The 70,359-nt window shown below is 43.6% G+C and overlaps 1 protein-coding gene across 1 annotated transcript; it reads left to right on the plus strand.

The window, feature by feature from the left end:
* The first annotated feature begins 4,854 nt into the window (after window positions 1–4,854).
* On the plus strand, window positions 4,855–58,351 carry LOC114656839 (out at first protein homolog). Its single transcript, XM_051932146.1, has 4 exons — window positions 4,855–5,631; window positions 48,016–48,150; window positions 48,288–48,468; window positions 55,018–58,351. The coding sequence occupies exons 1-4, from the start codon at window positions 5,401–5,403 to the stop codon at window positions 55,290–55,292; spliced, it is 822 nt and encodes a 273-aa protein (XP_051788106.1). The 5' UTR covers window positions 4,855–5,400; the 3' UTR covers window positions 55,293–58,351.
* Window positions 58,352–70,359: the final 12,008 nt, after the last annotated feature.

A 70,359-nucleotide genomic window follows, 5' to 3' on the forward strand; every position in this document is an offset into this window, starting at 1 on the left:
CAGTTCTGAGTAAACTATAGAACACTTGGGGCGGAGCGGTGGCTCTGAGGGTAAGGATCTGTGCTGGTATCCAGAAGGTTGCCGGTTCGAATCCCCTGCCAAAAGAGATCCTACTCTGCTGGGCCCTTGAGCAAGGCCCTTAACCTGTAATTGCTCCAGGGGCGCTGTACAATTGCTGACCCTGTGCTCTGACCCCAAGGGGTATGCGAATACTAACAAATTACTAATACAAGAAATCGTATAAGGTGAAATAAAGAACAAAAAAAAATATATAGTAGCTCGTCTGGCACCAACAATCGTGATATATTTGAAATCACTTTCTGGTGTTTGATGTGAACGTTAACTGAAACTCCTGACCTGCATCTGCACTGCACTGCTGCCACATGATTGGCTGATTAGATAAATGCATGGATGAGCAGGTGGACAGGTGGTCTTAATCATGAGAACATCACTGTGAGTCCAGTTTTAAATGAAGCCTATCCTCCTTGACCAGTCTGACCTGGAAGTGGAGCTGGTGGAGGAGTGGAGGATTTTGTGAAAAGTGCATTGTGAAAAGGTATTAGGAAAAATAAGAAATCTTTTTGAGCCCAGGACTTTTGATAGTGTGGTTGTGGTCAGTTTGGGGTTTGCCCCCTATAATCCAAAATAGATATTACAGATTACAGCAACTACTCCAGTCCAAGCTCGCTGGTCACTTTATCTGCTTGCCTCCATTTTTGCAGATATGTGAAGTATAATATTGTTCAAGATGTTAGATGGTACCCATAATGAAAGGTGCTATATAGGACATATGTGCAACAGTAGGCCTGGTTAATGCAACATCTTCATCGGCTGAGTGTTAATGAGTGTGCATTCATCATGATATTCCATCCAGGGTGGGCTCCTACCTTACCTCTAATGCCGCTGGGCTAGGCTGTGGGAACCCCCATCTCCTTATGGAAGTAGCAAGTTCAGAAAGTGGATGGGCATGTGCATGGATGACTAATCAGATCATTTGCTTCACTCGGTTTGCCTTCTTTCCGAGTTCAAAGACACCTGTAGGCGTGAAGTGGGCTCGTCTGACAAACGCCCATCAGACGCAAATTCCAGCGCTTTCTCGCATGCAGTGTGTGTTGTTCAGTTCCTTCACTTTCAGGCTGATGACTTGTTTTGAACTTTCTTAGACAGAAGTGGCCAACTTTTAGTGACTGGCCTCTAAGCGACAACGACAATGCGCTGTCTGTTCTCAAGAAGTGTGCATTGTGTTTGGTTTCTGTGTCTTTTCAGCATCGGAGATTAACTGTGAGTGGTCATACAATTCTGAGATCCAAAATAAAAGAAAGGAAAGCAAAGCCAATCTGCGCTAACATGTTCAGAAAAAAGGAACTCACTCCGCTGGGGCCTTCTGAATGAAGAAACTGGAAAAAAGGAAGGCTAATTACTCAAACGGGTCATTGAAAGACATTAATTAACCGCTGAGAAAGACGGCGGTCCTACCAAAAGATGCAATCAGTGAGGCTCAACGCGACTGGCTTTACCAGACACCTGTAAGACCTCAAATCACAGTCCTGCCTTGTAAACGTGCCAATTTATAGGCATTAGGAGGTACAAAACTCTTCAGCCAGCAAGGCGCTATATAAGATCTTTTAAAGGATCTGAAAACTGTGTTCAAGTGTGACTCTTAACTTGGATAATTGGGTTAGATAAAGGATGAATGGTTGTCCTATTCCCATGTTCCTCAGTCTATGCTCTGAAAGTTGAAGCTTTGGTTTCAGCTTTTGTGAACTTATGAATTTATTTTAACTGCTTCAGCTTCAATATTAGTTTTATTGCCAATTTCTGATATAGTATGATAAAAAATGTTAATTTGCTGAAATTAATTTCCAAAAGAAATCCTTCCATCAATTTTCTAAACCTGCTGATCCAGGGCAGGGTTTAAAGGCAGCTGGAGCCTGTCCAGCCAGCATTGGGTGCAAGGCAGGAACAACCCCAGGAGAAGGAGCCCACCCATCACAGCGTAAACACACACACGGGCAAATAATTCATAAAAATGGCAGATGTTTTCCAATCAATGTCATTAGTGAATCAGAAACCCAGAAGTCTGGAGTGCTACTCCCATTGGGGGGCTTGTTAATAAATGAAGTGTTCCCCAAGGTCTTCTCCATCCATTATTGATCCAGATTAATCCAGTTCACAGTCACATGGGAGTGCCCATCCAGAGCAGGGCACGCTCAGACATTTGCAGCCAGTGCTGTGTCACCGATGAACCTGAAAGGCACAGCTTTGAAATGTGCGAGAAAAACTGAACTGCAAGGAGGAGAAATGAATTTCCTTCAGAGAGTTGAAGCTTTCATTCAGGCTTCAGTGGGAGAAAGGCAAGAGCCAATCTGGGGTGGGACGCCATTCCATCACAGGACACAGGCAAACGCGCATCCACACTGTCTTACAGCGGGCCAAGGCAATCTGACATTGTGCCTGTGGGCTAAGGTTGAGAAAATGAGCTGCACCAGAGGAGCCCCCCAAGATGGTGACAATATTCAGACTCCATTTAACGCCAGCTCACATTATGCGACTTTTCCAGAGATTTTCATGCAGTCGTACCCTTCATTTATGTAATCTTACAGAGTTGTGGGCAGTCGGTGGTGTGCTCACATGAAGCCGGTCACTTAATGTGACCCACCCAGTTATCCGCTCCAACTAGTCCACGACTCGCCCCTCTAACAGGTTTGATTCTGTCTTTAGTCGTAGAGATGGGCTCTGTGTGCCTGACAGCTGACAACCAATAAATGCTTCTTTGGAAGCATAGAATGCAAGAAGAATTAGAAATGCAGGTGATGTGGACCTCACAAACAAAAGAGAAGCTTGTCTGTCTGATTTATCATGTTTTACGTACCACAACAGAATGGAGAAAAGGGCCGAGATTACAACTGAACTCACCGTACCTGTTAACCCTTCGTACAGCACCGGCTCCGTCAGGCAGAACGCTGTTGGCTGTCACAAAAAGGAACGAGCACGACTGTTCTGGAAGGTCAGTTACTACATGTGACATGACCTGTGAATTTCAGTTCCTTAAATTAACAGGGTCTGCCGATGAGATCAGCAAATCCAACATTCCAAACACAAAGGGTCCCACATCTCCCTACCTTCCTTGACCAAGGCCCTTCTTGCCTAGAAAGAGTCCAGTTGGTTCCAAACCTCTTCCTTTTCCCAATTATTGAGACCCCTCAATAATCCCCTGCTCCAGGGAACAGTCCAAGCTTAGGTTTTATCTCCTTGCCCTGATCAATGTCTCACCACAGTTTGATCACGGAGAGCTAGAGAGACTTCCTTGGACTTCATGACTTGGTTTTTGTCCTGACATGTGATTTGTGGACCTTCTTTACATACACTAAGTCAGTGGTTCTCAATCTGTGGGGCGGGCCCCCCTAGGGGGGCATGAAGTAACAAAAAGGGGGGCGCAAAGATGTGAAAAAAAGAAAACAAGAATCAAAAATACGAAAAATACATCTATTGAAACCAAAACAAATTAACTTAAACTACATTCTGATACTAGAACAATAAATATAGAGTTAGATAAATGTAGATAAAAGTTAAGTAGGTATAAAAAAATATGCATCTATGATATATCATTAATTAAAAAAGAACAAATTGGTATTAGTGGGCTACTTTCAAAAAAACGTTAGGGGGGTGCGATTAAAACTTTTATGAAAACTCGGGTCGCAAATACTTAAAGGTTGAGAAACGCTGCAGTCAGTGCAGGATTTACGTATAAACTACACAAGCTATAGCTTAGGGCCCCCGCCTTCTTGGGGGCCCCCAAAACAAATAGTCTGAGTGAGCAATTGTCATATATACTTAAATATACTACAGCATTATTTGTCCCAATCAGGCCCGGCCTTAGGCATAGGTGAAGTAGGCGACCGCCTAGGGCCCCGCATCGACTCCTTGGTCTAATTTTCACGCATTTCACAGAGCTTCCGGGGGGCTCCTGGACCCCCCCTTTCACCTAGGGCCCCATAATACCTAAGACCGGGCCTGCAGTAAGTGTGTGTTGGTTTCTAAACCATGACCAATTCAGTTTGGTCAGTGGACTCCATTCATGTTCTGGACACATCTCAAGGAGAATTAAGAGCAAAGTCTGCACACCTAAGGGTTCTTCAATGGCACTGTATGGTTCTTTACTGGGCTGGGTGGTTCCTCATAGAACCATTTCTTGACAGAGCACCATTCCATTCTGGAACAGGTTCTTTGTGCTTTGAAAAACTTCGTAATATGTTTAATTAAAAAAATTAAAATTAAAAAATAAAAAATCAGCATCCATTGGTACTTCATAAATCTGCTACCTTCTAGTCACTTTTTTTTTTTTTTACTGTATGGAGCCGGTCTAAATAAATAAATGGTTCTTTCTGGAACCTTCATGCAGATGGGTCATTTGGGAATCATTTTTTGAGGAACAACTCTGACACAAGAATGTGAATTGCCACTGCAAAGGGTGTGAATATTTACACGAATGAGAGATTTCAGCTTTAATTTTTTATTTGCAAACTTTTCTGAAAGCCTGTTTGCATGGATTACTGAGTGTAGATGGCAAAAATGGCAAATGTATCAATTTGAAATGAAATCTCCAGCACAATAAAGTGTGCAGAAAGTGAAGGGGTCTCAGTACTTTCTGCATAAACTGTATATAATAATAGTTTCTCGTCTTAAAACTTTTTACCACATTCCCCACCGAAAAATGTATTTCTGAACAGGCAGTGTTAGCAACACGTTAACGCTGCCCACTAAGCACGTGCCCTCGAGGGTCTCGCCGTTCCCAGTGTTGCCGCGGGCACCGCGTCTTCTTCACATGCACGGTCCCTTTAAGAAAAGCACAGCGCTGCCTATCCGACTGTCGCCTGTAACTTGGGAAGTCGGAGCTGTGGGCTGTGATGTGTTTCTGAAGGAAGTGACGGGATTGAATTAAAAAGGAGAGAAACAAGAAAGATCGAAACTGAACGTGAGAGCGGCGGACCTGCGATACCACCGCGAGTTGCGCATCAGCTCCCGATCTGTCCGTGCCTCCGAGGAAGAAAAGTCCAACGTGGTGGTAGCCTCAATGCTTCGCCGGGACGAGCCTCCGGAGAGGCACAAAGAGTAAAAACTTTGGGGGGGTGCCGTGCGCGATACGACCTGTCTGAAAGCAGCGCCGTGCGCTCACACAGAGGTGGGATGGACGCGTGGGAGCCTCTTGTTCATGCCGTGAAGCGGAGCGGCCCGGCTGGTGGGAGACGGCCACGAAGTTAGGAGTCGCGCAGCCCCCTTTTGTGTCTCTACGGCTCGCTCTTTTTCACGCTCTCGCTCGCCCGCCCTCCCCCATAGGGTTTTTCCCCCCCACCAGCACTTTTTTCTTTTCTTTTTCTTTTCTTCTAATTTATTCCCGGAATGTCTACTGCCCGGACTCGACCCCCTTCAGTTCAGCTCGTTTACTTTTTGGCTGCGTTTTGCCTCCTGAATTGGGCTGCGAATTGTTCTGAACTGAGAGTGCGGGTCCGGTTGACCGATGGACAGGTCACCGAGGAGATACTGGAGGCGGACAGTGAGAAGGACTTTATCAGTCTGGAGTTCAAAGAAGGGGACGGCACCTTAATCACTTTCATCGCAGATTTTAAACAGGTAAGCGTTTAGAAGGGCCGGCGAGTCCAGGGGGGGTTTTTGGAGTCAACAAACTTTAGCAGCAGTTAATCAAACCGCCTCGTCAACAGGGGGGGGGGTCAGTCAGACTCTTTATTCGTCTGCCTTCTCGGAAGATGTGTGTCTACGGGGCATAAAGTCTTTAAAGTGCTCTGAGCTGTAGTGCTGTGTCGGACTTGAACTGCGCGTTTGTGGCTTTTTAAAACGTGCTTGTTACTCTAAAAGGTTTTTTTTTAAAGTGTCCATTAGTTGTTCAGTGTGTATGTTATATTCGAGTTAAATAAAAGACAACCGTTTATTAGGGAGAGAATTTCAAAGAATGAGAAGTTAAGTTAAATATGCATATATCTATGTGAATAGCTAACGAAGAAGAAGGTGTTAATGTATCGTAATGCTCACCCTCGTTTTTAAACCTTTTTTTTTGGCTATGCTTAATGTACTGTACCTGTCCTTGTCTCATTTCTTCTTTTTCATCCACATTTCTGTCCATTTTGTATCATCCAATGTTTGGGTGAGAGGAGAAGACACCTGCTCGACAGTAGCGACCGCAAGGAAGCGACTTTTCTTGGACATTCACGAGTATCGCCATTCCTAAAGACCTGTAAAACCTCTCTGGGTTAGTCTAAAAAATTATCAAAGTACAGTGACAACGGAGGTAATTACTCGTTTGTGAATACATCATCACATTCATCCCTGCGTTTTCTGACGGTCTTGATTCATACTTAAAAGTCCTCTCTTAAAAATGAATGTGCCAGAGTGGGACTTCAGAACGATGCCGAACGGGAACCACCTTTGGTTCCCAAAAGACCAAATCCTCATGAAGGTTGCGGACGGCACCTTTATTCATTTAGATCTCTGTGGTAACAGATTTGTGAAATACCAATGGGTCGTGTTGTAAAAGGATTTTCGCTGAACACAGACTAAGTTCGGGTCCTTCTAGGAATCCAACCATACATTAAAATTTTAATTTTTTTTTGTTTCTGCATATTAAGTTTTTTCAAAGCACAAAGAACCAACTTCATATAATGAACCCGTCCCAGAATGAAATGGCGCTACGAAGAACCACACAATCCAGGAAAGAACCATAAACTGCCATTAAAGAATCCGTATTTTAAGACTGCATCTCGGAGTACATTGTGGCGCACCATTAAAGAAATGTTGCCCTTTCATCCATCCACCTTCTTAACCCGCTTGTACCCGAGCAGGGTGACAGAGCAGCTGGAGCCCTCCCTGGCAGTGGCCGCATGGCAGTAACAACATAAGGCCATAAGTCTATCGCGTGGTGACGGGACAATTTGGCAGTTCCACTTTAGTGTAGGAGCAAACCATAAAAGGTAGATTTTTAGTAGTGTTTGTGCACACTTGAAGTTGTGTGTGTGAAGGGTTTGGGGGCGAAGGTGCCAAAGAGTAATGCCATATAGGGAAACCATTTCAAAGCTTAAAGAACTCTTCCCTGAATGAAAGTGCTCTTTATTAAGCAATGGATATACAAACCCAGTAAAGTGCCATTAAAGATCCAGGATTTGTAAGAGTGTGAACAGGGAGTAAAGGTGCAACCTCAAATGCATCCATCCATCCATCCATTTTCCAACCCGCTGAATCCGAACACAGGGTCACGGGGGTCTGCTGGAGCCAATCCCAGCCAACACAGGGCACAAGGCAGGAACCAATCCCGGTCAGGGTGCCAACCCACCGCAGGACACACACAAACAAACCCACACACCAAGCTCACACTAGGGACAATTTAGAATCGCCAATCCACCAAATCTGCATGTCTTTGGACTGTGGGAGGAAACCGGAGTGCCCGGAGGAAACCCACACAGACACGGGGAGAACATGCAAACTCCACGCAGGGAGGACCCGGGAAGCGAACCCGGGTCCCCAGGTCTCCCAACTGCGAGGCAGCAGCGCTACCCACTGCGCCACCGTGCCGCCCCCTCAAATGCATGCGTACGGATATTTCAGTCGAGCTCCGGCTCCAGTTTTTGAGAGGCGACAGTGCCAACTCCTGCGCCACCATGCCTCTCCACATATTCCAACAGAATTGGCACAAATAAAGGAAAGCGTGCTATTCACAATCCAAAAAAAAAAAAAAAACACATACTCGGAACACGGCACCCTGCTTCTTCTTCTTCTCTGCCAGTTAGAGTTTTGCAGAAATGGATTATTTTGCTTCGCAATATGCGCTTCCTAAACTAGTAAAGCAACCTGCTAGCGTCTCGCCGACGAGCCGAAGCGAAGCTTTGTTCCTGCTGTCTTTTCAAATTCCTTTCGCTTTTTTCAAGTGGTTGAGTTTTTAATGATTTTCATATAAAAGAAATGTAAGGAGTTCTAATGAATGAATTTTGAATACTCGCTTAACTCCTGACGCTATCTGTATTTGTCTAAAAGTCCCGACGCGGCGCCCGAGTCAGAGGTCGCTCTGCATGTCGTTAGACTTTGGCCGATGCGCACTGATTTTTTTTTTTTTCTTTTTCCAAACGATTGATTACTTTTTTTATGGTCAGCCTGCCATAAGAAGGAATTCATTAAGCAGATTGACTCTCCCGACAACCACTAAATTCCGAGTGGACTACACCTGGTCTGTGGTTTATTTATTTTTTTTAAATCGAAGTTGAATTTTCCTTGGAATAAGCACATATAGGAAGTCAATGATTAGCACTGATTGCAAATTGGCCCACACTCTTAAATGCTCGTTCCTTAATGTGGCTCCTAGTAGAGCAATTTCATTCTGTGAAGGGTTCTTTGCATATGAAGTTGGCCGTCTGAGCGTGTGGGCACAATGGGCACTGGGCTTGGGGCTCGTGATGTTTCTGACGCCCATGTATGTTTCTGTTTTGCTATCACAACAGGGGCCCCAGCGCACTACTTTTACTGGGACCTATGATGCTGTTAAGATGGCCCTTGTAAATGTTCGTAATATGTGGACAAAAAAGACATCTTTTAATATACAGTAGGTGACCTAGCTGGATTCTAATTTAGGGTGGTGGACTAGGAGTGGTGTGGAGTCCACCCTGACAGCACTGGGCACAAGGCATGAAACGGCACTTGGACAGATTGCCAACCACGCCCTCTTAAAAATAAAAGGTAGGGCGGGGATGTCAAACTCTCTGATACTGGAGGGCCGCAGCTCACTGTTAAAAATCCTGATTCTGTGATGGCTCTTTATTGAGTTGTGGGGTTCTTGATAAAAATACCAATTCATTCTGGGAAGGGTTTTGCGCATATGAAGTTGAGCTTTGGATTGGTTCCTCATGTGGTGTAAGAGCTAGCCTGGCCACAGACAGACATGACACCGCAATGTCCAAACACACGCACACGTTTATTTACACTATGTACAAACTGTTTACAATATTCACTCAGTCCTTGGTCCTTCGGGCCGCCTCCACTCCTGCCTTGCAAGCTTCGTCCTCTTCCACCCGACTCCGGCTCTCCAATTGGAGTGAGGCGGCCCCTTTTATAATGCCCCGGATGTGCTCCGGGTGCCTGATGATGAACTTCCGGCAGCACTCCCCAGTGTGGAGGAAGTGCTGCCCTTATACCTGGAAGCACTCCAGGCGTACACCATCCCTGGTCTGTCAGCACTTCCTGGTGTCCCGGACGTGCTGTCCCCCAGGGATCAAGGACCTTCCAGGTGCCCAGGGAAGAGAAGTGCCTCTCTCCCGGTCCCTCCTTCCTCAAGGTGTCCTGGCAGGGCAGGGTTCTTGGCCGTCTATCACAGTGGATAAAGTACAAATCTTTAATGTCCAGTAGACTACCTAGCAGGATACAACAGATCAAGAGGACCTGAACTGATCCTGTGTGATTGTATGCATTAAAGTGTCCTTTCAAAATCGGGAACCCAGCGGTGCTTCACAAATCAGTTATCGTCTATTCCTGGTTATTCAGATGAACGGGTTCTCACTGGAACCTTTGTGTGGATGGTGAGAGCCCAAAATGGTTCCTCCTATGGCATCACTGTAGAGGACCACTTTGTCATTTTTACTTTCAAGACACCAGTTTTGGGTTTTAATTCCAGGCACTGTCTTCAGTAGTGACCACATGTACTGATGTTCTCTCTCTTCATTTTCAATGATTGGCTTTTTAAGATTCAGAATGTTTCATTGCTTCGTTTCTTTCAATTGGAAGCAAAGAAAGCCAACAGGTGACGAGTTAACTCGGGAGGGCCACCATTTCCACTCTAATCAATTACTTTATTAGAAAACCAATAATTCTGTTAATGAAACAAAGTATTTAATTCAGCAGCTTCTAAGTGGCATCATTCCACCACGCCTGACTGTTCATGTTCTTTACTTTCAGAGCACCACTCAGATTATTTTGTTGACCATCCATCCATTGTCCAACCCGCTGAATCTGAACACAGGGTCACGGGGGTCTGCTGGAGCCAATCCCAGCCAACACAGGGCACAAGGCAGGAACCAATCCCGGGCAGGGTGCCAACCCACCGCAGGACACACACAAACACACCCACACACCAAGCACACACTAGGGCCAATTTAGAATCACCAGTCCACCTAACCTGCATGTCTTTGGACTGTGGGAGGAAACCGGAGCGCGCAGACACGGGGAGAACATGCAAACTCCACGCAGGGAGGACCCTGGAAGCGACCCCGGGTCTCCTAACTGCGAGGCAGCAGCGCTACCACTGCGCCACCATGCCGCCCTTTTGTTGACCAGGACAAGTCAATATACCAACTGCACTTCAGAAGCATGTTCAAGAGTGGCCAGATCTTGGATGGGAGACCATCTAGGAAAAGCTTGGGTTGGAGTTGATGTGGTGTGACCACTTAGCCTGTGGTCTGAGTGCAGTGACAGGGACATTGTGTGCTGTTAACAATGGTGCCATCCCTCAGATGAGATGGAAAACCGAGGTCCCTGAGGGTCATAAAAGATCCCTGGCCATCTTTCAAAAACAGTAAGGTGTCCCCTCAATGTCCTGGCTAAATGGCCTTCTCTGTTCTGGTCCCCTAATCATCCCATGTCCTAGATTGGCTAACTGTCTCCCTCTGCCCTTCACCACCTAATAGTTAACATGCAGTGTGTGGACTGGCACAAGAATGGCTGCCATCATGTCATCCAGGTGGGTGCCACACATAAGGTGCTTTGGGTAGGCTATTAATTAAATGTAATTAATGATTTAGTTACTATTTCTCAGCACTTTGCTTGTTTTATTTTTGATTATATTATTGTAACGTACTGTTTGAGCACAACAATGCAAATGAAGTTCATTTAGCTGATCACCTGATGTCTCACTTTACATCTCATTTCTGTTTGGTCGCTGGTTAAGAAATCAACAATCAATTAGAATTCTGAAAATTAAAGCACAGTTCAAATTACATGAAAGCAAAAAAACAAAACCAAACCTGCAGCCTGTGCGTCCCTCCAGGGTTAGAGTTTGATACCCCTGCCATCTTTGATTTTCCCAAAGGGTCCTCCACATTAAGGTTCCAGAAGGAACTTTTATTTAAATCTTTAACAGGCTCCATAAATAATAGATTATGACAGATTTGTAAAGTAACGATGGCTTCATGATTTTAAAATGACTCGCCGCATGCAATCACAGAGGCTAAGTTTTGCTCTTTATCTGTCGTGTCCTGTTCAGGAGTCTACTAGACATTGTCATAGAAGACAAGGGTTGACTGACACCCAACCTGGCCAGGAAGCCATGATAACTAAGGATATGGATGGATGGGCATCCCAACCAGGCTGGTTAGTGGTACCTTTCTTGGTTAGGAGGCCATCATGACAGAAGGACAGATGTTTTGTTTTGTGGCAGATGAAATTTAATGTTAGTAAATATAAAGAATTGCACATTGAAAGTAAAAATGTGAGGTCTGAATACACAATGGGCGGTTGGAAAATCGAGAGTCCACCTTATGAGAAGGATTTAGGAGTCATAGTGGACTTATCACTATCGACTTCCAGACAGTGTTCAGATGCCATTAAGAAGGGAAACAGAATGTCAGGTTATATAGCGCCTTGATGTGTGGAGTACAAGTCACAGGAGGTTCTGCTGAACTTTATAACACACTGGTGAGGCCTCATCTGGAGTACTGGGTGCAGTTTTGGTCTCCAGGCTACAAAAAGGACATAGCAGCACTAGAAAAGGTCCAGAGAAGAGCGACTGGGCTGATTGAGGGGGTACAGGGGATGAGTTATGAGGAAAGATAAAAAGAGCTGAGCCTTTACAGTTTAAGCAAAAGAAGATTAAGAAGTGTCACGATTGAAGTGTTTAAAATTATGAAGTGACTTAGTGGAGTGGATCGAGACAGTTATTTTAAAATGAGCTCATCAAGAACATGGGGACACAGTTGGAAACTTGTTAAGGGTAAATTTCGCACAAACATTAGGAAGTTTTTCTTTACACAAAGAATGATAGACACTTGGAATAAGCTACCAAGTAGTGTGGGAAACAATAAGACTTTAGGGACTTTCAAAACTCGACTTGATATTTTTTGGAAGAAATAAGTGGACAGGACTGGCGAGCTTTGTTGGGCTGAATAGCCTGTTCTCGTTTACATTGTTCTAATGTTCTAAAGGACAGAGGGTGACTTCCTCCCAAGGCTTTGTGTTCCCCCAGTACACCGGGTGTCAGTCGCCTCCTGGTCCATTTGGACACCTGCAGGGCTGCATGGCAGTTGTAGTTTTGCTGAGCAGCCCTGTTGGGGTTCCCAGGAGCCACTAGGGGGTGCTGCTAGGAGCAGACTCCCCTGATACCAGACCTGGAAGTACTTTTGGGGGTTGGTAAATCCTGTTGCACAGAAGTACTCTGGGGTTCGTATTGAAATGCAGCTGCATTGCCCCATCCAGTAGTCAGAACTGGAAGGAGGTGGATAAGGAAAGGAGCAAAATAGATAGATAGATACTTTATTAATCCCAAGGGGAAATTCACATACTCCAGCAGCAGCATATTGATAAAAAACAATATTAAAGAGTGATAAAAATGCAGGTATAACAGACAATAACTTTGTATTATGTTAATGTTTACACACACACCCCCGACTCCCCAGGATGACTCAACTTAAAGGCAGGTTTCACTTAACATCATACAATTAGATAGATACTTTATTAATCCCAAGGGAAAATTCACATAATTCAGCAGCAGCATACTGATAAAGAACAATATTAAAGAGTGATAACAATGCAGGTATACAGACAGACAATAACTTTATATAATGTTAACATTTACCCCCCCCCCCCCCCCCCCCCAGTGGAATTGAAGAGTCGCATAGTGTGGTGCAGGAACGATCTCCTCAGTCTGTCAGTGGAGCAGGACGGTGACAGCAGTCTGTCGCTGAAGCTGCTCCTCTGTCTGGAGATGATCCTGTTCAGTGGATGCAGTGGATTCTCCATGACTGACAGGAGTCTGCTCAGCGCCCGTCGCTCTGCCACAGATGTCAAGCTGTCCAGCTCTGTACCACCAATAGAGCCTGCCTTCCTCTCCAGTTTGTCCAGGCGTGAGGCGTCCCTCTTCTTTATGCTACCTCCCCAGCACACCACCGCATAGAAGAGGGCGCTCGCCACAACCGTCTGATAGAACATCTGCAGCATCTTATTGCAGATGTTGAAGGACGCCAGCCTTCTTAGGAAGTATAGCCGGCTCTGTCCTCTCTTGCACAGAGCATCAGTATTGGCAGTCCAATTTATCATCCAAAATGGAGTTGTGACTAATTTATTAGGTGATCAAAAAAAAAAAAAACACCCTGCAAAAGGCTTTCTGTTTGAATAAAAAGTTCTTTCCTTGAACCCGTGACTGTGTGGTTTGGTTGCTTCTGGGTGTTTGCGTTGTGGATGCGCCCCCTACAGGTCACAACATTAAAATATTACTCTTTTATCCAGATATTAGGGACTTTTTCAAAGCCCAAAGCAATAACTTCATATGCAAAGATTCCTTCCCAGAATTAAACGGTGTCTTTGACCAGGAAGATTTCTAAGGGGAAAGCTCACAATGAAGTGCCATCTTAGAGATCAAGAGAGCCAGGGTGCTGAGCCAGTCCTGGCAGCAGTCACACAGGCCACGTTCAGATCTTCTTCATGTTTAATTATGAAGTGCATTTGAGAACATTATGAAGCACCAATGCCGACCAGGACGCCCACTCCATTGCTTCACCGCCGAGGCGCCCTTCCGAGTAAATGAGGGTTTGGCAGAGCTTGACTAACACGTAAAATTCCCGGTAGCGATATGATGAATGAATGAAAATAAAGCTGACAAACGGCATAGAAGCGCATTTCTGCCCTTTCCCAATCGTTTGAATTGTTCCAGCATGAGAACAAAACGCGCAAGCTAAACCGAGAAGAGAAGTGTTATTACAATGGATTGCAGTCTGTCAGCCACACACATGCGTCATTTTCCCGCAGCGGTTTGGCCTTTATTCAGAATTCCAAACTTTCCGACAGAGAAAAGAAAATGAACACCCTAAAAATACGAGTTCTTTAGTGGGAAACGTGGTTCCTAAGAACAATGGCTTGAGAAAGAACCATTTCATAGTGGGACGGGGTCTTCACATTGTATGAAGAATGATTCATAGTGCTTTGAGAACTTTCTAATACATAGAAACAAATCCTAAAATCTTTAATGTATGGTAGGCTACAGCAGAACACCAGATTAAGAAAACACGGACTCTTAAAATCACCAGACACTGGTATTTCACAAACCTGTTATTCTTGATCATTCATGAAATCTATTACGGATCTGCTGTAAATGATTCTTATTCCTGGATCCAAAAATGGTTCCCCTATGGCATCGCTCTGTAAGAAACACTCTGGCACCTTTTTTTTTTAGCGTGAAAAAGCGACAGTGATCATAAAGTAATTGTCAGGACGGTTCATTTGTTTGTCTGAATGGTTTGGAAGGTAACTCGAGTGGCGAGTCATTATTAAAGAGAGACCCAAACGTCTCCGATGCGCCCCTTCCCTTGTAATCTTCCGATATATTTCTTTTTTAAGTGTCCTTCTATACACGGATTTGTGCGTCCTGCCCGGGATTGGTTTTGCTTTGTGTGAGACAATCGGCGTGTTGCGAAAACTAATACATTGACAAAATGACGAAAGTTTGTTGGGTACAAAGGTATTTGGTAGAAGTCCAAAATGGAAAGAACTTATCAAAGTTCAGCTTGCACTGGCACTGCGAGCGCCTGAACGAGGAATGAGAGCGCAGCAGTTTTCTGAATTCCAGCAGGAGCGGGGGATTAGCAGCGGCATTGTCTTCAAATTCCCAGTGCACGCGCGTAAAACCCCGTTAAAAAGCCATTGTGGTCAGGGCTGTCGAAACAAGGCCAGAGCGTGAAATGATTTTGCAATCAGTCGCCTTGAAGCAAATGATGCTGTCTGGTCTGATGCTGTTGCTGCTTTATGGGGTTTATTTAATGGTGGGGAGATTGTACCACCAAAACAAACTGGTTTACAGTCTTGTATGTGGCATGGTGTGTGCTTGAGTTGAAAGATATTCTCTTCGAGCACCTCAGACTAGCAGAACCTGTTACTTCGCAATTGACAACAGACTGTGACAGCTAATGGATGCAGAATGTTATCGGTGTGAGCTCGAATAGAAGGGATCTGGAATTGTTTAAAGTATTGCCGGCGTCCATGGTGATTAATATTTTATGGAAATGGGGAGCGCACCGGCCATTTCATATTTAACATCCTTTTTGCTGCTGCCAGAAATGTGTCAAAATACCTTTTTTTTGTTTCACCCCTATGTTAATTCTTTCCCTTTTTATACAGAGAATTCCTTCACGAATGAATTCCTGCCGAACAAAACGCTGCGGCGCAGTGCTTCACGTAATCTTTTGAAATTGAAAATAGAATTCCTACAAATTCAGCGAGGCGGCGGCTGCTGCTGTTTGCCCGCTCCGCTTCATCGCTTTATCAGATTGGGGAGAGCGGCCGATTATGTTAAATCGCTGAATTTGGGCGCGGGCGTTGAGAAGCGAGTTGTTTTTTTCTTCCATATGCAAATAATTGGAATGCAGGAATGGTGACAATACAGGGAAAACTTTGTATTTCGTTGTTTCCCGACACCCGTCGATAGTGCGGGGAATATCCAATTTCTTGTGCCAGCGAAACGATTCGAAACCAAAATACAGTAATCCTGCCTGTGTGTGACCAGATGGATCGTTTCCAAAGGGGAAGGTCTTTAAACTTCATGTGGGCGTGGCTTTGGTAAAGTCCGTTAAATCTCACCTTATGAGACCTTGAGCCTGAAACGAAACAATCACTACTGGGCGTGACGCCCCGCCTTCTACGCGTTTGGAAAAGGCCACGCCCCGTTTATCCAGCGTCTGCACTGTAGCACAAGCGTAGAAAAATTTGGGAGGTAAATATAATAACTAATAATACGCTTTAACTGCCGTCATTCCATTTTTTGTACCCTTAATGTTTTGTGTGTACATTCTTTAAAGTACTGGTTCCAAAACGGCACTTTACTGATTAGTGGAGTTCCTTGTAGATGTAGAGGAACTGACTGCATCACTGATCTTAAGCTATGGATGGAGAATAACATTCTCAAACTTAATGCCAATAAAACTGAAGTGTTACTGGTAGGTCAAAAATCCCAACTTTCTAAGGCATCCAATTTCTCTATTTCTGTTGATGGTACACTTGTCAAGCCTGCTCCTGTTGTCAGAAATCTTGGTGTCTGATTCATCACTTAACTTTGAGCTACACATTATGTCTCTTTCCAAAATTTCATTCTATCATCTCCGTAACATAACCCACCTCTGTCCATTTCTGTCCTTTAATGATGCTCAAACTCTGGTTCATTGTTTCGTAATGTCTCGTATTGATTGTAATTCCGTCTTCATTGGCCTCCCTGCAAAATCTATTCAGAAGCTACAGTACATGAAGAACTTCGCAGCCAGAGTCCTCACCCACACAAAGCATTTTGCCCACATCTCCCCTGTTGTCTCCCAGCTTCACTGGTTACGGGTTCCATCAAGGATTAAATTCAAGATACTGCTTCTCACCTTCAAAGCCCTCCATAACCTTGCCCCCCCTCTACCCCACTTCACCCCTTACACTCCTTGTCGCTCTCTCAGGTCCTCGAGCAGTAATCTCCTTATTGTCCCACACACCAGACTCTCCACCCTGGGCAGGCAGCTCCTTCAGTGTTATGGACCCACAACTCTGGAACTCTCTTCCTCAGTCTCTCCGAGATTGCTCCTCTCTCTGCACCTTTAAATCTCAACTGAAAAGTTTCCTTTTCTACAAACTTTTGTCTTCTGTGTAATTTTTTTTCAAATTTACTCTGTATGTAAAGTGGCCTTGGGTTTGAGAAAGGTGCTTTATAAATGTAACTTCTTATTATTGTAGATCCATTCCTTGATAAAGAACCATTTAATTCTGAGAAGGGAATACTGACTGATCAAGAAAATCTGAACTTAGCCTTTGTGACTGTCTGCAGTAAGAGTCCTTTAAATTCATGAAGTCTCGGTGTTTCACAAATCTGTTATCTATACATGATTAGTTTTGGAGCATGCTGTAGATCTACTTAAGTAAAGGCTCTTTCTGGAACCTTCATGGGGATGGTTATTTTTGGGAACCAAAAATGATGTCCCTTTGGCATCACACGGAAGGACCACTCTAGCACCTGTAGGGTTTGCAACAGCCATGGACACAAAACAGAAGCATCCCTGTTATGCATGTCATGCCATCATACGCCTTACTTGCACCATCATCGATTCGTCAACCCATTATCGTGTCCAATTCATGTACTCGCGTTCATGCCAGTTTTATCCATTTCAGCAATGCAAGGTCCATAGTTTACCACTGGGTTCATCATGGGGCACAAATGCACTGTATTGATCTGCCATTTTTTTAAAAAAAGAAAAGACCTTTATTTGGCACAGGGTTTGGGAAATTTTGGATTCCAACAGCAGAAGTCGCAAGTCTGAATGCTACGCCACATTTTAGTTCACTCGCTTTCGCTGTATTGTTCTATCAGTTTGCTTACTGAACTCGTTTGTCCATTGCAGGGGCGCAGAGCACCAAGCCAGTCCTGGCAGTAAATAGGACAAAGGTAGGAGCCATCCCAGTTTGGAGGACATATACAGAGAAGCAGTGCTGGGGTGGGAATATTCTTTCTTTGATCCAGCAACATATTCTTTCAAAACATTTGAGGAGAACCACAAGGACTTGAGTACACTCTTAAAAATCCAGACTCTTTAATATTTCTTTTTATTGGGTAGTTTTGTTCCTTATTGAATCATTTTAATTCTTGGAAGGGATCTTTCCATATCAAAATGGCTCCTTTGGGATTTAGGAAGCTCCCTTATAAGGGGACAAAACAAAAATCTGTAATGTGTGTTAGGCTAGCAGGATGCAGCAGATGAAGAACACCTGAATGTAGCCTGTGTGACTGTGTGCACCCATCCATGGCTATTTATGGAACTTGTTGTGCATTAAAATAAACAAAAAATCTTTCTGGAACCTTCATGAGGATGGCACCCCTATAACATCCATGTGGACACCTTTACTTTTAAGAGTGTAAGACGTGGAAATGCCCACCAAGTGACAATTCAGTTGGTGCAGAAGCACAGTGGTGTTACTAGGATGACATCCTGGGGTGGGCATTTGGTACCCAAGGAGAGCGACTGAATGTCAAAGTAACGTCCATCCATCCATTTTCCAACCCGCTGAATCCGAACACATGGTCACAGGGGTCTGCTGGAGCCAATCCCAGCCAACACAGGGCACAAGGCAGGAACCAATCCCGGACAGGGTGCCAACCCATCGCAGGACACACACAAACACACCCACACACCAAGCACACATTAGGGCCAATGTAGAATCGCCAATCCACCTAACCTGCATGTCTTTGGACTGTGGGAGGAAACCGGAGCGCCCGGAGGAAACCCACGCAGACACAGGGAGAACATGCAAACTCCACGCAGGGAGGACTCGGGAAGCAAACCCGGGTCTCCTAACTGCGAGGCAGCAGCGCCACCCTCAAAGTAACATGAAACTTTATTTTTTTTATTTATTAGTATTTTTTTTTAATTTAAAACTGACTTTTTTTTTTATTATTATTATTAATTGGGTGGGCATTGCCCACGTGTCACCCATGCATTGTGAGGCATCCTGACTGTCCACTGCACAGTAGATTCACACCGCTTGCAAACTGGTGATGGGTCAGTCTATGTCTGGGCTGTAAGCGGTTCTTCAGAGTGATGCCATAGAGGAACCAAAGAGAGAACCATCCACATGAAGGTTCCAAAAGCACCTTTTATTTATTTTTATCCTGAACAGGTTCTATAAATACCCATAAACAGATGATAATTAAATAACATTGGCTTCCTGATATGAAAAGATCTCCTGCTGCATACAGTCACACAGACGAAGTTCAGGTTGTCTTGATCTGTCACATTGTGTTAGGTAGCCTTCAAGACCTTCCAGGTTTCTGTTCTGTCCACATTTTAGTTACCTTTCCAAAGCCCACATAACCAATTTCAAAAGCGAGGACCCCTGCTCAGTATGAAGTGGTTCATTGTCGAGGAGTGGTTGCTGTGAGGAACCACATGACACGGTAAGGTGCCATTAAAGATCTGTCATTTTTAAGAGAGCCCAGAATCGCACCATGGTGCTGTGGAACAGGGTGATGTCTGTCTACTTTGTACTTTGCCAAACTCATCCAGAAGACGCTGTGACTGATTGGGATGTTGCAGCATGGGGCTGTTCGCAGGATTTTCCTCATCGTATCCTTCTCTTTCCCATGACTGAACAGATCCTGCTAGAGCAGTTCATAAGCCTTCCAAAGTGTAGTGTGGTGTTATAACTTGACACCCGGATAGGCGAGCAGGTGGCATTTCATTCACTCCTCTGCTCCACACTTGGATTTGACCGATTCCGAGACCGGATATCATGTTATGCTTTAATCTGTTATCTGGCATTCTCGTTAAGTCTTTTTCCACCAATCCTTCAACACTCATAGTGGCTTCTTAATGTCGGAGATGTGGCGCGGACTAACTGGGCTGCACTTGGCGAGGCTGTTGGTTTCATACTTCACTTGTGCCCATTTTGAGAGATGTCCAGGTTTTGACAATCGACCTCCTTGGCAATTTCGAGATTTCTTTGTGTCATTTGGCGGATGCCTTTATAAACGATGGGTGTATGAAGACGAGACAAATGTGATGGAACAAACTGTACAAATAAGCAGTAAACCTTGTGCATTAGTCAATAACTGATGTGTGGAGTTGCACGGTGGCTGTGTAGGTGGTTTGTTCATTCTTTAGTGGGGGGACCCCCATGCCCCCCCCCCTCCTTCTACCATTACAAAGACTTGAGTGTTTGCTTACCTGACAACCTCAGGACACAGGCGCACATAAGCCATCATATGATGCGCTGACTGCCAGTCCAGAGTTTGTTGCCATCTTGCTTTCTTATATCGTCTTGGACATGACCTCCCTGTCCTGGACTAGCAGGTCGTGAAATGCACGATTGGTTATGTTAGATAAAATGTTTAAGTCTTACTAACACAGTACATAAGCACAAGAGATGCCCTGAGTGAAAGAAATAATGAAAGACAACTGATAAACAGGCAGAACAAGAATGGGAGCAGTGAGGTTGTTGCACTTAAGAGCCAGGGTGGCAGAGTGCCACAGTAGTAGAGATGCTGCCAGGCACCTAAGAGGCCTGGGTTCATGTCTCGGGTACTCCCTGTCTGGAGTTTGCGTGTTCTCCCCGTGTTCCAGTGCGTTTGCTCCAGTTTCCTCCCACAGTCCAAAGACATGGAGGCATTGTGGCGTAGTGGTCAAGGCTTTGGCCTTCATACCCTGAGGTCATGGGTTTAAATCCCGCCACTGACACTGTGTGACCCAAGTCACTTAACCTGCCTGTACTCCTATTGTATCTCAGATGTTATAAGTCCACTTGGATGAAGGCGTCGGCCAAATAAGTGAACAGCAATAATGAATAATAAGATGGAGGTTTAGTGAATTGCCGATACTGAATTGGCCCCCTGATGTGTGTGTTTTGTTCACCCTGCGATATCCAGGGATCGTTCCTGCCTTGCCCCCGATGCTTGTTCAGATTGGCTCCAGCTTCCCCACGACATACACCACATTTAGGAAATGAACTTGAGAAGTTAGGTCTGAACAGCTACATGTGGATTTTTCATTCTTCTTGATTATTTGAACTAAGCCGTCCTGCTTATGACATGAAGCTGTGCCAGCAGTGCATGCTGGGAAATAGCCAACAGTTGAATTGCATTCATTCAACAAAGGCATCCCAATGGAGGCTGACCACAGAGACCTGGCAGGCAGCGCATGTGCAGGGTAGCTGTGGCCTTAAAGGTGCACCGGTTTCCAATCCGCTCATACGCCAATAAGCCACTGCCAAGGCTGTGAATTTGATGCAGACTAACGCTGGTAGCTGGCCAGTGGGATGAGTGGTGTAACTCGAGAAGGTGATGGAACGTTGTAAATCAAATGGGCTGCTGAAATTTGAATGAGCTGGGACTGCCTGACAACAAGGTCTGGGACGCCGGCCAGGAGGGAGCTGCGGCAGTCCAGTCGAGAGATGAGTGGCACACTTGAACATGGATGGTCAAGGAGGGGTGGAGCCCCCTGGCACACCGGGTGCAGGTGACATGGTCGCCAAGGGTAATGCACAGGGCTTGGCAGCTTTTGAGTTTTTAGTGGTCGTCAATTGCCAGATTGTTGAGATCGCAAACGAATGGGACGGAGCTGTAGAAAATATCGGAGTGCTCCTCATGTGCTGTCTTTATAGCTCCTTGCATAGTGCAGACTACAGTATATCGGTTCATATCTACTAGCTTTACCATTACTGAAATAGAAGTATAGTACCGTCAAGAGCAGGGGTCCTGGATGGCCACAGTGGCTGCAGGTTTTTGTTCTAACCCGGTGGCTTAATTAGAAAGCAATTCTTGCCAATAATTTAATTTCATGGCTTGTTAGTGCTTTAACTCTGCTATGGCAGGTCATTCTCATATCCTAGATTTTCTTCCCCTTTCTAAGGATATCATCCTAATGATTTGAAGGCTAAAATGGATGAGTAATTCGCAGTCCTTCACTTTTTTTCTCTTCACTTTCCTTCCAGGTATTTAATTAAACCCAATAGTGCATGATAAATAGACACAGGTGTAAATGGTAACAAGCTAAATGGAGAAATGCTGGTCTCTTTTGTCATTTGCACGTTATTGCTAAATTAGGCGATTAAAAATTGGCAATTTAAGACTAAAATAAGCAATAAGGGTTCAAAATCTTAACGAGCGAGACCACTAAAGTGAAGCAGGATTGTTACTTGAGCGATAAGTGCTTCTTATTAAGTAATTGGGTTGGAGCAAAAAACCTGCAGCCACTGCGGCCCTCCAGGACCATGATTGAGGACCCCTGTTCAAGAGCAATGCAGTATACTTATATATATAAGTATACTTATACTTCCTTAGAAGGCTGGCGTCCTTCAACATCTGCAATAAGATGCTGCAGATGTTCTATCAGACGGTTGTGGCAAGTGCCCTCTTCTACACGGTGGTGTGCTGGGGAGGGAGCATAAAGAAGAAAGACGCCTCACGCCTGGACAAACTGGTGAGGAAGGGAGACTCTATTGTTGGCATGGAGCTGGACAGTTTAACATCTGTGGCAGAGCGAAGGGCGCTAAGCAGGCTCCTCTCAATTATGGAGAATCCACTGCATCCACTAAACAGGATCATCTCCAGACAGAGGAGCAGCTTCAGTGACAGACTGAGATAATCGTTCCTCCCCCAAACTATGTGACTCTTCAATTCCACCCGGTATCTATCTATCTATCTATCTATCTATCTATCTATCTATCTATCTATCTATCTATCTATCTATCTATCTATCTATCTATCTATCTATCTATCTATCTATCAAATTAAAATAAAAAAACACACAACTGCAGCCTAATAAGTTCAAACCAATTTATCAGGAGTAAAGTTTAAAGACTGCGGTGGGTTGGCACCCTGCCCAGGATTGGTTCCTGCCTTGTGCCCTGTGTTGGCTGGGATTGGCTCCAGCAGACCCCCGTGACCCTGTGTTCGGATTCAGCGGGTTGGAAAATGGATGGATGGATAAAGTTTAAAGACCGGCAATGTAAAAATACACTTTATGCAACACTTCCCTCTTGATAGTCATGAAGTCCTGATTGTGTTGAAGCAGTAATCGGGGTCCCCTGTGAAGCTCCAATCCAATCAGTTAAGTTTGTGAAGTCTACAAGATGGATGTTTTTCCACAACTGCAGTGTAGAGTGTTGAGGGATTGAAAAGAAACCGGACGCTTCCTTCAGGTCCCGAACTGCTGGTACCACACTGTTGTAAATACTCTTCAAGTACTAGAATACTGTGCGGTCCTAGTCTCGATGTTGGACTTGAACGAGCAGTTGTTCCCCACAATGAGCAGTCGCATACTCTGTCTTGCACCCACTAGAATATCCTTTAAAGCCCCATAAATTTAAATGGGTCAGAAAGTGGATCGATGTATTCTCATGCTATGTAAGATTCCTGGCATTCATGTTGTCCTTGTTTAGTGTCTTCTGCTAGTCTAAGAAAGGCACCACATAAATAAAGCACAGGGGGCTGACGTTGAGTCTGTTCGATTGTGCTTGTTCTCCTGAGTTTTATATTCTGATGGAGACGCTATGTCTTTAAGCTGCTGTTTTCCAAAATGAAAAAGCAGGTGTCTTGCTAGTTTCGGCCACAGTAGCTGGCTGCTCCTATTTGACCAGCATGCTGGTCACCTCATGGTCCAGGTTTTGACCTTAAAATTAAAGTCTTGTGGTGTTTAGACCTCTGTGTCTCCAAGGGTACAGTAGTTGTGTTCTGGGGTTGAAAAATTGGATGCTGCTGCTTCACACCCCATGTCGGACACAATGCCTGAACAAAGTTATCAGGAGAGCCTGGATGAACCCTGGGCACACGCAAAGCTGTTGTGGAAAAAAGAATAATGGCAAAATTGGAAAAATCTCCTTCACCCCTTCCAGGAGGTGCTCTCTCTCGGAGCACTTTTAGCTTACAGGCTCATTCCACCATGATGTGTTAAGAAGAACCTCTGGGGGTCTTTACTGCCCACTGCTATCAGGCAATTCAGTGCTTCCACCCTAAGCCTGCGTTTCTGCTGCTGTATGCATTTGAGTTTCCCCATAGGATTAATAAAGTTTATCTAATCTAAGTGACTTGACCTGTCTTGCTTCATTTGTATCCACGATAAAAAGGCACTATATACTAAGCGATTGCCCCTGAGCCCGCCTGTTGTCTGTGATATGAGCCTCTGTGTTTAATGCCCCGCAGGCTCCTTTTCATTTACGGCTCATTCTGTTACTTCAGATCAGAGATTTAGCAGACATGTCATTTTGCACAAGCTTTGTTTCTGGGATTTGTTGGTGGTCCAAAACGGTGCGAGCATTGAATGGCATCACCCTTGCCCAGCACTGGAGTGTGCATGCAGCAGGAAGTGCCCGTGTCCTGTCATTTAGTGGCTGTCTCGTAGTTTGAGGACCTGAGACAGCTGCAGCTCAAACCGTCGCTGTGCTCTGCAGTGGACATTTCTGCCCACCTTATCAAATACACTGTTTGCTGTTTGTGGCCCCCTGACTTCTCGATCCGCCATCTGCTGGGTCCTAAAGTGCTGAGGGTATAGTACCATGTTCTTCATTTTGTTTAGGTGCTTCATTTCTGGAATATCCAGTGCCAGTTACTGCCTTGCATCTAATTCTGTTGTTTTTGGTGCCTTGGCAATTCAAAAAGAGCATTGATGGACCCCAAGAGATTGAAGTGGTGGCAAGGGTCCAATATGGTTGGCAGTAGGTGGTTGTTGTGCTGTGTTAGAGTACTGCCATGGATGTGATGCACTATGATTGTCTTGGCATCGAAGTAGTGGGTTTACATGACTGGTACAAAGACATTAGGGTGGCATACTGTATACTGCTGGGGCATTGGACAACTGGGGCTCACAATGAGTCAGCAAGCTAACAAGAGACTGGAATGTTGGCAAGTAAGGTCTCTGCATTGAATACATTTACTGGTATGCACTGTTACATGGAGCTCATGTCATGGTTTAATCCTGTAAACATCTAGCTGAACTAGGCTGGCATCAGCACACTTGCAACTAGATGGCATGCTTGAATGGTTTGGACATTTGGGTCCTCACACTGGCATGCTGCTGGTTTACTGGACTTGTGTGGTGACATGAGGTTCACACACAGCACATTCAGAAGCATTCAGACCCTTCACTTTGTTCATATTCTGTGCTGTTTCAGCCATGTGCATTTTTATTTATTTTCATCAATCAACACTCAGTACCCGTGAATTACAAAGCAAAAAAATAAAATAAAATAGGATTTTAGACATCTCTGCCAATTTATTAACAATAAAAATAAATTACACAAATATCCAAAGTTTTTCCTCGGTACTTTGTTGAAGCCCCTTTGGCAGCAATTCCAGCCTGGAGTTTTCTTGATTTGATGGGACAAGCTTCTCACACCTGGATTTGGGGATTTTCTGCCATTCTTCTCTGCACATCCCCTCAAGTTCTTCCAGGTTGGATGGAGACCATCAGTGGACAGCTGTCTTCAGGCCTCTTCAGACATGTTCATTTGGGTTTAAGTCTGAACTCTGGCTGGGCTACTCAAGGATGTTCCCTGGGTTGTCCCTAAGCCACTCCTGTGTTGTCCTTGCTTTGTCCTGTTGGAAGATGAATCTTCTGCCCAGCGTGAGCTCCAGAGTGCCCAGGGGAAGGTTTTTATTAAGGATATCTCTGTACTTTGCTTCATTCAGCTTTCCCTGGACTTAGACGATTCTCCTGGTCCCTAATGCTGCCAGCACTATGCTTCATAATTGCAATGGCATTGCAGAGGTAAATGAGCGGTGCCAGGCTTCATCCACAAAAGACACTTAGAAATGAGGCCAATAGCTCAGTCTTGGTTTCATCAGACCAGACAGTCTTGTTTCTCACAGTTTGAGAGTTCTTTAAGTGGCTTTTTGCAAACTCCAACAGCCTTTCATGTGTCCTTTTACTGAGGAGGGGCTTCCGCCTGTCCACTCAGCCATAAAGCTGAGATCAGTGGAGTTGCAGTGATGGTTGTCCTTCTGGAAGTTTCTCCCACGCAGGTTCTCAGGAGCTCTGCCAGATGAGCATTGGGTTCTTGGTCAACCCTCTTGTTAAGGCCCTTCAGCCACCATTGCTCAGTTTGAGCCAGTGCTAGGAAGAGTCGTGGTTGTTCCAAATTACTTTCACGTGTCTTTTACTGAGGAAGGGCTTCTGTCTGACCACTCAGATACAAAGCCAAGGTTTGTGATGGTTGCCCTTCTGGAAGTTTCTTCTATCTCCACACAGGTTTGCTGAATCTCAGCCTGAGTGTGCATTGAGTTTTTGGTCACCTCTCTTATTAAGGCCCCTCTGCCACAATTGTTTAGTATTAGCCAGCTCCAGGAACAGTGTTGGTTGTTCCAAACCTCTTCTTTTTAAGAATTATGGAGACCACCATGTTCTTATGCTGTAGAATTATGTTTTTTTTGTAGCATTCTCCAGATCTGTACCTTGACAATATCCTGGCTTCCAGCTTGGCAAGCAGTTCCTTTGACCTCATGACTTGGTTTTACCTCACCTGTGGGACCTTCTGAAGTCAGGTGTGTGTCTTCCCTAATCTGGTTCATTCAGGTGGACTTCAAACATCTCAGTGATGGTCAATCGAATAAGATGCACCTCAGCTAAGCAAAGGGTCCAATTGTGTCAATGTGACAGTTCAGTTTATTTTTTATAAATTGGCAAATAATTATAAAAATCCTGGTTTTGCTTTGTCATTTTGGGTTATTGAATGCTGCTGGATGAGAGGGAAAAGTGAATTTAAACCATTTTAGCACAAGATTGCAAATAACCAAATGTGTAAGAAGTGAAGGGGTCTGAATGTTGGTTTGCTTCAGGCTGAGAAACAAGTGACTGGCACACCTGGGCACTTCGGATCCGTGCATTGGTATGGTACTGACACAGTGCCTTGCGGCTGATCCACTGGTTTGACAATGTGAATTCCTCTGTGAACTGGTTTGTCACCGCACTGTGGGATCAAGTCCAGGACCCTGACAAGGATTGAGTGTGCTGGGTTGGCGTGCTGCCATGAGGTTTTTCTCACTGGCTTGGCATACAGAATGTTGCGCTTGCTCAAGTCTCTTCTTGAAGCACTGAGCATGCCTCCTCCACATGTCTCAGGGGTGAGAACGTGGCGCCTGGCTTTCCACAGAATTCCTAGCGCTCGGCCACAGACATGAAGCAGATGTTGGCTCTGAATGATTTGCTGTTTCCATTATCTGAGCCAATTGCGGTCTTCTTACATGGAGGCATGGGGGCAGCAGTGTGGGGAATGGGGGAGGATATGCATGGTGCCGTGGGTCCCAGAAAGATTTCACGCACAGTTTGAGTCTGAAGTTACCTTTTATAGCATCTGATTGCCTCTTTTGCCGTCTGTCTGGTTTTGTTTCCTGAGGCCTGTGAAGGTACTAGAAGTTCTCTCCTTACCTGGCAGACAACAGTTAGGTGCTCTAATTGGTGGAAAAGTACCAGAGAGGTAAACAATTAACACTGTGTCCTTATTACAGAAAAGAAACAATCAGAAGGGTTGACTATGGGGAGAGGACAAAAATGAAAAGGGAGACAACAAAACTGTTGCCCTTCTGGGCTTGCCTGCACGGCTTTAGAACCTTTGTCTTTCTGGGGGGTCAGCTTGTCCACTTGTCTATGACAATACCACACCGAAGCGCTCCCCCTCTCACCCGCCATCTCACTCTCTCTCTCCTGTCCAGAGCCTGTTCTCTCTGCGGCCTGCCAGCTCAGTGTTCACCTGCACTCTTCTTCATGTTGTCCTCCGTTTAGCCTCCTCCGTATGGGGTGGCTTTGAAACTGTAATGGAGTCGCTTCATACCAAGCCAGAGTATCACATCCAGTGTGAGGGGCAGCCTTGTATTGGCTTTGAGTACTCCAGGTTAGATCTCCCTTTAGTATCTTCTGGTTTGTCAGATCTCCTGAGCCTTCAAGACCACTCTGTCCCATAGGTGCCATTCTGGCACTGTAATGGCTGTCAAACACGTGCGCACGGGAGGCAGCTAAAGGGCTTGAATGAGGACAACACCAAATCAGACAATGTGGCAAAGGGCACTGATTCTTTTTCTCAATGGAAATTTCACCTGGCCCTGGTGACGTCACTTCCGGGTGCGAACCTATAGATGAAGACCTTTCCGGTTCCGGCCCCCTTGATGTCATGTCCGGGCCCGAGCCTATGGTTGAAGACCCTTCCGATCCCAGCCCCCTTGACGTCACTTCTTCTCCTAACCTTTAAAAGCCTCCACCTTTCCCCTACTCCCTCAGTTCTGTTTTGGACTCTGAATTGTGCACACCAGTGCTCTCTTTTTTGTTTGCAATATTGCAGCCGGGAAAATAATATACGGGTGGCTGCACCAAACCTTGCTATGGCTCGTGATCAAGTTTGTGACACAGCCAACAGATGATGCCACATCTGGCACTTCAGTCCTGGCCTCAATGTTTTGTTTTGTTTTTTTTCAGTAGACAACCAGGACCCTTCTCACTAACCTCCTGTGGAGCATTGCAATCTTCCATTCAGGCCGCCTTTCTCTCTCTTGGGCACATATGGAATGAGCCTGTAGCTAAAAGTGGATAAAGAGAGAGCGCCTCCTGGAGGTGATAGTGAAGATTTTTCATGATGGCATCCAATTTTGCCATCATTCTCTTTTACACAACAGCTTTGCATGTGTCCAGGGTTCGTCCAGACTGTCCTGATAACTTTGTTCAGGAATTGTGCTCTTTTTGTGCTTTCCCGGGAGACTGCAGTGTAGGACACCACTCTGGCTACTGCGGACTTGTCCAGGGTTACACTTTGTGTGTGTTCGACATGGGGTGTGAAGCAGCAGCATCCAGTGTTTCAACTCCTGGACAAAACTACTGTATGTTTGAAGACACCGGGGTCCAAACATCAAAAGATTTTAATGTTATGGTCGAAACCAGGGCCATGAAGTGACCAGCATGCTGGTCACATAGAAACAGCTGGCCACTGTTGCTGAAGATAGTCAAGACACATGCTTTTTTTATTATTATTATTATTATTATTATTATTTATTTGCTTTTTGCAAAACGGCAGCTTAAAGACATTGCGTCTCCATCAGAATGTGTAGAACAAGCTATAGCACCCCCTAGTGGCCCAGGCATTCCCACACCATGTCATATGTTTTTTGTTTTGTTTTGTTTTTGTTCTTTATTTCACCTTATACAATTTCTTGTATTAGGAATTTGTTAGTTTTCGCATACCCCATGGGGTCAGAGCGCAGGGTCAGCCATTGTACAGCGCCCCTGGAGCAATTGAAGGTTAAGGGCCTTGCTCAAGGGCCCAGCAGAGTAGGATCTCTTTTGGCAGTGACAGGGATTTGAACCGGCAACCTTCGGGATACCAGTGCAGATCCTTAGCCTCGGAGCCACCACTCCACCCTAAAATATGTGTGGCCATTCGATCTCAGGAGGTCCTGCTCATCACCATTTAAGTGGGGCCATCACTCCTAATGACCCTCTACCAGCTGGATGACACCTCATATCAAACGGAGGTCCGCTCCCTGCTGTGCTCTTACAGCTTTGACTCAAAGCACAGGTTGACTCTTTGAAGGTGCAGGTCTGTCCTTATTAGCAGCTTACATAGTATCCTCTTTGTCATTTAAATTTATGGTCGGCTGTAGGTCTTCCTCTTCCATGTAAATAAAGTCGCCTTGGGCTCCTGCCAACTTCTGCAATAAACTTTCCTAAACAGACTTTGGACCTCCACGCCCACCTTAGATATTTTTTTTTTTGGAGAGATCAGTTCCTCTTAACTGTCCCGCTGCTCTTTATCTGGTTCATGATGGATTACATTTATCAGTCTTTGCGGGGCTTTGTTTTGATGAAGGCGGTGAGCTCGAAAATGGGTATGTTCAAGACGGGACAGGCCCCCAGACCCCCCCCTAACCCCCCCCCCTTTGGCTGCAGACCAAGCGTGAAAGCCTTTATCTGGAAACTCTCTTACTCATCCCATCACCCTTTACGGTAGCATTCAGCAACGTGGTGGGGAAGAGTGAGGGCTACAAGTCTGACTCCCACCTTTCATTACTTTAAGAGTAAAGTTCACTTACTGCGATTTTAGTGCCCTATGGATGGGAAAGGGAAAGACTCCACATTGTTAATATTTATTATTCTTAATATTACTATTACCTTACTAACTCTATGTCAATCCTGTAAAAACCTGAGTGAATCTCTCTATCTTGATATTCTGTTCAAATTTTGACGTTAGTATTGTTACCAGATTTTGGGCCTCAGTACTGGTAGCATAGCAAAGCATTTCTGTAGCAAATGACTGCCCCTTCTTACGCCAGCCTCCCTGGTGTGCCACGCCATTGTGCTGCACTGATTACCTCTTGATAGCTGGGATGTCCCTCCCTGCGTGGAGTTTGCATGTTCTCCCTGTGTCTGCGTGGGTTTCCTCCGGGCGCTCCGGTTTCCTCCCACAGTCCACAGACATGCAGGTTAGGTGGATTGGCGATTCTAAATTGGCCCTAGTGTGTGCTTGGTGTGTGGGTGTGTTTGTGTGTGTCCTGTGGTGGGTTGGCACCCTGCCCGGGATTGGTTCCTGCCTTGTGCCCTGTGTTGGCTGGGATTGGCTCCAGCAGACCCCCCGTGACCCTGTGTTCGGATTCAGCGGGTTGGAAAATGGATGGATGGATGGATGGATAGCTGGGATGTCCCAATTGTGAGAAAGCAATGAAGGTGGTGGGGGGGTCCCCTGCAAATTTCCAATTGTGTTAATTAAAGTGTGTACTTTCATGAAGGCTATGAGACAGATGTTTTTTTCAAAACTGCAATTGATGCAGGTGGATTAAGAGAAACACTGAGGTTAACTTCTAGTACCGAAAATCCTGGAACAGTACCGGTACTCTTTTAAAATGTGGGTTTTCTGGTACTTTTTCAGTACTGGTATAATAAAAATAATAATTTTTTCCATTTATATAAAACTCTTTCCTCGCTACTCAAAGCGCTTTACATAGTGAGCGAGGAGCCACTTCAGCCACCACCAATGTGCAGCATACACCTGATGCGACGGCGGCCATTTTAGCACCAGTGAGCTCACCACACATTAGCTGTCAGGTGGTGAAGGTGTGAGAGAGAATTAGAGACAGGGGATGATTGGGGGGGCAGAATGACTGGGTCATGGTGGTCGGTTGAGCCAGGATATCGGGGTACACCTTGCTGTTTACAAAGGATGCACAGAGAGTCAGGGCCTCAGTTTTACGTCTCATCCAATATTTACAACACAGTGTCCCCATCACTGCACTGGGGCATTGAGATCCACGTTCAGCCACAGGGCCAGCGCCCCCTGCTGGTCTCGCCAACACCTCTTCACCTCTACCACACAACTCTACTGTAAACCAAAATTGATGGACCCGCTCTGAGGATCCAGTTTCCCAAACAACTGTGGTTGATAGACTCATCAGACTTCCAAGTAAAAATGGGGAAAGATTTGCTTTTATCAAGATCTCGACACTCCGGCGATTGAAGGATGTAGATAGATAGATAGATACTTTATTAATCCCAATGGGAAATTCACATTCTTCAGCAGCAGCATACTGATACAATAAATAATATTAAATTAAAGAGTGATAATAATGCAGGTGAAAAACAGACAATAACTATGTATAATGTTAAATATTAACGTTTACCCCCCCGGGTGAAATTAAAGAGTCGCATAGTTTGGGGGAGGAACGATCTCCTCAATCTGTCAGTGGAGCAGGACAGTGACAGCAGTCTGTCGCTGAAGCTGCTCTTCTGTCTGGAGATGATACTATTTACTAGATGCAGTGGATTCTCCATAATCGATAGGAGCCTGCTGAGCGCCCTTCGCTCTGCCACAGATGTTAAACTGTCCAGCTCCATGCCAACAATAGAGCCTGCCTTCCTCACCAGTTTGTTCAGGCGTGAGGCGTCTTTCCTCTTAATGCTGCCTCCCCAGCACACCACTGCGTAGAAGAGGGCGCTCGCCACAACTGTCTGATAGAACATCTGCAGCATCTTACTGCAGATGTTGAAGGACGCCAGCCTTCTAAGGAAGTATAACCAGCTCTGTCCTTTCTTGCGCAGCACATCAGTATTTGCAGTCCAGTCTAATTTATCATCCAGCTGCACTCCCAGATATTTATAGGTCTGCACCATCTGCACACAGTCACCTCTGATGATCACGGGGTCCATTAGGGGTCTGGGCCTCCTAAAATCCACCACCAGCTCCTTGGTTTTGCTGGTGTTCAGGTGTAGGTGGTTTGAGTCGCACCATTTAACAAAGTCATTGATTAGGTCCCTATACTCCTCCTCCAGCCCATTCCTGATACAGCCCACGATAGCAGTGTCATTAGCGAACTTTTGCACATGGCAGGACTCCGAGTTGTATTGGAAGTCCGATGTATATAGGCTGAACAGGACCGGAGAAAGTACAGTCCCCTGTGGCGCTCCTGTGTTGCTGACCACAATGTCAGACGTGCAGTTCCCAAGACGCACATACTGAGGTCTGTTTGTAAGATAGTCCACAATCCATGCCACCAGGTATGAATCTAATCCCATCTCTGTCAGCTTGTCCCTAAGGAGCAGAGGTTGGATTGTGTTGAAGGCACTAGAGAAGTCTAGAAACATAATTCTTACAGCACCACTGCCTCTGTTCAAGTGAGAGAGGGATCGGTGTAGCATATAGATGATGGCATCCTCCGCTCCCCCCTTCTCCTGATATGCAAACTGCAGAGGGTCAAGGGCGTGTTGAACCTGTGGCCTAAGGTGGTGAAGCAGCAGCCTCTCCATGGTCTTCATCACATGTGATGTCAGAGCAACAGGCCGAAAGTCATTCAGCTCACTAGGATGTGATACCTTTGGGACTGGGATGATACAAGATGTTTTCCAAAGCCTCAGGACTCTCCCCTGTTCCAGGCTCAGGTTGAAGATGCGCTGTAGAGGACCCCCCAGCTCCGATTCACAGACCTTCAGCAGTCGTGGTGATACTCCATCTGAACCCGCTGCTTTGCTGGCACGAAGTCTCCTCAGCTCTCTGCTCACTTGCGCTGTTGTAATTATGGGTTTTTTTTTTTTTTTACGTAATTATCATCATTGCTTTACCTCACAGGCCCGAGGTGAGAGGTTTATTGTTCAATTTCCACACTTTTCCTCTCTCTCTGTCTAACCCTGACAGGCCTGAGATAAGATTTGTCCTTAAAATTCCCGTAGCCCGCCAGAGATCAAATGAAAGGTTCTGTCAGGATTTTCTAGAAAGTTGATTCAGTTCATCTAGACATAGTTCTTTTCCAGGGAGATACGTTACATCATTCATCCAAGTGACTTCCTCCGTCTCCGTTGATAAGATTGGAGAAACCTGCCGTCAACTGAGACGGAGGAAGTCACTTGAATGAATGATGTAACGCAGTGGTTCTCAAACTGTGGGGCGCGCCCCCAGAAGTAACAGAAAAGGGGTCGAGAAGATGTGAAACAAAGAAAACAAGAATCGAAAATATGAAAAATACATCTATTGAAACCAAAACAAATTAACTTCATTCTGATACTAGAAAAATAAATATAGAGTTAGATAAATGTCGATAAAAGTTAAGTAGGTATAATAAAATATGCATCTATGATATATCATTAATTAAAAAAGAACAAATTGGTATTAGTGGGCTCCTTTCAAAAAAACGTTAGGGGGGCACAATTAAAACTGCTATGAAAACTCGGGTCGCAAATACTTAAAGGTTGAGAAACGCTGATGTAACGTATCTCCCTGGAAAAGAACTATGTCCAGATGAACTGAATCAACTTTCTAGAATTTCCTCACCTGGAGTATTGAGCATGCATCGAGACATTCTGTCAGGATTCTTCTACCCTGTCACACATCTGCTCATAGAGGACATTTACTATACATAGTGGACTGTCAAGATGTGATTATCCTGTGGATTTTGGAAGAGAGGCTCATTCTGCAGATTTTCTCAGGGTAATAATGCAATCTGTGAAGATTTTTGTTATCCTAAACTTTCCCAGCAAGACTTGCTCTTAAGTTCCCATTACTGGAGCGGTCTGAACTGAGACATTTGTTGTCGTAGTTCTCGTAAAGTAGCACAGTTTGGTCAAGTGGCAGTGTGCAGCTTGTGTTACTCTTCAACTGAGTGGGTAAATAAAATTTGTACTAATATTCCTTTACTATATAAACCAGGCCGTGAGACGTACAAATAAAGATTTGGTAGTGTGAAGGACTTGGCCTGAATGTTTCTTCACTCTACAGGCTGTACGACAAAGTACATCCTCTTGAAATACCAGGACTGTAAAGGCAGTGGTGAGATGGTCTCATTCTGGAGATGTCAGCACCTTACCAGATTTCACTAAGGGTAAAACAGGGAATGGGGTGGTATGGTGGGTCAGTGGTTAGCGATGCTGCCTCTGTGGAGTTTGCACATTCTTCACGTGTCTGTGTGCCAGGCCCGCTAACCGAAGTACCGTACCATACCATTTTTCTAAACCTGCTTCATCCTGAGCAAGGCTGCAGGGGTCTGGAGTCTGTCTTAGAATGTGTAGGGCATAAGGCAGGAATAATCCTTCACAATGTGAACACACTCGCACACACTTGGGATAATTTAGCGTCACCGATTCACCAAACCTGCCTGTCTTTGCACTGTGGGAGAAAACTGGAGCACAAGGAGAACATGTAAGTGTCACACAGTGAAGACCTGGGACTCAAACTCTGGCCTTCCGTGCCACCACTGCGCCACTGTGCTCCCTATCACTGAAGGAAGGTAATAGAATTATTTTCATATTCAAATGACAGTTGCCATCCAAAACATAAAAGGCAGACAACCAAAGTGCTGCCCAGCCGTCTTGTGCTGCAGAATCGTATAAATGGCTCAGTGGGGAGCTTATTGGTTTAGAGTGAAGGTGCTCCATTATGTGTTACATGGACTATTAAATAAAACGCTTTACGGTGAATGCTGTTCCTTTTAATTCAGTTGTCATTTATTAACATTAGCTTGGCTGTTAAGAAAGCAGTTCTCTAGATTGTAAATCTTCACACAAAGTTTACAAACTGGATTATAAAATGTCTTTACTGAACCTGAGATTCACGTGACATTCTTGGTGCTCAATTACCAGAAGATATTCATCATATTTAAATATACCGTCGGCAGTGGCACAGAATGGACTTAACCACCTCAGCTTGCTTTGGGTGAAATTTGACTTGGAAAACTCTTTCAAGGACTTCTAACCATTCGTTGGCCAAAGTCATTTAGTCTGAATTCTCTGGAGCTGGATTCCATCGTGGGTGCCTTGGGTGACACAGTCACTAGCTGGGGTGAGGGTCCGGCTGTGCACACTTCTCTGTTTTTCAGCCATTAAAAACACAAAAAGACATCCATCGGTGTGCATTTATTTAGTACACTAGTTACGCTATTCAACATAGACTTCAACATTAACGTTTGCAGTACACCATCTATTGGAAATGTAATGCGTAATTTAGTAATAAAATGCATTGCATTTGTTATTCCAACAGATGGCACATCACAAACATTTGTAGTACTAAAATGCATTACATATCTTTTCGAATGACAATGCTGATGACTCTGTTATATGCCATTTGGTATGGGAGTACTGCAAGCAATGTTACTGTTTGTGATACGCCATCTGTTGGAATGACAACTGAAATGCATATGTCTCTGTTATGCCATTTGGTATGGGATTTGTAAAAGCATTGTTAATGTTTATGATGTGTCCTCTGTTGGAATGACAAATGCAATGCATACATCTCTGTTATGCCATTTTGTTATGGGATTTGTAAAATCAGTGTTCGTGTTTGTGCTGCACCATCTGTTGGAATGAGAAATGCAATGCATATGTCTCTTTTATGCCATTTGCTGTGGGAAACATAAAAGCACTGTTAATGTTTATGATGTGTCCTGTGTTGGAATGACAAATGCAATGCATACATCTCTGTTATGCCATTTTGTTATGGGATTTGTAAAAGCAGTGTTCGTGTTTGTGCTGCACCATCTGTTGGAATGACAAATGCAATGCATATGTCTCTTTTATGCCATTTGCTGTGGGAAACATAAAAGCACTGTTAATGTTTATGATGTGTCCTCTGTTGGAATGACAAATGCAATGCATACATCTCTGTTATGCCATTTTGTTATGGGATTTGTAAAAGCAGTGTTTGTGCTGCACCATCTGTTGGAATGACAAATGCAATGCATATGTCTCTTTTAAGCCATTTGCTGTGGGAAACATAAAAACACTGTTAATGTTTATGATGTGTCCTCTGTTGGAATGATAAATGCAATGCATACATCTCTGTTATGCCATTTTGTTATGGGATTTGTAAAAGCAGTGTTCGTGCACCATCTGTTGGAATGACAAATGCAATGCATGTTTCTGTTATATGCCATTTAGTATAGGATTTGTAAAACCAGTGTTCATGTTTGTGATGCAACATTTTTGGAGTAATGGAGATGTAGCAACCAGATGTACACAGAGAGACTTGTCCTTTTATTAAGGTGGATGTCTCCAAAGTGTGTGCTGCTCTTTTTATAGTGCAGAGTTTTGCATTAATTATTATGGGTTATTGGAATTCATTGTTAGATACAAGTTTTTGATTTTAGAACATGAAAACTCTTGACAGTAACTGGCCATTCAGATCAACAAAGCTCACCAGTCCTATCTACTTATTTTGAAGGTCCCTAAAGTCCTACTGTCTACCACACGTCTTGGTGACATAGTCCATGTGTCTGAGGTTCTCTGTGTGAAGAAATGCATCCTAATGTTTGTGCAAAATTTACTCTTAACAAATTTCCAACTGTGTTCCTGTGTTTATGTTAAACTCATATTCAGTTGAATAATTCTCATTGTAATTTTAAATGCATCAGTCGTGTCACTTCTGTGTTAACCACAAACTACAAATCAAACCGAGCAGTTAACACCCTTTCCAATGTATTTTTGGTCAGTGCAGGAAAACCTTGATTTGGGTCCATCTGAAGGTGAAACTCCAGCCCCCTTAAATTGTTTTGTTAAGCTCATAGAGCAGAAGTAAGAGATGTGCTCATTTACACGTCCAGAGAAGATGAGAGTCTTGAACCGGAGACTCTTTACATCACACTGGCTGAGTGAGAGTCTGTATTTGGAGATTTCCTTACCTAACAATTTGTGAGTGAAATCTTTCATTTTTCAGTGCTTTTTTTTCTGATTATACACAGCATGCTGAGATCTTCAGTCCCGAGATTCCTTTATGTTCGATTGAGTGGGTAAAGGGCCTGTCACATTACATGACTTTTCCAGACAGTCCGACTTTATTCACATAATTTTGGCGAGTCATGAATTGTCCGCGTATGCTCCCATAACAATGCAGCGACTCACTCCAACCAGTCTGCGACTTGTCCCATTTTGTCTTTAGTCGTAGGGGTGGGCTCTCCGTGGATGAAGACTGACAACCAATGAGCACTCAGATGGACGTACAATGCGCATAGTGCAGTACGATGAGTAAGAAATGTGAGTGTTTTGGACCGTCATCTATCTGATGTCTTGTATTTTACCTACAACAGGGGTGTCGAACTCCAGTCCTGGAGGGACGCAGTGGCTGCAGGTTTTCATTCTAACCATCTTCTTCATTAGTGACCAGTTTTTGCTGCTAATTAACTTCTTTTGCCTTTGTTTTAATTAACTTGACTCAGACCCCTTAGTTCTTTCTTTTTTTCTTAATGAGGAGCCAAACAATAATGAGACACAAAACAAGCTGCCACATCACCAGCTAACCACATTATCTGAACATAAAGAAAGGTGAGGGTCTCAGTAAGGCTGATCTCCGAGGTCACCAAAACATCTCGACGGTGTTCTTTAGAAGAAACAGAAAATCAACAGTTTTGGAAATGTCTGCTGTGGCAGAATGAGAGCAGCAACAAGCCGTGGAATTAAGTAACGGGTTTAATTAACAGCCCCACTTTAGCTGGTCATCTGTTGGCTCGTTTCACATCTCATTTCTGTTTGGCTGCCATTTAATGAAGAAGTGAATCAATTCAGAGGACTGCATCCTTAAAAACAGGGCAATTAAAATGAAGGGAAAACAAGTTAATTAGCAGTGAATACTGGTCACTGATTAGGAAAAGGGTTAGAATGAAAACCTGCAGCCACTGCGGCCCTCCAGGCCCAGAGTTCGACACCCATGACCTACAACAACTAAATGGGGAAAAAAAATTGGAGACCGCTGCTAAATTCACCATACCTGGAAACCATTTGTATAGCACTGCCACCATCAGGCCATACATTATTGGCTATCAGAAAAAAGGGGCATGCTAGCAATACTTTGGAAGTGTGGAACTGTGCTGGAGAGTCCTCACAGAGTCATGGCCTGTGATTTCCAGTCATGTAATCTGACCTACTCCGGCAACAAGGTCAACAACTGCAGTCATCAAGCTTGGCATCCCCTCTTGACTAGAAGTTGTGTAATGTGCCACCAACTGTAGGAGCAGCATACTCTAGAACAGTGCTCCGCAACCTTTTCTCACCTACGACACACCAAAGTTCTTCCTAGAATTCCGCGGCACGTCAAAAGCTAAAATATATAGCAGTGACTTAGCTGGGGGGGGGGGGTCCGCTCCGAGCACCAGCTATTTAGGGGCGTCCAAACTACGGTACTTTCCTTTTTTTTTTGTTCCTTGAGGAGGCGCAAAAAAACATTTCTTTCAGCTTTGGGGCGTCAAATTTTTCACCGCCCCGGACAACATGATCTCCAGCTACGCCACTGATATATAGATATTAATTTAATACACAAATTTTACAATAAATTTTCATTTTTTATTATAAGTATACATTTATTATAAGTATACATACATAAAAACTATACTATATTTACTTTTATGCAATCTTAATAATTATTATAACATAATGACTGACTAATGTGATACCTGCGCTTGTTTCAATGAACACAAAAGTTTTATATTTGGCTCAATATTTGACAGCGCAACCCGAAGTTCTTGGTCAAGATCTTTTAAGCATGACCGCTTATCACTTTTAATTAACACAAGAGTTGTTTGTCTTTTTTGGCGTAACTGGGATGGTTTGAATTTAGATGGCGATTTAGTTTACTGGGTGCCATTGCCTCGTTTGATAGCTGATCGCCGCAAATGATGCATTGTGGCTTTGGAGCCGTTTCGTCACCACACCACGAGAATCCATATCGAATGTAGTCTTCGTTGTACTTCCTTTTCACAATCTTCTTTGTTTTTTTTTTTGCAACACTTGTGCTGGGTTCTTCATCATCTGTACGTGAAGACGAATCTTTTCCACGTAAAAATTTATCCATATTTAAAGGGGTATAAAACTAAATATGAATTACACGAAGAACGTTAACCATACACAATTCAGCAACACAACTAATAGTAATGAATGATAACTACTGTTGCAAGACAAGTGAATGCGACGTAGCACGACTAATACGTCGGCTTGAATTGAATCTAGGTGAGGACACGGAGCGCTCTACCTAGCAAAGCATACTACGGAGTTGTCTGGCGACTACGTAGGGCCTACGTCGTAGGCGACAGGCGCCAGGCGATGGGATTTATTATTTCAGAGAAATGACACATAAAATTATGAAACCTTTAAAAGGCTATTTACGCGAATATTTCATTGCACGTATTCTCGTTATTGTGTTTCTAAGGAGGACCGTTGAAATATTATTTAGTTAGAAAATTGTCTTATTTGACCGCGTCACACCTGTATCGGCTCAAGGCACACCAGTGTGCCGTGGCACACCGGTTGCGGAGCACTGCTCTAGAACAGCGGTTCCCAAACTGTGGTACGTACGCGGAGCCTTTTCAGGTGGTACGCAACGCGGTCCCTGAAATTTTAATTTATCTGTGCAAAACCCTTTATAACAAGCCTGTTGTGAGCAAAAACCAATGAAACTGTTTAAATACAATAATACAGTAATCCCTCACTTATCGCGGGAGATAGGTTCCAAGGCCGACCGCGATAACTGAATTTCCGCGAAGTAGGGACACCATATTTATTTATTAATATTAACGTGTATTTGGACGTTTTTAAACCCTCCCTGTATTGTTTACAACCCACCATTTACTCTATTAAAAACAGGGACAACTGCTAAGCAATATGAAATCGGTAGATAAGTTTACATACACTTACTGTATAGCGAAGTACACGTAGCAGCTTGTAGGCGGTCATGACGTCGTCGACCTTGTTGCAAAGATTCCTAAAGCAGATTCCATCCAGACTTGTACTGCCTTATCACGTCCACTTGCAACTCGTTTTGCACCCTGGTTAAAGGACACTGCGGCCGTAGATCTTATATGCTTTTCCTCCTTTTTAAATAAAAAGAATCAATGTCCTGCAGCGGTGTAGCTGTTCCCTTCCTTCAACATATCCAAAACTTTTACCTTTTCTGCAATCATTTGCATCTTCTGTTGGTGCTTGGACACGGCCCCTGAAGCATTAGCACGTTAATGCTGAATGAGTGAGATGAGACTTCCTGGTTAATGCAGCACTCCGTCGCTGAGCCAATCAGCAGCACACAGGAACTTAACTGCATGCTCTGATTGGGTAGCTTCTCAGCCATCCGCCAATAGCATCTCTTGTATGAAATCAACTGGGCAAACCAACTGAGGAATCAAGTAAAAAGACCCATTGTCCGCAGAAATCCACGAAGCAGCAAAAAATCCGCGTTCTGAATTTAGATATGCTTACATATAAAATCCGCGAAGTCGTGAATCCGCGAAAAGTGAACCGCGAAGTAGAGAGGGATTACTGTACGTGGATTCCCAAATTTAGTGTGGTGTGAAATTTCGTCATCTGAATAAATAAAACCTATTATTCGAATCAGTATTTAATTCATTTAATGCTACCATAATTCCGTTTCGCGGAAGTCAACTTCTACTTCTTCACTGTTTGAGCTTTTGGTCACTAGATGAACACACAACGCCGACACTATTTAGTCTTCGGTAACTCTGCCTCACAGAAACCGCTCGCGTTTGTTGTTATACGTGCACTGCCGCTGTATCGCATCGTAGTCACTAGATCTAAGCACAAAGCCGATACCATTTCGTCTTCGGTAACTGTGTCACATACAGGCCGAAGGCAGGATTTACATTCGGGGCGGAATTTATCAATTTATGTACATGCACAAATTTTTTCATTAATTTTATGCATAATTTCTTCCAATTCTTTAACTTTTATTCAGATTTCGGGGCGGTTGTAGTCAGTGTCGTGAATTTGCTGTATATTACCTAATTAAGAATTAATCATTTATTGCAGTACTTGCTTTTTAATTTTTTTGTTAAAAATTCGGGCGGTACGCAACGCAACTCACTTAACCTCAGGTGGTACTTGACGTCCAAAAGTTTGGGAACCCCTGCTCTAGAGAATGAAATGTGGTAAGTCATGGACTTGCATTTGAAGTTGTGCTGTCTCACACCCAGTTCAGCAGCTTCCCATTTATGGCCACTGGTGTTTGATGGTTCATCCCGCATTAAAAGTACTGTAGGGGACAAAGTGTCTCCATTTTGTAGATGCTCAGTTCTTTGGCTGTTCACTTCTTGAATAAACTGAGCTTCCCTTCATTCGAGTCTTTGTGAGCAGGCCTAGCAACTTGTCAACTGTTTGCCCTCTCTCGTCATCCGCTCAAGCCATCAGGGCGCAAAAGTGCAGAAACAAGCGGCGGCTCCATCTCTTCTTTATAAACACTTACTCATCAATGCTGTTCAAACCGCAGAAAGTATAGAGTTGCCAAACAAGGTGTCTCTGCTCACTTGTAGGTGTGTGATTCTGAAAGCTTATGTTTTCCCACGGGGCTCTGTGCCAGACTTCCATGATACTTTGGGAGATCAGGAAGAAGAAATGCATTTTGTTCCCTTAAAACGGATTCTCTGTACGTGGCACCTTCCTGTTCTGAATCACGTATACCATCACACTGCAGTTTCCTACACCTTAAACACCAAGAACCGCAATACTGTTAGGTCATGTTGTCCATCTGTGTTATTTGTGGAAAATGGTCAGATCTTAGCAGTCTCCTGAGCTTTGTACTTTTCAGTGTTCCCTTGAGCAGGCTGATCTTGATGGGTTTGCAGCTTTTGCTTGACCTCTGGTTCAGTCAAGCCTTCCATTTTAACCATTTAGTTTTACTTTGGCCTCCCTTAAATTTACTCTCCGTTTTACTCTCTCCAAAGCATTGCCATCTGAACTCCTGGGTCATCTGTGTCCTTCCATTTTTATATCCTGAGAGAGCTCCGTAATGTAAAGAGATTCTGTTTGAGAACCTGCTACTTACTGTCCTGTTCTGGTAATCTGCATCTTTAAGTCTTAAACGATTTCAGTCCAAAATTCCCAGTCTTTCATCTTGGGCCTCCTTTCAGTGTGATCTCACCAGACCTCCATAACTTCTAGTTGTCTTTCTGTAAGGTTAATCCCAAATCATTACTGTTTCTTGTTATTTTGCCTCGAGTTACAGTAGGTGTACGGCTCTGCCATTTGAGAGACTTGTCCTCCCAGTCTTGGTCTATTTACATTTTGGGGGCTGATCCTGTTAGATTTTGGTCATCTGTAGATTTAATCTTTGAGTAGAGACCTCTCTATGAACTGTAAGCAAGTCAATCCTGTCACTTCTTGACTTCTGTGTTCTCTGTCAGCTAGATCTTTCCAGATTATCAGTTTACCTTCCGGCCAGATCTCTGTAATCAGCATCTTTACCACCAGGGAGTCTGATCATGTTGCATATCTCGTTCCTTTCAGCTTTCCTCTTCAGAGCCTGGGACCATTAAGAAGTCTGAACTTATTTATGTCCTGCCAGTAATTTGTACTTTTATCTGTTGAGTGTCTGATCCTGTCAGATCTTCGTCATTTGCTTCTTTACCACTCTGGGCCCTACCTGCTGTATTACATTTTGATGATCTCCACCTGTGCCTTTTAAGAGTCTCACGCTCTCCAGTCCTGCTAATGTGCACTTTACACTCTGGCATTCTTGTAATCCTGTCAAGTCTCAGTAATAAGACCTGATCTACTGATTTACTTCCTGGGAATCTGGTTCTGTCAGATCTCCAGTCATCCTCATGTTTACCACTTTGTAACACAATCCTGTTGGATATCAGAAGTCTGCTTCTTTACCTCCTACAAGTTTGATCCTTTCAGATGTTGGTTATTTTTGACATTCCTTCCTAGCACAGGGCCATTACTGTTACGTTTCACTTAGCACAGTGAAATTCTATTTCTTGTGCTAATCGACATGGCACCATGATCAGTGAGGAGAACAACCTTATCTTGAAACTTCTGTTCTCCTTATCTGAAATAACCACCTTACCTCAAAGTTAGGTATTCTCTAGTTAGAATTGTATCAGTCTCACTATCGACATTTCTTTGTTGGTCTTCTCCAGTACTCCAGTTTTCTTACTACTTCTCAAAGACCTTGCATTAGGTTGACGTATTTTGTTATGTGTGTGAGATCTCAGCAAACTCAATATTTACCTCTGTTCCTGCACATTCTTTGGTGGTCCATACCATTACATACTGGGAGTCTCATCCTGGCAATTAGGATCAGCAGAATACCAGGAAATAAAGCAGCTACCAGATCTTGGTGATTTGACCTTCTGCCTCATGGGAGTTCATTGCTCTCAGATGTCACTCATTTACAGCCTTAGTCCCGTGAGACTAACCCAGGCAGATCTTGGGCAACCTTCAGATCTTCGTATAAACCTCACGTGGATTAAGGTCATAAGTGGAGTTCCTCGGGGTCTGTTCATGGTCTGTTACTTTTATATTGATGACCTAGATTTCATTATAGTTAGTAGGCTTGTGAAATTCACAGATGTCACTAAAATTGGAGGAAAAGCAGACATTGAGGAGGTGGCAAAACGACTTAGAAAGACAAGCTTCAGAACTGGATGAACACGTGGGATATGAAGTTTAGTGCAGAAAAGTGCTACATGGGGGGAAAAAGAAATCCCAATTATAAATACAAGATGGGGAAACACTGTCATACAGGAAGGAAACTCTGAAAAGGATTTAGGGCAGTGGTCTGAAACTCCAGTCCTGGAGGGCCGCAGTGGCTGCAGGTTTTCATCCTAACCCTTTTATTAATTGGTGACCAGTTATTGCTGCTAATTAACTCCTTTTCCTTTCATTTTAATGGACTTGTTTTTTAAGATTTGTCCCCCTGAATTTCATCATCGTTCCTCTGAATTGCTTCATTTCTTTCCTTAAATGGCACCCAAACAGAAATGAAATTTGAAGTGAGGGAGCCAAGGGAAGACCAACTAAGTCAGGGCCTCAAACTCCAACCAGTTGCTTAATTAGGCGGCGAGTCTTGTTGTTAATTAAACTCGTTCTTTAATTCCATGGCTTGTTGCTGCTCTCGTTGTGCATTAGCAGACATTTCTGACATTGTTGGTTTTCTCTTTTCTAAGAGCGTTGGTCAAAGGTTTAGGGGACCTGAGCAGATCAACATTCCTGAGACCTCCATCTTTCTTTATTTTCAGATATTATATGATGGACACCAGTTGTTTAGGCTAATTTTTTATCTTGTTATTGTTTGGCTGCTAATTAAGGAAAAAGAAACAATTAAGGGGTCTGAGACTTCAAGAGTGGGTGAATTCAAATGAATTCAAAAGAAGTTAATTAGCAGGTCACTAATTAAGTAAAGGGTTGGAATGAAAACCTGCAGCCACTGCGGCCCTCCAGGATTGGAGTTTGAGACCACAGATTTAGGGTTTTATGTTGGCACAACCTGTTTGGTTGCCTGATTGTTGGCCTGTTTTGGTGTTGACCTGGTCCCTTTCTCTCAACGATTCTTGCTTCAAGTAGTCATCTAAACCATGCACAGAAGCAAATAAAAAGGAACATAAAATATCATGTTGTATTGTTAAAACTGTTGGATATAAATCAAGAGATGTTATGCTTGGACTGTATAATGCACTAGTGGGAGTCTGAAAGAAACTACTGAGACATGGAGTTGAAACACAAATCCTTGACAACCTTTAAGAAACATCTGGATGAGATGATGGGACCAATTTGCTATGAGCCAAACAAAAGAGCTTGCTGGACTGAATGGTCTCCTTTAACTTGTCAAATTTGTTCTTATGATGGTGGTTCCATGACACTTGATCCCTCAGTTGGACAGAATCTCTGAACTTCTTTCTATCGATTGTTTACTTCAAAACAAATAGGATCCTAGTGTCAGGTTCACTTTCGGTTCCGACTGGTGCCTTGCCCTCATATTTGGTTGCCTGATTGTTTGCCTGTTTTGGTGTTAACCTGGTCTCTTTCTCTTGATGATTCTTGCTTCAAAACCATCATCTAAACCATGTACAGAAGCAAATAAAAAGGCACATAAAATGGATATAAATGAAGAAATGTTATGTTTGGACCGTATAATGCACTAGTGAGATGGCATCTGGAGTCCAATGTGCAGTTCTGGCCACCATGCCACAATAAAGACATAGCAGTACTTGAAGCTGTGCAGAGGAGAGCAACCAAGTGCATCCCAGGACTTATGGACATGCCGTACTCTGATAGACTCTTAAGATTTAAATCTGTTTAATCTCCAGCAGAGGAGACTGCCTGGGAATCTCATCCAAACTTTCAAAATCCTCAAAGGCATTGATAAAGTAGATCCAGCAGAATTCTTTCAACTAAATGGCAAATCACTAACTTGAGGACACCAGTGGAAGTTGAGGGGAAGTGCATTTAGGACTGAAACCATGAAGTACTTCTATACAAAAGAGTTGTGGTAGTCTGAAACAAACTGCTGAGACATGGAGTTGAAACACAGATCTTGACAACCTTTAAGAAACATCTGGATGAGATGATGGGACAGATTCGCTATTAGCCAAACAAAAGCTCTTGGTGGTCTGAATGGTCTCCTTTAGTTTGTCAAATTTGTTCTTATGATGGTGGTTCCATGGCACTTGATCCCTCAGTTGGACAGAATCTCTGAACTTCTTTCTAGCGATAGTTTGCTTCAAAACAAATAGGACCTTAGTGTCAGGTTCACTTTGGGTTTCGACTGCTGACTGGTGTCTTCCCATCATGTTTGGTTGCCTGATTGTTTGCCTGTTTTGGTGTTGACCTGGTCTCTTTCTCTCGACGATTCTTACTTCACATAATCATCTCCTGGTTATTTGAACCTCTCTCAGGATGATACTTGGACTTTGTGGGCTTTCAAACAATACTTGTGGTGGGACTCCCATGTGTACACCAACAGGGAAGCATGGGAGCTTTAGGACCAAAGGGTGGCCCTTTTTGGATACCTGGGTGCCGACCCAAGTTGAAAAAGAGCTTCACCTGAGGAGGAGAAAAGAACCGCAAAGAAAGGAATTGTTTATGGAAGAAAGAAGGTTGATTGAAGGTACGAGGGATGTTCAAAAGGTTTCTGCACTTTTATATTTTCGTTGGAAATGGTGAAGGTGGGAGGAGTAGTAATTGGGCATTAAAAGGTTGGTACGACGCCGGGAAAATTGCGTCGCAAACAAAGGGGACATTGTAGAAAAGTGATGTAATTTGTTTTTGAAATTCTTAATAAATAGTGTGGAAACTTTTTGAACATCCCTCGTATTTACCTTCAAATAAGTCTTTTCACCTTGTGACTTGTACCGCTACTGTTGTATCTAGGGTTTTGGGGGGTCTCTGCATTATCTTTTGCACAGCTGCTGTTGTGTTTAATTTTCCTGTCAGTGAATGTCATCCTTCTACTCGTTTATATTTCTCATCTTTGTAGATTGTCTGTTTTAAGTTCTTGATAACATACACAGCTACCCTTTTAATTCATAGTTTGGGTTTTTGGTAACCTCCTCCTACAACATTTTAGATGATATCCTGCGAGATTTATCCTTTGCATCAATAAGGCAGTTTGGACTTTAAGTCCTCCCACTCTACCTCATGGGACTCTGATCCTGTCAGATATCAGTCATCTGCAGTCGATCTCCCTGGCCGGGTGTCAGTAATTCTAAACCTTAACCTGTCCGGAGTCTGAACCTGTCAGATCTTGACAGTCTATACCTTTACCTTCTACACATCTGATCGTTTCATGCTGCCGTGATGAGTTTATTATTATTTTTATTTTTTGAACAGTTGGTTAGGCCCAGAGGTTGAGTCTAAGACTGGCATATTTTGACAGCAGCAGCTGAGGCTGTTATACTGTTCCTGCCCCAAAATGCTGTTTTGGAGAATTCCATTTCCTTTCAGCCAGTCCTGCCAGGTGCAGTTTATTATGGAAATCAGTGGTGCGTGACACCATCCCAATGGCGCAGGAGCTGCGGGTTGCCTCTGCTTATCGCATTTTGTACCAGCAGTCGAGTTACCTGGTGGACACGCTGCGAGTTGATTTGGATAGGCTCCAGCCTTTCGCTTTGCTTCCGCTCTCCTGCTCGCTCTTGTGTGCTTTTTCACGCCCCATCTCCGGGAGTTTTGTAGAACAGGCCTTTCATTGAGCTCTTGCTTTCATCAGGCCGGCTCTTGGGCTGCGGTGTCGGCGTCATTTAACTTTGCTCCCTCCCAGACTGTGGACGTCTTAAGCCCCGCTGTTGCCCTTTTGTTTGAGTGAGAGGGAGTGCTACATTGTGCATCCCTTTGTGACATATTGTGTTGGGTGTTCACACACTGGCCTGTGGAGCACACCTGCACAATCACCTTACTGTAAAGCTCCACCCGTTACGGCTGATTGGCTGAGGTCTTCCTCTGGAGAGCAGCAGTCAGATGCCACAGGAAACGAGGTTGGCAGTGCAGTGGTCTGTGCGGCTGGATGGCGTCTGTGTGTGATAAAGAAAGTGTCACTTCCTTACAGTGGTCTGGTGCCGTCTTGAGGTTATTTCTTCATGAGCCACTGAGGTGAATGGTGGCTTGTGTTCCCATGGCTGTCAGCGCGCCACTTGCCTAAGCTTGTGTCTGTCACTAAGCTCTCCAGCCATAATTGGTGGCACCCAGGGAGATAAGCCGTGTCAGTCATCTCCTTGATGGGCTTTGCACGTGTTTGCCTGTCGTCGTTGATCATAGGGGTGGGTCAGAATCCCAGCTGAGGAGGCTGGCATGTGTAATACTTAGCAGGCAGCCTTGCTGCAGGTGTGGCTTTGATTTTAGTGTGGGCATTAATGTGGTGGCAGAGGCACTTGTGATGCCAGGCGTGGCACTTTCTATCCCTGAAAACTTCAAAGGGGGTAGCTTATCATGCTAGGTCCAGTAAGGAAGACAGTTAGGTGATCCTTGAGCCCTAGGTGGTCTGGTCTGCTGGAATTCCTCAGTCTGTGCCGTCTGACACTTGTTTTCGTTCATTTAGATGGCCCTTTCTTCACGGTTCCTTTCTATTTTTTTTTCTTCTCTGCAGGATGTGAAGCTGTTCCGTGCATTGATCCTCGGGGAACTGGAGCGAGGACAGAACCAGTACCAGGCACTGTGCTTCCTCACGAGACTCCTTCCCAATGAGATCATTCCCAGTGAGTCCATGGCCAAACTCCGGCAGGTAGATCTAATTTCTAAACTTGTGAACCTAAATGCATCCTAAAACCATCTATGGTCCCTTCATAACTTGATTCATTTCTTGATGTTTATGAGCAGTTTGTTTGAATCTCACTTGTGTTTTCTTTCTTCTACTGAAAGAAAAATCCCCAAGCAGTACGAATCGCTGAGGAGCAGCGGGGTGTGGAGCCTCTCACCATGGATGTGGCAGTAAACTTCAGCAAGGCCTCACAGCTCAGTGCCCACATCCACAACGTGTGTGCCGAGGCCCAGGACGCCATCTACACCCGGGAGGTGGACGTCAAGTACTGGCTGGACAGAGGTAATGGCACCATCAGGGCGGTCATAAGTGCTGGCTGTGTCTGTCGGGTTGTCTGTATTTGTATCTACATGTGCCTTGTGTGTCAGGCATTGTGGCTCTCCAAATCTAAAAGCTTTTGTCAATTATTGTGTTTTTGTTAAGAGTGTGTGTGTGTGTGTGAGAGAGAGAGAGAGAGAGAGACTGCACTGTTTGTCTGTCTTTCTGAGAGTGGAGTGTGTTCGTAGCTCTGCACCATCACCTGTCCGTCTCCTTTCTAGAGGATGGTTGTAGCTTTGTGTGTGTTGCTGCACATTTGTGTCTGTCTGTCTCTCTGCTGCTCTCCATGAGTGTCTTATTGTTTCTCAGTTAACAGTTTGTGTTGTCTTGATTGTCTGTGTTATGTTGAATCCATGTTGGTATAGGTGTGAGTGAGGGCTGAACATTAGAACAATTGTGATGTGAACAGGCCATTCAACCCAACAAGCACATCCATCCTGTCCACCAACATTCTCCAAAATAACCTCAAGTCAGTGTTTGAAGGTCCTTCCTAAAGTCCTACACTCCACCACACTACTTGGTCATTTATTCCACATGTCAGTGTCTTTTTAAACACAGTCTGTCCACCTCCGTATCTGTCTGTTTTGTAGCTCTGCACTTTTATCTGTCTGTCTCGTCCTTTGCAGAGGATGGTTGTAGCTTTGTATGTGTCAGGGTGTCTCTCTGTAGCTCTTCACACTCTGACTTTCCTTTCATTGAATCAGAGTTTAGAGAAAAGCCAAGCAAAATGACACCTTTTATTGGCTAACTAGAAAGATTACAATATGCAAGCTTTCGAGGCAACTCAGGCCCCTTCTTCAGGCAAGATGTTAAAAGTTTGTGTTGTTTTGGTTGTCTGTGTTGTGTTTACATCCATGTTTGTGTGTATGGTTGCCCCTCTGTCTTTGTGAGGGCATAAACATTAGAACAATTAATATGAGAACTTGCCTATCAACCCTACAAAGCTCATCAATCCTATTCATTGAGATTGTCCAAAATAGAGACCTTCAGATCTCAATGCCATGTTAAAGTCCTGCTGTCCACCACACTACTTGGTCGTTTATTCCATGTGTCTGAGGTTCTTTGCCTGTTTATGCTCCTGATTATCATTGTGGCTATCAGCATCTCTGGCCACCTGGTTGTTGGGCTCATTCACATTGTGTACCCCATCTGTCCATTTGAGTGTTCATCTCTGTGTGTTTGTGTGCGTTTATAGCTTTGCTATGACTGTCTGTCTGCAGAGGGGATATTTGTAGCTCTCTGTGTACGTGTGACGCCAATGTTGTCTTTGTGTGGCTGCACATTTCTGTCTTGTTCTGCCCAAACTTGATGATCAGCTCTCATTGCAACCGAGTTAAGAATTTCTGTCGTCTTGTTTGTGTATATTGTGTTTGTGAACATGCTGTTATATATACTGTGTATGTGTGTGCATATAAATAATTGTATGTATACTGTATGTATGTATGCGTGTGTGCGTGTGTGTGTGTGTGTGTGTGTATATATATATATATATATATATAATTAATATATATAGTGTGTGTGTGTGTCTTGTTGGTGGGTGTTTGATTGCTTTGTCTCTGCTCCTGATGATCTTTGTCCCTATAAGCATCTGGGCACCTGGTTGATGGACTCATACACTTCACAGGCATAGTATGTCCACTTGTGTGTTCACCTCCATTTGTGTGTATGTGTGTGTTTGTAGCTCTGTGTCTGTTAGTCTCCATGTTTGCATTAAGGGTGTGTGTGTGTGTGTGATTACAGGTGTCTGCCCCCATGGGTGTGTGTCTGTCATTTATTCTGTCTTAACAGACTGTGTCTCTTTTAGTCTGCCTGTCTGCATGTGTGTTTTTAGTGTCTGTGACTGCACTGTATTCTGTCAGTCTAAGTGTGTGTGTGTGTGTTTGTGTGTGTGTGTGTATCAGAGCAGCTCTCTTTGTTAATGCATGTGTGTGTTTCAATCTGTCTGTCTGCCTAAGTGTGTAACATTAATGTAGCTCTTAGTATCTGTGAACGTTTCTTACACTTTTAAGTTGGAGTTAAAACATTTATGTGCGTCTGCTCGTCTTCTGTAGTCTGTCCATCCGTCTGTCTCAATTGTGGATGTATGTATGCCAGTCTGTCTCCATTGTAGTTTGGTTTGTGTGTCAGTCTGTTACTCTGCATGTTTGTGCAGTGCCTGTTATCTGTAGTCTGTCTGTCTATCAGTCTCCATTCTGGCTATGTGCATGACAGTTTGTCTTCGTTGTGATTTGAGGTGTGTGTGGGTGTTTATCTGCACTGTCACTGTGTGTCTGTCTGTCTCTCTCTGCTGTCACTCAACGTGTTTTGTGCAGTTCTTGTCATCTGTTGTCTGTCTGTCTGCATTGTGGCAGTATGTATGCCAGTCTCTCCCCATTGTTATTGTGTGTGTCTGTAATGTTACTGCATGTGTGTCCGTATGTCTGTCACTCAGCGTGTTTGTGTAATGCCCGTTATCTATAGTCTGTCCATCTGTCTGTTTCAATTGTGGTTGCAAGTCTGCCAGTTTGTCTTCACAGTGAATGTATGTTGGTCTGTCTATATCCATTGTGATTTGGTGTGTGTTGACCTGTGTCATGACTGCATGTGTGACTTAAGCCTGTAGTCTGTCTCCATTGTTCCTGTACGTATGCTCGTGTGCCTGTCTGTCTCCATTGTGATTTAATGTGTGTGTATCTGCACATCTGCCTGTCCGTCTGTTCCCAGCATGTGCACTTTTCTGTGTGTTCGTTTCCGACTATTATCTGTCAACATGTGTGTAAGAAATTCCTTGCTGATTATTTGTATAGATACCTAGCTGAATGGCAGGTGTGTTTTTCTTTTCTGAGGAGGCATTGCTTTAGAAAGTCCCTTTTTATGCTTGGAAATTCTTGACAGCCAAGCTGAGCAGGTCTAAGGGTGTCTTTACCAGCAGGGCTCTCAGTAAACTTGACTTTTCAGAGCCAGTGAGTAAACAAAGGCCCTCTCCAGCCTCTGTGTTGTGCTGCCCCCTGGAGGTCTCTACTTGAACTACTCCTAAGGTTACCATGAAGTCTGACTAACTCAGATTGGCTCAAAAGGGCCACTGGCACTGTGGTTAAATGTAGCATGTTCTGCTATCAAGATCATGGCACTATGTAAAAGAAAAGAGTGATTGGCAAGGAAAGCGGAGGAGTGGTACTGGTGATTCACAAAACCTGTAATCTGGTTGAAAATGAGGAAAGGAAAATGAATACTAAATAAAATAGTGGTTTTACAGCAACCACAAACCCATGTTGAAGCATTATTCCTTTTAGTGGTGTTACTGCTGCTGCTCTACCTGGTGATTGCTCAAGTTTGTCGTGTGTCCATATCTTCCTTTCATGACTTACATTATGCAATGCCAACAACAGACAATGAATACAACATCATACACTAAAGACCACAGGGGATGCACAAACCAGTGTGTTTTTTCATGCCGGTCCCAAGCCCGGATAAATGGGGAGGGTTATGTCAGGAAGGGCATCCGATGTAAAATTTTGGCAAATCAATATGCGGACAATAATACAAATTTCCATACCAGATCGGTCGAGCCCCAGGTTAACAATGACTGCCCCCAGTACTGTTAGCCAACAGGGTGCTGGCAAAAATTGGGCTACTGTTGGCCAAAGGAGAAGAAGAGGGAGGAGACAAGTCCGGAGGCAGGAAGAGAGGAGGAAAGTAAAGGGAGTGGAACTGAGGGTAGGAACTTTGAATGTTGGCAGTATGACTGGTAAGAGGAGAGAGTTAGCAGATATGATGGAGAGAGGAGAGATGCCGAGTATATTGGGAGAAGAATGATGAGGATAGAGCTGCCAGGGAAGAGGAAAAGAGGAAGGCCTAAGAGAAGGTTTATGAATGTGCTGAGAAGAGGACATGCAAGTGATGGGTGTAACAGAACAAGATGGAGAGGACAGAAAGATATGGAAGAAGATGATCCACTTGGCAACCCCTAACAGGAGCAGCCGAAAGAAGAAGTAGTAGTCACTAAAGACTATAGCAATAGATACAAGAACCCATATCATGTTCACTGATGCAGTCGTTGGTTAGTTTGAGCCACGGTGACCTAAAGATAAAATCTAGTGGTCTGAGTGCTAATGGCCCTGAATGGATGAGGGAGAAAAGTGACTGCAGGATAGCAGAGGGTCTTTAATAACACACAAGGCCTTTCTAATCCAGGGTGTCTTCTAGAGCGGTGGAGCCAGGAGTTAATTTCAAGACAGATTAGAAGGTACTGTATGTGAACCCTAAATCTATTAATGATCTAACAGTTGGAATTAGTGATGGGCAACTTCTTCTTTTTCTTGAACAACTTTTTTCAGTGGATCCTTGAATCAGTTCATGAGTACAATTCAGAAAAACTCAACAGGAGTGTTAAAGTGCATGCGTGAAACTGTTGGCTTCTTTTGTTTAAATGTTTAAAACGCAAGTGCAAGTCCTGCCTGATTCTTGATTTTCATTCCCTTCATTTATGATTCTTAGTAGTTAGAACTAAATCATTATCGACAAACAAGAACTATCATTGATCGTTCTCTTGTTGCATCATATAGGTACAATACATTAACAACACATTTATATAAGAATGTTTTAATTATTTTGTACAATTAATTATTACAATTGTTTTAAACACAATATATGCTCACCAGCCACTTTATTAGGTACACCTTTGCTAGTACCAGATTGGACCCCCTTTTTCCTTCAGAACTGCTGTAGTTCTTCATGGCACAGATTCAGCAAGGTTCTGAAAGCATTCCTCAGGGATTCTGGTCCATATTGACACGATAGCATCATACAGTGGCTGCAGATTTGTCTGCTGCACAGCCATCACATCCCAAAGATGGTCTATTGGATGGATCCATGCTTTCATGGTGTTGATGCCAAATTCTGACCCCACCATCCAAATGTCGCAGCAGAAATCAAAACTCATCAGACCAGGCAACCATTTTCCAATCTTCTGTTGTTCAATTTTGGTGAGCCCATGTGCATTGTACTCTCATTTGCCTGTTCTTAGCTGACAGGAGTGGCACCCACTGTGGTCTCCTGCTGCTGTAACCCATCTACTTCAAGGTTCAAAGTGTTGATTGTTCAGAGATGCTGTTCTGCACAACTCGGTTGTAACGAGTGCTAATTTGAGTTACTGTTGCCTCTCTATCAGCTCAAACCAGTCTGGCCATTCTCCTCTGGCATTCATAAGACATTTTTGCCCAGACAACTGCCAGTCACTGGATATTTTCCTTTCTCGGACCATTGTCTTTAAAGAGTAAAGATGGTTGAGAGTGAAAATCCCAGCCCGTCGGGCACCAACAACCACACCACCTTCAAAGTCACTTAAATCACCTTTCTTCCCCATTCTGTTTGAACTTCAGCAGGTCGTCTCAACAATGTCTACATGCCGAAATGCATTGAGTTACTGCCATGTGATTGGCTGATTAGATATTTGCATTAACAAGCAGTTGAACAGGTATACCTAATAAATTGGCCGGTGAGCGCACAAACATGATATTAAACCAATGTTTATGTCCTTATGTTCATTCAATAACTTAGTCATACAAAATCAAACCTAAATAGTATTTTAATTTCTAACAATTATTTGCTTTCAATTTTTACTTTAGCATAAACTTTTTATGGCTCATTAAATGCTTTTGCTCATTGAGCCGAGAACGGGAGTGGGATTCTCATTGATTTGAGCTGCGCACCTGGGGTGGGCGCAATTCTCGCCTTTTTGAGCTACAAACAGGGTTGCTATTCTTGTCAATTTAGCTGTGAATGGAGCACACAAGTCAAGTTCATCTGAGTCACAAACTGAATCACTCGAACATTACCCAAGAACGAGTCACACAAGAAAACGTTATGCATTTTTACTTTATTGTCATGCTTTGTCCTTTCAAGTATTTTATTGAATTACCAGTATGTTTAATTTAATAAAAATAAAAAATGTCATTAAATAAATCCTTAATTTGCTATTCATTTAAGGAGTAAAGGATTTTTTTTATTATTATTGTGGGTGAATCATTTAAATAGATTTGTTTAATTAGGTATTTCAAATAATCTAATCAGTAAAGTGAACTGAAATGCACACCACACGTTTGAACTGTCATAAAACATATTTTTGGAGGCATCTGAAGTCAAAATCCCTCCCTGACTATGCCTCTGGTCTTATATACAGTATGTCCTGAACAAATGGCATCTGTGTGCCAGTGATATTCTATGCCAACTTTGCTGCACTGTAGTCCTCAGCAGAACAGGTGCCACACCAGGTGTAATGCTGCCAATCAGAATGGACTGCACTGTGTAGTCAAAGGTTGGTGAGCATTGATGGAGACATCCGGGCTTTCCTTAACTGCCTAAGGTAGTAGTGCAGCTTTTGGTGAGCTTTCTTGACTACATAGGCAAGATGTGTGATGCCTAATTTAGATTTTCAAAGCCCCTGCTCTGTTTTCTTTCCTACATGTAAGTTGGTGTGTAATGTCAGATGGTCACCCATTTTCTTTCTGACTCTCCTGTCACTGCTTTCCACAGGTGCTGATGGCTCCATGTTTGAGATCCTACCAAAGGCCAGTGACTTCCCTGGCCTACAGAGCTGCCAGGCGAGCGAGGACCTCTGGAGGCCGTGCACCTGCCAGTACAGCCTAAGACTAGAATGGTACCCCTGTCTCCTCAAGTTCTGCCGCAGTCGGGACAACTCGGGCAAGGTCAGCCCGTACAAGTGTGGAATTAAAAGCTGCCGCAAGGGCTACCAGTTTGACTATTATGTACCGCAGAAGCAGCTGTGCTTCTGGGATGGGGAAACTTAAGACTGACCCTCACTGCTGGTGGGCAGTGAATTCTTATGAAGTGCCTCTGTCTTTATCTGTCTCTCTGTTTTTCATTCTTGTGTTTTTACTTTTTTTTTTTTTTTTTTTAATAACTTATTTTTGCTAACTGGCCACAAGGCTTTCAAAAGTCCAAAATCCCAAAGGTGACATGTGAGGAATTTTATTTTTATTATCTTATTTCTGTTTTTTTTTTTTTTTGTTTAATCCCTGCTTCAAGCCAACAGGATCAGCCATCTGTAACAGCTCTTTGGGAACAACTGGTTTTACCTGAGGATTCTTTTTGATTTTTTTTTTTTTTTTTTTTTAAATTTACAGTTTAAAGGATCCAAGGTTGGCCAATAAGCACAAAGGTAGCATTTTGGAAAACCGAGGAAAATGGAACTGGGTGCTGATCCCACTTCTCTGTCCATGACTGTTAAGACACCTAGCAATTTAAAATGCAATTTTGCCAACCTCCTCCACTTCGTCAAGCCATGCTGACCCCTTCACTTCACTTAACATAACTGGGGTTCTCCTCAAGTTTCTGACGACTTGTGTAGAGCTATCCATTTCTCCCATGTTACAATGTAGGCTCTTCTCTGCTCCTTCTCATGGATGTACCTCTCCTTTTGCTCAATTTTGATAAATGTAACCCATCCAGATCCCCCTGATAATGATATTCCTTTCCCCATAATCACCTATATTATTTTACTTTTGCAACTATAAATTTTCCACGGTTCAGGTTGTATTACATGAAGGGAAGGGCAAATGATGAGATGTAGGTAGCAAGTGTCCATTCCACAACTCATGTCACTGTGCTGTCGTCCTCTTTCTGTAGCCACCCTTTGTCAAAAATCATGAACTCATCTGTAGTTCAGTTGTACAAATGTAGGCCCTTCCTCTCGTTCTTTGCCTCCTTCGTGATGCATTTAGTGACTTCTTTCCGCTTTTGTTATTTGTAACATTTCCTCTTTTTCTCTCATAACATTAGGAAGCCCCAGATCTGCTCCCTCAGTAAGTTTACAGGACATTTTTTTAGGCCCCTTCAGTATACTCTTGTGTAATGTTTAGCACAGCCTTTCCTTCCTCAAGATATTAGGAAGCTCCTCTTCTTCTTTCTAATTCAGTATGGAGTCCATACCTTATACAATAAGGCGGCAGTCAGCCTGGTGGAAGCATTGCAAGAAAGTGGAGTTCTAATCAAAACGTCTCTATATATACTAATACTGTGTATATATATATGTGTATACAGTACTAATTAAATAGACGCAGTTTTGCTGCCACAGGTTGAAATACTGAAAACTAGGAACAGAAACTGAATGCAAGTGCCTGTCTTGAACACCCCTGCAGTGCTTCATCTTAGGATCTTCTTGCATAACTTTAGCCACCCCATTCCTGTCTGCTGCATAGTGAAGTCACCTGTGGTCTAGTTTTACAGAAGTAGGCCCCACCCTGTTTCCCTTTGTGATAGTTGGCTCTGCTTTTACTCCCTGGTGACAACAGAAAGTTCCACCTCTGCACCCTTAAGTGTATAGAAGCCACGTCTTCTGCTAATTTTTTCTTTATAGCTGTGGTCTTCTCCAGCTTGAGTAGATTGGACTGTAAAGAAGGGACAAATGATGAAAGCAAATATGTCTCTCGCATACCCCTGCAATATCTCACATTTAATCTCTCCTCATGTTCCCCCCCCCCCAAGTTTGTACCCCCCACCCTTGTGTTAGGTACAGTAGCTGTCCTTTGCCCCACTTTGTTCTTTTCTATGATCTTTGCCCTCTCATTTGTCCCATTCTGTGATGTGCAGCCTATCCTTTACCCCTGCTATGTTCCTTTCTGTTATGTTTGGCCCCTCCCTTTGCACCCTTATTTTATGTTTATCCAGTCCTCTGTCCCTTCCTGACATCAGCATGCCCCCGCTGCAGTTCCTCATTAAGTATGTGGGCCGCCCCTCATATTAATATTAAAAATGTAATCCTCTCTCCCTTAGGGTGAAATACTCAAAAGGACAAATGACAAAACTGATCATTGGTCTTAATCTGTCATGTCTCAATTTGAGGTCCTTTCCTCTTGGTCCATCTGGTCTGACTTGTTCTCATGTGACAATTGCCAGTTTATGCCCGTCCTCTGCACAGTCCTGATCTATTCACGCTCTCTTCTGTCACCACACTAGCAGACCCCAAGTTTGCTGTCTCATTAAGCAGCACACCAGCCTCGTGTTTGTTCTCAATTTGTAACCTTCTTGATTTCATGATGTATTCCTGAAAGGGAGGAGATGGGGAACTTGTATGAGTGTCCATATCAAAAATACCTCTTAATGTTCTCATGAAAACTATAGCCCCCCTAATGATTCACAGCATAATAAGACCCCCTTCCTAGATGCCTTCATGCAATGTTAGCTCTTTCTCCTGCGCTCTCAAATACACGAGCAACACTTCAGCCTTCTGATTCACACTCTGGTGAAGAGGATCATGAAGTGTTGTTCTCACTCAACCTGTCTGCTGATACGGATTGTTCTGGATCCCGTGGGGTAGAGAATAACCGACCAAAGCTGCCCTTATTGTGCCTTAGTAAGTAACCATTTAAATGCTATAAAGTGCCTTTCACTTGGAAGGAAATGACGAAGAGCAGAAGCACACAATGGATTTGAGCTTCAGTGCAGATCACCACATTACTGTCATCTGCGGTACATGCCAACACTGCCACCACATCTGGACATCGCCTGTAGTCAGCCTGCATAGAGGAGAGGATCACCACAGGGAGGATTAGAATAAAGGCCCAAAAGCGTCAATGTCTAAGACTTCTCCCTCACTCAGTCCACCATATTGTACAGGTAAACAGTAACGGGATGCCTTCCCCTGCCCACCCACATGCCTCTTCGCACCAGCCTTTGTGCAAAGTGCCTTGGATACAAAGCAGATTGCAAACTGAACTATTTTTGTACAAAAAATTGTGAAATATATTAAAAGATTTATTTCAAAGAATGAAGTAATTTGTAAAATATAAATATATATGTATATCATTTATAACCAGAATAAAAAGAAAGCTATTGTTTTGCACTGCAAGCTGGTGCTTTTGCATTGTGATGTAGGTGGATTGTGCAAATCCTCACAAGGGAGCCTACTTGATGTACCTTAAAGAAGAACCATTTTATATACGATAGTAAATAGCATAGGCAAGCCACCTAGACCAGCTGATGGCACATCTCTGGCCTGACATGTATGAGTGGACCCTCAGATGAGCTGCTGGTGCCCAGTCGGGGGGTTTGTGCTAAACTGGACTAAGCTGCTCTGAAATGCACAAATGATGAACAAATGATGCCATCGGAGGGGTGTGGTTCCCCCACACTATAAGGCGGAGCCATACAGGTAATGCGGGGTGGTGGCTCTGAGGCTAGGGTTAGGGTTGCCAGTTCGAATCCCATAAATGTCAATAGGGACGCCGCTCTGTTGGGCCCTTGAGCAAGGCCTTTAACCTGCAATTGCTGAGCGCTTTGAGTAGAGAGAAAAGTGCTATATAAATGCAAAGAATTATTATTATTATCCTATGATTTTCTTTATTATACCTAAAATTATGGGATTTTGAGCAGTTTCAATGATACCCCATGGTAATCAGATGGTCCTGTTATTGCTAGATGAACACTGAGATCTTGCTCTGTTACTGTGGAATGTACACTTACTGACCAAAACAGTAGGAACACCTGCTTATCAATGCAATTATCTAATCGGCCAATCATGTGGCAGCAGCACAGTGCATAAAATACGCAGTGATTTCAATGATGGTGTGATTGGTAGTGCCAGACAGGTCTGGTTTGAGAATTTATGTATCTGTCGATCTCCTGGGATTTTCATGCACAATAGTCTCTAGAATTGTTGATGAAAGAGGTCAGAGGAGAATGGTCAGACTGGCTCAAGCTGACAGAAAGACTGTAGTAACTCGGATAACCACTCTGTGCAAATGTGGTGAGCAGAAACATCTCGGAATGCACAACATGTTGAACCTTGTTGGCAACAACAGCAGAAGGCCACATTGGGTTCTACACCTATCAGCCAAGAACAGAAAGCTGAGGCTGCAGTGGACGAAGACTCACCAAAATTGGACAATTGAAGACTGGAAAAAAGTAGCCAGATCTGACAAGTCTCGATTTCTGCTGAGACACCCAGATGGTAGGTCACCGACAGCATGAATCCATACACCCTACTTGTCTTGTGTCAACAGTCCAGACTTGGTGGTGTGGATGTTTTCTTGCACACTTTGGGCCTGTTAACACCAATCAATCATTGCTTGAATGCCATGGTCTATCTGAGTATTACTGCTGACCGGACACATTCCTTCATGGTAAAAATTTACCAGTCTTCTGATGGCTACTTCCAGCATGGTCATGCACCACGTCACAAAGTAAATGTTGTCTCAAACTGGCTTCATGAACAGGTCATTGAGCTCAGTGATCCTCGGTGGCCTTTCCAATCCAACAGAACACCTTTGGGATGTGGTAGAATGGAGGATTCCCAGCATGAATGTGCACTTGACAGATCTGTAGAAACCACGTGATGTAATCATGTCAACATGGACCAGAATCTCAAAGGAATGTTTCCAAAATGTTGTGGAATCCATGCCACAAAAAGGAACAAAAGGAGACCCTACCCAATATTAGGCCAGCAGCCCTAAGAATTTGAGTGAGTTTACAAAAAAAATCAGCTGGAAAAATTATTATTACATAGGATATGCTTAAGTAGATGAATCACATCATACAAGGATGTGCACTCTTCAAACAATGGCAACAACACCTTGCACTTGACCATCAAGCAGATCATCTGCTTTTTGTGATAAATGTGTGTGAAAGAGCAAAGTAACTCCACATGAATGCATTCCTCCAACTAGATGCTGATTAATTGCACACTGAAGGCTTCTTCCCATCAACCCCTTCAAACTCCTGCTGGCTGCTGGGAATTGAAGTCCTATTGGTAAACTCCGCCACAGATTCACTTCACAATAATAGAGTTGACCTCATACAGGTAGACTTTACCACTCGATTGGACAAAGGCATCCTCTTCACTGCTCTAACCTAATACCTCTCTACAAATTTGATAATCTGAAACTTCAGGTGTTAATTATTCATTACACAGTATTTCACTGACAAGAGCTTTGTTAATCTATCTGGAATGTAGGGACAGAGCTGGAGGTGGCAGAGTTAAAGATGCTAGGGTTTGCATTGGGTGTGACGAGGATGGACAGGATTAGAAATGAGGACATTAGAGGGTCAGCTCAAGTTGGACGGTAGGGAGACAAAGTCAGAGAGGCGAGATTGCGTTGGTTTGGACATGTGCAGAAGAGAGATGCTGGATATATTGGGAGAAGGATGCTAAGGATAGAGCTTCCAGGGAAGAGAAAAAGAGGAAGGCCGAAGAGGAGGTTTATGGATGTGGTGAGAGAGGACATGCAGGTGATGGGTGTAACAGAGCAAGATGCAGAGGACAGAAAGATATGGAAGAAAATGATCCGCTGTGGCAACCCTTAACATGAGCATTCATAACAAATAGAAGATGTAAACCAATAACAGTCTGAAAATAACCAGTAAGTGCACAAAGTATGAAGTCTCCTGGTCCACTTCTGCCATCTGCTGGTAGCGAAAATGTATACAATTAATTTTTGATTTGTTTCTAATATTGAAATCTCAACTAGGTAAATGCCTGTTAGGAGTTTGTACTTTAATTTTTTTGGGTACTTTGGTTTTCCTTACACATTCTCCAATGTGTTTGTTTCCTATTTTGAATGGCAATTTGCTAATGTCAGTTTATGAATGTGTGTGTTGGGGGTGCCATGTGATGGGCCGGTGGTTCATTCAGGGTGGATCCCTGCCTTGTGCATGATGCTGCCAAAATGGGCTCCATCCAATTAGAGGGTAAACTCCACTATTCCGGGGTCTACAGGGATATTCTATATTTTTTTCCACCAAGTACTTTCATCCCGAAACCATAGGGTGTGTGGATCAATTTCTAGACTCTTCTTCGTATTTACAAAATGTTTTAACACCATTTTCCCCACCTGTCACCAGAACCTACTCACTACAAATACAGCAAAAGGCTGAACCGTTCTGGATCTTCAACCGATTTGCTACTTCTTAGATGAAGCTACAGGGGCTGCTGTGCTTTGCTCTGCTGGTTTCCACCTATGGAACAGAATTTTAAAGACACAACTTTACGGCCGTGCATTTGACACATCATAATGATATCCATTGTTAGTAATTTTCTGTTTTATTTATATACTAGTCATGTTACCTGTCAGACAGGTAATACAATATATTTCTAAATATTTGATGTCTGTTATCTCCTGCCTTACAGGGTCTCTCATACCTCTCTATCTTTCCTCAGTATCTTTGTGTGTCTCATCCTCTCTTGTCCGGCACTTGTTCTCTCAGTTGTGTTCCTGTAATTGTGTTTCTGTTTCTTAGACCCTGTGTCATGACCAGGGCTGAATTTTGGGGGTCTTACAGCCTTTTTCTGTAGATGCCATTTTATGTTACCGTCATTAGGGTTGAATCTTGCATTTATAGGGGACGTGGTCTTCGGGGTTGTGACCTCGAGTTCATCAGTAAGACAGGATAAAAGGTCAGCAGTTGCACTAAGCTGTAAAAGATCTCTGGATAAATGCTTCAAAACTCATAGAAATTCTGTCTTTGCTATTGATTTTCATGTCTTCCCTGTTTTTTGACTTCTTGCCTGAATTTTGAATGTGATTCTTGCTTTTTTCATTTATATTTCATTTGTTTTGTTTTGCCCTTTGCATGCATCTATTGGTTCAACTCAAAAAATTAGTTATCTGATTCCTGCTGAGTCAGGGCTCTCTTGTCATTTTGAAGTGCTTTGCTCACCTCCTGTTCACTTTTAGACTACCACCAATGGTAGACATGGGCCCCATAACGTATTGTGAATGCACCATCATTCATATTCTTGTGAATACCATCCATCCATCCATCCATTTTCCAACCCGCTGAATCCGAACACAGGGTCACGGGGGTCTGCTAGAGCCAATCCCAGCCAACACAGGGCACAAGGCAGGAACCAATCCCGGGCAGGGTGCCAACCCACCACAGCTTGTGAATACCTCCTATATTTAAAGGTGACTATCAGTGGGCCTCTTACGCCTTTACTCCTCCTCATGTGTCTCAATGGCTCTTGCCAAGCACGCCCTCTGTCGAAATCAAACTGACCAATCAGACCAATGATAAACTGACCAATTAGATTGTTCAGAAGGACCAGAACATGCACACACACACACACACAGAGACAGTAGCATTTTAATAAATAGCAGATACATTGTTTTATATATATATACAGTATATATGCATCCGGAAAGTATTCACATCGCATCACTTTTTCCACCTTTTGTTATGTTACAGCCTTATTCCAAATTGGATTAAATTCATTTTTTTCCTCAGAATTCTACACACAACACCCCATAATGACAACATGAAAAAAGTTTACTTGAGGTTTTTGCAAATTTATTAAAAATAAAAAAACTGAGAAATCCCATGTACATAAGTATTCACAGCCATTGCTCAATACTTTGTCGATGCACCTTTGGCAGCAATTCCAGCCTCAAGTCTTTTTGAATATGATGCCACAAGCTTGGCACACCTATCCTTGGCCAGTTTCGCCCATTCCTCTTTGCAGCACCTCTCAAGCTCCATCAGGTTGGATGGGAAGCGTCGGTGCACAGCCATTTTAAGATCTCTCCAGAGATATTCAATCAGATTCAAGTCTGGGCTCTGGCTGGGCCACTCAAGGACATTCACAGAGTTGTCCTGAAGCCACTCCTTTGATATCTTGGCTGTGTGCTTAGGGTCGTTGTCCTGCTGAAAGATGAACCGTCACCCCAGTCTGAGGTCAAGAGCGCTCTGGAGCAGGTTTTCATCCAGGATGTCTCTGTACATTGCTGCAGTCATCTTTCCCTTTATCCTGACTAGTCTCCCAATCCCTGCCGCTGAAAAACACCCCCACAGCATGATGCTGCCACCACCATGCTTCACTGTAGGGATGGTATTGGCCTGGTGATGAGCGGTGCCTGGTTTCCTCCAAACGTGACGCCTGGCATTCACACCAAAGAGTTCCATCTTTGTCTCATCAGACCAAAGAGTCCTTCAGGTGCCTTTTGTCAAACTCCAGGCGGGCTGCCATGTGCCTTTTACTAAGGAGTGGCTTCTGTCTGGCCACTCTACCATACAGGCTTGATTGGTGGATTGCTGCAGAGATGGTTGTCCTTCTGGAAGGTTCTCCTCTCTCCACAGAGGACCTCTGACAGAGTGACCATCGGGTTCTTGGTCACCTCCGACTAAGGCTTTTCTTCCCCGATCACTCAGTTTAGATGGCTGGCCAGCTCTAGGAAGAGTCCTGGTGGTTTCGAACTTCTTCCACTTACGGATGATGGAGGCCATTGTGCTCATTGGTACCTTCAAAGTAGCAGAAATTTTTCTGTAACCTTCCCCAGATTTGTGCTTCAAAACAATCCTGTCTCGGAGGTCTACAGACAATTCCTTTGACTTCATGCTTGGTTTGTGCTCTGACATGAACTGTCAACTGTGGGACCTTCTATAGACAGGTGTGTGCCTTTCCAAATCATGTCCAGTCAACTGAATTTACCACAGGTGGACTCCAATTAAGTTGCAGAAACATCTCAAGGATGATCAGGGGAAACAGGATGCACCTGAGCTCAATTTCGAGCTTCATGGCAAAGGCTGTGAATACTTATGTACATGTGCTTTCTCAATTTTTTTATTTTTAATAAATTTGCAAAAACCTCAAGTAAATTTTTTTCACGTTGTCATTATGGGGTGTTGTGTGTAGAATTATGAGGAAAAAAATTAATTTAATCCATTTTGGAATAAGGCTGTAACATAACAAAATGTGGAAAAAGTGATGCACTGTGAATACTTTCCAGATGCACTGTGTATATATATATATATATATATATATATATATATATATATATATATATATATAATTAAAAATTGTATTTTTTAATTAATATTTATTGTAATGTACCTTAAGATGACTTTGATTTTTAAGCAACATAATCTAACATTCTCAAACCAACTTAATGCGATTAATAAAGGACATTAAGCTGTAACTATCACACTATTACACACACACACACACACACACACACATTTAAAGTCACCACCCAACACTTTATGAGATGTGGACACTTGAAAAGGCCCAGACTCTGCAGTGATTGTGCACAGGGCCGAATTTGAACCCTCGGCTCTGGAGCTCTGCTGTTGCAGAGTTAAACACTACAGCTATAATCCTTACCTTTCTCCCAAAAAAGCCTAGAGGCAGGGAGATGGAGTCCATCCCAGCAACAGGGCACCAATTCATCTCAGTTTCATGTTATAATATTTTGGGGTTACTGATCACAAATAAAAATGTTTTGATACTTGATTATTTACTGGTGGTCCTAACCCTCTAAGAACCACTTCCAAGCATTTTAAAAATGATAAAACTCAAACATAGGCATGTGGGGTATTGTTTTGGACTAGAGGTGGGCAAAGTCAGCCCGGGGAGCAGGTTTTCGTTCCAACCCAAACTTCGTCCATTTAAGAATTATGGAGGCCACTGTGTTCTAGGGAAGCTTCAATGCGGCAGAATTTTTGTAACCTTCCCCAGATCTGTGCCTTGACACAATCCTGTCTGTAAGTTCTGTAAGAAATTCATTTGACGTCATGGCTTGGTTTGTGTTCGACTGTGGGACCTTCAATAGACAGCTGTGTTCCTTTCCCATCCTAATCAGGTCCAGTTAATTGAGTTGACCGCAGGTGGACTCCAAACTAGTTGTACAAACATCTCAGCCATGATTAACAGAATGACATGCACCTCAGCCAAATTTCAAGTGTCATAGCAAAGGGGTGGAATACTTGCATCAATGTGATATTCCAGATCTTATTTTTAATACAGTTTGAAAAATACCAAACTTGTTTTAGCTTTGTCAATCTGGAATATTGTTGCTTGATGAAGGGCAATGCTGGTGTTTGATGAGTGGAGGGGTGTCCTAAAATGAACACTGTAGGCGTCTGAATATACCTTCAGTAAACACTGTGCATTGCTGGATGCAGTTCTGAAGTTTAACACATCGCGTCGCCACAAGGCTGTTACACACGAGCGATCGTGCTCCGCACACACCAACCGCACCGGAGCGCACAAAACAGCAAAAAGAGTTCAAGTTCGGTTCCGTTCACACAATCTACAATGACAAAGAAGAGTAAAGCAACGAGGGGCAGTGACAAGGAGAGCGACCGCACAAAAACACAGAAAACAGTGTGACGGATGCAGAGGAAAACTGCAATGACGTGAGAAAGATGAACTTGCAGCTACTGCTGAAAATGACAGTGTAAATCTAACGGGTGACGTGTATGAAAGTTAAAGGGCGAGCGCTCCGGACACTGAAGGGTACCCTAACTTTCAACAATTTTCGTCAAACTCTAAAGATACCGACTGGGCGATGTTACCCGCTGGGCGCTGTTTATGAAAGTAAAAGCGCGCATGCTCCGTAGACCAAGGGGTGCGCGCTCCTTAGTCCGCAGTGTATACTGTACTCACAGAGGCACAATTAGATATTGCTGCAGCCTGTAGTAAAATGGGCGGATCTAAGCGGGCTAAATGTCAATCATATTCCACTTCAGCGAATCATGTTGTTACTAGTGCGTGACTTCAGCATATCAGACACGCTGCAGCAAAACCCTTCTCCTCGTTCTTCGGACACCGAGGGTGAACCACCCCCAAAGGGTTGTTGATGTCTAATAATACCGACTACCCGAAAAGGATAACGAGGCGCGACGTCCTTCCAACCGGCCTAGAACTTCAAATGGGCTTCGAGCGGCACTGCTCCGAACTAACAATGATAATAATAATTCTTTGCATTTATATAGCGCTTTTCTCACTACTCAAAGCGCTCAGTAATTGCAGGTTAAGGACCTTGCTGAAGGGCCCAACAGAGCAGAGTCCCTATTGGCATTTACGGGATTCGAACCGGCAACCTTCCGATTGCTAGTGCAGATCCCTAGCCTCAGAGCCACCACTCCGCCTATTAAGCACACGCCTTTGTATGTCTGGATACAGTCCACTAAAACATCCATCCATCCATTATCCAACCCGCTATATCCTAACTACAGGGCCACAGGGGACTGCTGGAGCCAATCCCAGCCAACACAGGGCGCTTGGCAGGAAACAAACCCGGGCAGGGCGCCAGCCCACCGCAAGGCACACACACACACCAAGCACAATTTCGGATCGCCAATGCACCTAAACCTGCATGTCTTTGGACCGTGGGAGGAAACCGGAGCACCCGGAGAAAACCCACGCAGATACGGGGAGAACATGCAAACTCCACGCAAGGAGGACCCGCGAAGTGAACCCAGGTCTCCTAACTGCGAGGCAGCAGCGCTACCACTGCGCTAAAACAATAAAAATAAAATGTTGGAATTACTTAGTTTAGTTTTGTAAACAGTTTCCACGTAACTAGCATAATTATTATGTAAGAAAGGTTGGTTAGTCCAAGTTTGTGTTGTTGTGTAGCTACAATGTACTTTGATTTACTCAGATCTAAGAAAAATTGTTAATCTTTAATAACTGAAAATGTTTACGTTCATCTACTTCAACTCCATTAAAATGTGACACACGAATTCTATCAACACAAATAATTATAATGTCTTATTACTGCGAAACAGTTCACGCTTTACTGTGTAAGGTGATTATAATTTGCACTCACTGATCGCACTTTCTGTATAATTTTGCAATTACCGGCCGTTGTATTGGAACAAAATTCACATTCTTTTGTGATGTATAGGGTTGGCTACAAGTTTGCCAGTATATAAAAAGTATCATAAATTAGCTTCCACATGCAGCCACACAAAATCCATTGCATTGAATAAAGAATCCGTTTACTAGAAGTTTTTAACTTTTTTCCAACTTGTACAAATGAGTGGATTCATTGGACCTCAGTGCAAAAAGGGGGCGGTACTTTATTCAAATATCATACTTATGCAAATAATGGATAGTTCTGTACTTAAAGCTTGTTTATTTTAGGTTAAATTAGCTTAATTCAACCTGATTAATTCAAGCGAAAATTGGCGTATACCATCCTTTGAGTATTTGTAAAATTGACATAGGTGAATGAAGATAACAGTCCTTGAGACGGATATGCCTCTGTTTAAAAGAAAATAACCCGATGGCTTTGTTGCAACGTCAAAGATTTGTGTTATTGTGACACCTGAGCGATTTCTGTCAGTTTAAGTACAAACAGCTGGGTCAGTGTTGGAATCGCCAATACAAGTAACCCGCACTTATTTGGGGATATGGGAGGAAAATTTATTTACCTACAGAAAAAAAAAACACACAGACACACATGGGAACAACGTTCAGACTGCACACAACCGACACTTGTTGAAAGCAACTACGTAAGTTGACGAGACTGTCAGAGCTGCCCACCCCGGTAGCAGGAGGCACAAGAAAGGAACAGCCCGACGCCAGTCCTTCTTAGGGTACAATCCTACTCGGTCATGGCAGGCTCCACTGGTTAAAATACCAAAAAACGTCACAGTACACTTGTCAATTTACTTCATTTTAAGTAAAAGTCTCGGCTCGGTCATTTATACTTCAAATAATGTGAACTACACTAAAAATAAAATTGCCAGAGTGGTTCTTCAGAGGGGCGGCACGGTGGCGCAGTGGGTAGCGGTGCTGCCTCGCAGTTGGGTGACCTGGGGACTCGGGTTCGCTTCCCGGGTCCTCCCTGCGTGGAGTTTGCATGTTCTCCCCGTCTCTGCGCGCTCCGGTTTCCTCCCACAGTCCAAAGACATGCAGGTTAGGTGGATTGGCGATTCTAAATTGGCCCTAGTGTGTGCTGGTTGTGTTTGTGTGTGTCCTGCGGTGGGTTGGCACCCTGCCCGGGATTGGTTCCTGCCCTGTGTTGGCTGGGATTGGCTCCAGCAGACCCCCGTGACCCTGTGTTCGGATTCAGCGGGTTGGAAAATGGATGGCTGGATGGATGGTTCTTCAGAGCAATGGCATTTGGTTCGTTCCCAAAAGACCCATCTCCATGAAGATTGCAGAGAGAGCCTTTATTAATTTAGCAGGCTTCAAACAATAAATAGCCATGAACTGATAACAGATTTGTGAAATACCAATTGGTCACGATTTTAAAATAACTCTTTCTGCACTAATTCTGACTAAGCTCATGTTTTCTTAATATTTAATTGTTATTTTATGGGGGTTTTTTCAGAGCACAAAGAACTAACTTCATGTGCAAAGACCTGTTTCCAGAATGAAATGGTGCTTTGTCAAGCAATAGTTTTACAAGGAACCACACAACCCATTAAAGAACCATAGTGTCAATAAAGAAGTGCGCCTCAGTGGGAACATGTGGGGGCAGCACCACATTGACATTATATTATAGATCAGGTTCTGGTCACCTGTGTCCAAACAAAGCCTCCTTGACGTTATGTAATATGTCGCGAGCGACGTGGAGCTTTGACTGAAGCGCGCGTCCCCTTGAGATCATAAGTTGTTTAGTGACAAACTCTTAATCAACGGGTGCTGATGTGCAATTAATTGTGTGGGGAGTGCCGTGCCAGTCAAAGTGTATTCGAGCGTAGGGGGCTGGAGGGTGGTTGTCCTCCTCATTTCCGGAGACGGCACCCCTCAGAGTCTAAGAACCACACAATCCCGTAAAAAAACCATAAAATGCCATTAAAGAACCAGTATTTAAGAGTGCAGTCAGCGACCGAAACACTTCCATACGTGTTAGCGGTCCGTTCTATCAGCGCGTTGATATTCTCCAGTCAGTAAGAAACAGTTTGTCTTCAATGTCGCATACCAAACAATGTCACAGTTGCGGAAATGTGACTGTAATGGCAGAAGAGTTGCGTTTGTGAAAAACGAGAAAGCAGAATACTTGAAAGCGGGGAAGGAAGTTTAATAATATTCTTCTGAGTGAGTTACCTTTCGTTTCAATGACCCGTTGCGTCATATTCAACGCCTTCGTTCATTATTCTGGCACCCACATAACCAGCCTTTGCTCGAAATTCGTTTTAGGATACACAGCGTCGCGTTCGCATCGCCTCGTATACAGAAAAACTGACGTGAGCAGCGCGCGTCAAACTCTGCGCGCACAATTCGCACACGGAGGCGAGCCTCCTTGTCTGACGTTATTCTTATCGGGCGAGCGCGTCAAGTATAAACCAGCCTTTAGGCTTGCTGCCTACCGAATGAAAGCGAAATAATTAATTAAACTGAATGTATATCATAATAAAAATATATACCATGTGTTGTTATTATTTAAATATTTTTGAGATATACTCTATATTTAAACTTGTTTTTCTTATAACTAATAGGTGATCAAAATTAAGCAGGTGAAAGTGGGATGACATTTCCTCTTACTAATCAAGCCGTCAGGTGTTATTTTGCTTCCTAATCATCTCCATTTAGGAAGACTGAGCAGCGACACCTTTTCTGTTTTTTAATGGTTTTCATGGAGTTGCGCTATGCGCATTCCTTCGTTTAATTTGCATTTTAATGTTTGCTAAAGAGTGATTCCCTATGCAGAGGATGTGACGTCTTTTACAGTAATAGCGGGTCCCTAGACTGCGGAGTTAAGTTTTTATTATTATTTTGAGTTTGTTCCTTTTTATGCTTTAATAACAATTTTTAAAACGATAAACGGCTTATTAGTAATACCTTATCCGAAAATATAGTTTGTCGAATTTCTTGTATGTAAAAAGGTTATTATAAAGTACTGATAAGGAAATCAATTATCAAACAAATTCTTAAAAATACCGGATCTGTCATAGCACTTTAGTGGGTTGTGTGGCTCCTTCTTGACAAAGAACACTTTTATTCAGGGAAGAGATCTTTGTATGTAAATAGTTTTTTCGAGGTCTGAGGAGGTTCCTAATATGTGGATTAAAAAAAATCTTTGATGAATAAAAGGGTACCTAACAGGATAGAACAAATAGATAGAAAAAGAAAATGAATTTAGCCAGTGAAATTCCATCCATCCATCCATTTTCCAACCCGCTGAA

This window comes from Erpetoichthys calabaricus, chromosome 9 (genome assembly GCF_900747795.2).
Source record: "Erpetoichthys calabaricus chromosome 9, fErpCal1.3, whole genome shotgun sequence".
In the NCBI taxonomy this organism is placed as follows: domain Eukaryota; kingdom Metazoa; phylum Chordata; class Cladistia; order Polypteriformes; family Polypteridae; genus Erpetoichthys; species Erpetoichthys calabaricus.

Excerpts from the sequence above, each read along its gene's own strand:
- LOC114656839 (XM_051932146.1), top strand. The coding sequence starts at position 5,401 with ATGTCTACTGCCCGGACTCGACCCCCTTCAGTTCAGCTCGTTTACTTT. Across the intron at positions 5,632-48,015 it reads TCATCGCAGATTTTAAACAG|GATGTGAAGCTGTTCCGTGC; the intron begins GTAAGCGTTTAG and ends TCTTCTCTGCAG. Across the intron at positions 48,469-55,017 it reads CAAGTACTGGCTGGACAGAG|GTGCTGATGGCTCCATGTTT; the intron begins GTAATGGCACCA and ends TGCTTTCCACAG.